Source organism: Camarhynchus parvulus, chromosome 1 (genome assembly GCF_901933205.1).
Source record: "Camarhynchus parvulus chromosome 1, STF_HiC, whole genome shotgun sequence".
NCBI classification, from domain to species: Eukaryota; Metazoa; Chordata; class Aves; order Passeriformes; family Thraupidae; genus Camarhynchus; species Camarhynchus parvulus.
In genome coordinates, this window is record NC_044571.1 from 8,604,504 (window position 1) to 8,676,217 (window position 71,714).

The following is a 71,714-nucleotide window of genomic DNA, read 5'->3' on the forward strand; positions in this document are numbered from 1 at the left end:
AATTGGATAGTTTAGCCTTAAAAGACCTTGGAACAAGAGATTGTTGCCATTTTTGTGGTGCTTTTCCAGTGCGCTGAGCCTGGTGTGGACAGCATGCAAAACTCTAGATAAGATACAATAAACAAGAACCTGAAGACCAAAAAAATCCAGTGCATCTCTCTTTCCTGACACAAGACCACTCCAGGAGGGTGTCCCCTGACAGGGGAGCCCCCTGGGAGGGCCCAGCCAGAGTCCCAGAAGTCGAGGAATTGGTGACAGGTACCCAACAGCAGACAGAGCATCTCTGACAATGGAGCCCTGCATGCCTGATCTGCTCAGGCACAAATGTCAGCAAACCTGTGAAATCTCTTGTGTTCCTCTGCAGAAGTGAGGAGCAGCCCCATCCACTGATGCATTGTGAGCTTGGGCATGACCCTTGCTGTGCACAGATTTTTGCTGGCCATTACCCTTCTCTGGGGACTTTGGGCAAGGCAGAGTCAGTCCATGCTCCAGCAGCATTCCTGGAAAAGATGGAACAGGCAAATAGCAGCCACCTGCAGCTGAGAGATGCAGAGAGAACAAGTGGCTAAGGCTTGCAAGGCACAAATACACAGCTGAGGATGGTGGCACAGGAAGGAGAATGGAGGGCTCCACTGATCTCCTCATTTCCAGCAGATGGAGAAAAAGGGAGGCTGCACTGTCTCAGGCTGTGCAGCTGTAACTGCAGGGAACAGCCAGAGGTGCTCTCCCACATGGATACTAAAATATATTACAAAATGGACACAGCCTGACACGTTTTTAATGGAGACAGAATTTGCTGTCCTGCTCCTCTTGCCACAAGCCTCAATAACGTAATGTAAAAAAGAGGGGAAAAAAAGGGTATGATCTCATGCTCGGTGATTTATCTAAAGTGAGTTGCTGAGCTCAGTCCAGCTCTTAGTGGGCAGATCCAGGCTCAGTGAGCATCTGCACACTCCTGACCTGCTGCTGGTTTCCTGAAGAAAGTCTGGCACTGAGGGCCCAGACCTTCCCCACAGTGGTTTTACTTTTCATTTCAGGGGCAGCAGAGCTGAGGGATAGAGACTGGAATACTCTGTATTTCTAGAGGTAGCTCTTCCCAGGTGTGGGATTAGATTTACCGGTGGGATAGTCTTGCTGTGTGGTTTTGTGCCAGTGAGGGTTAGAAAGGTCCATGCAATGTACATGACAATGTATTTCGCACATCCAAACTTCACTTAAAAACAGGCAAGAGAAATAAACATGATAGGAACTAACGAGCAGGAAAGCCAGCAATAACAGTTGAAATATGTTTAAACCCACCACAAAAAGGTGGACTTCTTGAGGGGTCTGCCTCAAGAAGTCTTGCACTGATGTGACTTGTGCTACTGCTTCGTCTTTTTTTGTCCATTTATCTATTTTCCATCCCCAAAGCCCTTTGAATGGGAGGAGAAGCAGCCCCTTTGATCAGTGTCAGGGGTGGGACTGAGAGTGGGCATAGTCCTGTCCCCTGCAGCCTGTCCTGTTGGCTGCCCCTGTAGGCTGGGGATGTCCCTGTGCCTGGAACAGCAGCCAGCCCCTCACCACCCCAGCCACATAACGTGGAAAATATTTCTGTCCCTCTGCCATCTTGGCTACATGCTGCATATTCATCATCTTTATATTTTCCCTACTTTAATCTCCCCCATTTGCATATACACAGGTCCAAATGATAACAATTACCGTAAAACAATCTCGTTGTCGCCCTCCCAATAAAAATGGCTCTGTTAATCAGGAGACTTTCAGAGGCACCATGCCTGAGAGACCTCATTTTAACCTGGCAGGCTGTACAGGCCAGCAGATAAATTAGCCTATATATGATTGCATGCTGAAATACATTGATTTAAGATTTTTCCCATTCAGCCTGACAACTTGTCTAAATAAGCTCATGCCTGAGGAAGACAGCTTGCAGACATGATGCGAGTGACAGGGCATTGCAAATGTAATGCAGCGCTCCGCAGAGCGAGGAGCAAAACCATCCCAGAAGGGATTAGGGGGACAAAAGACAGGGTTAAAAATCAACAAAAGCAGGTACTCCAAACAGCACAGCTCTCAAATTTCACCCTGATTTTCTTCTTCCATTTCTAATTGCTAAGTCACTACAGGGAAAAAGCAATTAGTGATCTGCTATCATTCACCGTGTCATCTTTAGGTCCTCATTAGCAATTCCATCGACAGTCTCAGCGTTTAGCTCCCATCCTGTGATTCTGAGTGTCCTAATCACACCGTGATGGTTCAGGGTGCCTGAGGAGCAGGGGGCAGAGACCATGCCTTCCCCTGTGTTTGGACAAACACAATACCTTAGACATGGATTGTCAGAAGTGAATAATTGAGATGAGTTCTGGTCACTGCCCGTGCTGTGGGCTCTGCCCCTGCCATTCCCACAAATGTTTTGAACAAGAGAAACACCTGAGAAGGGCCAAATCCTTTTTGAAAAAGCACCCCATGAAGCACACTGTAAATCAGCCCTATGCCACAAAGGTTTTAACCATGTAGGTTAAACCCCAGTATTCTTCCTCACCAGCAGCACACAATGCCAGGTGAATGAGCTGACACCACTTGCAGCATTAGAGTTTATATAAAATAATATGCACATTTTTATACATGGTGTAATACCATCCATATTATAAATATTAAGTAGATGCTGGATTCTCAGTGCAAGGCAAAGGCAGAGAGATGATTTATGGAGATCTTCACTGGAGACCTTACCACCCTGAAAGCTCAGGAGGGCTGAAATTGGGTGAGGTGGAGGTTGAGGCAAGCGGTGCCTGGGAGCCCCTTGGCCCTGCATGGGCACAGGAAGAGCTGGGCTATGTGAGGATGTGCTGCTGCAGTGAGCCATGGTGGCAAGATCCTCTTCTCCACCTGCAATGTACAGCTGGGTCCCAGCTCCGTCTCTGGGCAGAACTTCACTGGGAATCCTCAGAGAAGCCTTCTCCCCAACATACCAACACACAATTTTGCAATTTTTTCCCCCTTGAGAGAAACCTGAGGGACTTTTTGAGTTGCCTCCATTGCATCTCAGCCTGAGGCCCTCCCCCCTGATCCCTGCTGGGATAATCCCAGTGCTCTGTGGGGCACAATGGCAATGCTCAGAGCAGAAGGGGTTTCTCAGGACATGAGGACAAACCTGCAGTTATGGATGTACCCATAATGTCTGAAGTTAATTTTTGAGGTGTGTAATGTACAGACTTTGCCATTTGGAGCTGTAGAATATGCTACAGAGAAGTCTGTGGGTAAAGCCTTGTGTAAAAGAGGTTTGTGTTCCTAACAAATCTCTGAAACGTGATTCTTGTGAAGACTGTGGCCTTGGCAACAGAGGAACAGAGAGGAAAGCAGGGGTTTTCCTGTATGCTGAAGCACCAGTGGAAACCCTTCCCCTTGCATGCAGAATTCCCCATGCAGGAGCACATCCTGCCCAGGGCTGTGGGACCCTTGCCTGAAAACCCTCCTGTGCCCCTGCAGGCTGCATATCCAACTTCAGACCCCCCTCACCAACCATGACCTGGCTCCTTTCTGCATTGGCTCATGACACAACTGGGCCCCCACTGTCCAGAGACCATCAGCTTTTCATCTTCCACCAGCTAGGGATGGTAACCTGTTGCCCTGATTTTTTAAGATTTTCTAAGCCTTCTGATGTTTACATTCTTGTAACAAACTTTCTCACACACTTTCTGTAAATAACTTATTGTTTTGCATTCTTTTGTGGAGGAGGAGAAATTTGATGGACTGTTGGTTTGTCCACTGTCATTGGAGAGGTGGCACTGTCACCCTCCAATCCACTGTCACTTTTAGAAATCTATAAATGTTGGAGTCAGAAAATAAACTTCCCCTTTTTTACCTTGAGAACAGCGGTGTGTGTGTGTTGTGTTATTTCATGTCCTCTAGTGACAGTAACCCACGTGAGCAAAAACCAATTAAAAACCTTTGCTGTTGAGTGCCCTGGTGCTCTGACTCAGTCAGTGTCAGTCACCAGCAGGGCTGGGAGAGCTGTGGTGCTGAGGAGCCCTCTGTGTGTCCAGCAGGACAGGGAAGGTGCTGCAGGTTGTGGCTACCAGGAGCTTCACGTGGGCTTTCAACACCAGCTTCCTGCTCCTGCTTGGTTATTGCATTGCACCAACATCTGAGGAGGGTGGAGGATCTGGGAATGCCTCTCTGACACTGTAATTATCATTTATTTGATCACCCCTCGCCTTGGATCCTTATTAAAGCATTTCAGACATGATGCAGTTTTCTCTAGTGGACCAATAAATTAAGGAGACATACATTTTTAGAGGAAGCATTTTAGTAAACAAACAGTCTGGGGGAAAAAACCATAAAATCTCTGGGAAGCTGGTATTGATGAAAAAACAGCCTCTGCTCATGGTATTGATGAAAAAACAGTCTCTGTTCATGGGAAGCTGCTCATGTCTGACCAGTGAGAGCAATTCAGCTGCCTGCAAGACAGAGAGGGAAGGGCTGGTGTGAGGGGCAGAGGGTGCTGCCACAAACACACCCCAGGATTGCTGGGGGGAAAGGAAATGTTTGTCACTGTGAGGGATGGCAGTGGGCTGCTCAGAGGTTACCCTCTTCCATTTTGTTTGGAGGTTTAATTACAGCACAAGATGCTGCCCAGTCATCCTGGGAGACAAGCCTGTTCCTGAAGCAAGAGCTCCAGGTTTGATATGCAGAGGGGAAAGGGTTATAAGGGAAATAGGGGTTATAGCTCTAGGTTTGATATGCAGAGAGGAAAGGGTTACAGGGAAAATAGGGGTTATAGCTCCAGGTTTGATATGCAGAGGGAAAAGGATTATACCCTGTGCTTCACAAAATACCCAGAATCAAGGACTCTGCTTCACATTCTGAGTTTCTCTTGGTCAGCACTGTGTGCCAGGAGACCCCATAAAGCCCTGCTGCATGAGTTATCTCTTCTTTGGGTTTAGAGCACTCATATCCCCTGGAAGAGATCCCTCTGATCCCTCCTTCCCTGCTCTGGCCCAGCATAAAGGCATCCTGCTGATGGGAACAGAGGCACGACAGCATTGTCACTCAAAGAGCATTTTTGCCTGCAGTCACTGGAAATTGAAATTTTTCACCCACCACAGTTTGTCTGCACTGCTCTGGCATGTGTCCAGCTTGGGATCCACAGATATTCCTCTGTTTTACATGGCTGGTTCACTCCTGCCAGCCTGCCCTGGTTTTGTTTCTCTGCAGGATTTGTTTGGGGTAGGAGCATTTTTCCCTTTCTCTCTGCCCAGGCTATGCATAGCCCACAGGTTCTCACCAATTCTTCTCCACAGCAATGCAATGCATTAGATTTTTGCACCACCTTTACCAAACATAAACCAAACAGGGGTTGGTTTATGCTGGCTGTCACAGGCTGTGCCTCTTCACATGCCAATTTTTGTGAGTCTGACTTTGAACTTCACATGACCCCTCGTGTCAAGCCCTTACCTGCAGCATCTTGATTTTTTACTTTGTCCCTTCTGTCAAGGCACTGTCCTCCTCCCTCCATGATTTACCTCTCTTTCTGACAAGCTTTCAGTCTTTGTCATGCAGTAATTCTGTGCCTTCCTTTAATCTCTCCCAGAAGGTCTCAGTCCAAACCTTCGTTATAACACAGTCTTACAAAAGACATTGCTCCTAAAATCCTGAAGGCATTTCAGCAGCTGGAAAACCCCTGCCAACCGTTGTACCCTTGCCTGCACATGCAAAAAGAGGTAGGTATGTGTCCTATGTTTCCTGTTGACATAAGACCCCACGCCAGAGCTTCTGCCATGCATTTTCCCAGCTGAGTTAACAGCAAATCATCAGGAATATGATGTTTATTGCAAGGAGCAGAAGAGCTCTTTTCCTGGCCCCAAATGCTTGTGTGTAGCCCTTGGCCCTGGCTGACCCTTTTCCAGCCACTCTCCAAGTTTGTGGCATTTTACTTCCTGCTCGGAAGCTCTGGCTGCACAAATGGGTTCCTCCTCCATCATTTCCCAGTTTAAAGCTGTTTCTTGTCATTGCAGGTCCCAGATCAGGCTCTGCCTGGCAGTGAGTCCCCTTCCTGGGGGTCCAGACCAGGGATGTGTCCATACCTGGATGCTGTGCTGCAATGAAATCCCTTTGGGGACCACTCCTGCTGCTGCTCCTTGTCTGGGTCCTCTCCTCTGCATATTCATTAACAGCAGCAGAAAGAACAGATGGCACCTTCTCCCTTTACTGCACCAAAATGAAATTTGATATTATTCTCTGTTCTTTGTTATGAACAGCTTTAAATTGCATTAGAGGCCTCAGGAGCTGCAGAACACGTCACCCCTTATCGTGCAGGGCAGGGAAAGCAAACACTGCTGCGATCCCTACCCAGTGACTCATCCACAGCAGGAATTTTACACTGGGGCTTTTTGCACTTGGTCAATGCACATCCAAGTGAGCATTCCTTCAGCTGGAAGGGATGGCAGGGAATGCCAGGATAACAGAGTTTTGCTTTGGAAAGTTAAACTAAAATAGTTAGGGGACCAAAAAAGAAAAAAAAGGGGAACCAGATTTCAAGGATATAATTAGACACTAAGATATTTGCATTTTCATGTTCAGTCACATAGGTAGGGGATTAAATGCACATTAATCATTGAAAAGTCTCAGGATAAATATTTAGATACATGGAAATGATCTCCAGATTTCTATTCCAAGACAAAATACTTAAGAGGATATTGAGAACTGGCCAATATCCAGAACAGTTGCTGAGAAATGAGTAAAAGCTAAAGTTCAGTTTTACAGCAGGATGTGCTGTTAGCCGTGCAATGCCTGTGAATAACCCCTGGCTTCAGTGGATTTACAGCCTGACCTAAACAGTGCTCAGGTTTCTGCCTGCCTCCTGCACAGGAGCACACTTCAGCCTTCTTCATGCTCAACAGAAGTATGGAAATTTATTTCTATATTTTTGCTTTCACACAGAATTTTTTGTTTCACCACAAAAGCATTTATTTATACTGGGAATCTCTAGAAACACCCACAGCCCACCCTCTCAGAAACTTCATATCTGCACTCCCAGTGGTAGTAAAGTGGGGTTTGCTCATATTTGGATCTCCATATGGCCCTCATTAATTTTGTCATCATTCCTCAGTGCTCTGGGTGCCCAGTTTTCCCAGTCACTTTTATTATCTTAGAAAAAACCTGAGCACTTTTCAGGTAGATTACATATTTCAGCCACTTTGTCCAGCTGCTTTAAGCATCACAACACTCCATGGAGTTCAGCCCATTGATTGAAAAGTAAAGAAGGAAGTTTGCTGACATGGTCCAGGAGTAAGGAGCACATTAAACAGAGAAGGGAGAATAAAAGCCACTTGTTCTGAGTCCCAACCCTCTTATCCAGGGCACAGAACTTTCCCCTTCCTTACCTGCCAGGGCTACTGCAGGTGTGGGGCAATTGCTGTAGCACTACTGTGCTTCCCTGCATTGCTGACTTCAGCAGCAGGCTTTGTCCAAAATCTGAAACATTTGACACCTGAATCTCACCATTTGTAACAGCACTTAATTTTAGGTGAGAAGCAAAGCTTTGTTTTTTATCAATAAGCAATAAAGGGTGTTGTTTCCCTGTTTTTTTTTGTTGTGCTTTCCCCACTCCTTTCTCAGTGGATTTGAAATCACTGTTAATCCGGTTAAACTGAAGTCGATTAAAAATCCAGCTAATGAATAAAACTCAGCAGCAGCACACACATTTTCCAGTCTTTCTGGAAAATTCCTGCACAGTTCTCCCCACCCCAGCTCCAGCTTTCATGTATCAGTAGCAACCTGTTATCCACATTGGTATTTCCCCAAAAAGCTGCCACTGCAGGGGGCAGGAGTTTAAATGCTTCCATCCTGTAACCCCAGTGGGAAGGTGACAATCCTCTGCAGTTGCACAGCCACGTGCAGAGGGCTGGGGACACCTGAGCAGGGCTCAGCTCTCACAGAGGACTTACCCATGGGAAATGTTCCTGAGCCCACCCAGCTTCCCCAGGGAAGGGAGAGAAAAGGGCACCAGGTGGCTTTCCTTAAAAGGCATTTTTTAAACGGAATGGCTTCTCTCTTTCCAAGACCAAAGAGATTACCTTTGAAGAGATATCTCTTCAAAGAGATTTACCTCCTATTCCCAGTTTTGGGTCAGCTAGCTGGAGGCCCATCCAGGGTAACTCCTGCAGCCAGGAGGATGCCAGACTTCTCCAGAGGGCTCTGGGACATGATCCACCACCCTGGCATCTCTGCAAGGGCTTTTGTCTCTCTGTGTCCTGGGGAAGAGTGACTGGACCCACAGCACAGGGAAGTGATTTGTCTGACATGGATCCCTAACTAGAATCATTGAAGTTGGGAAAGACCTTTAAGGTCATTGAACCTAAGTGTAAATCCAGCACTGCCAAGTCCATCACTAAGCTGTCCTTAAGTGCCACATCTACATGCCTTTTAAATGCCTTCAGGAATGGTGGCTTAACGACCCTGGGAGGGCTCTTCCAAAGCTTGACAACCTTTTTGGTGAAGAAATTTCTATTAATATCCAATCTAAACCTCCCTTGTTGCAACTTGGGGACGTTTCCTCTTGTCCTATCACTTGTTACTTGGGGAAAAGGCTGACACCTACATGGCTACAACTTCCTTTCAGATATTTGTAGAGGGTGATAAGGGCCTTGCTGAGCCTCCTTTTCTCCAGACTGAACAATCCCAGCTCTCTCAGCTGCTCCTCACAAGACTTGTGCTCCAGACCCTTCACCAGCTCTCTTGCCCTTCTCTGGACATGCTCCAGCACCCCCATGCCTTTCTCTCTAGTGAGGGGCTCAGAACTGAACACAGGGCTCAAGGTGTGGCCTCACCACTGCCGAGTACAGGGAGACAATCGCTGCCTGGTCCTGTTGGCCAAGCTATGCCAGTGACCTTCTTGGCCACCCAGGCAGATGTTGGCTCAAGTTCAGCTGCTGTCAACCAGCTCCCCCAGGTCCTTTTCCTATGGGAATCTTTCTGGCCATGCTTCCCCAAACCTGTAGCACTGCATGGGATTGTTGTGATCCAAGGGCAGGACCTGGCAATTTGCCTTGTTGCCTTGTTAAACCTCATAAAGCTCACTTTGGACCCTCAATTCAGCCTGTCCAGAGCCGCAGAGCCTTCCTGCCCTCAAAGTGATCAACACTCCCACCCAACTCAGTGTCTTCTGCAAAGTGACTGAGGGTACACTCAATCCCCTCATCCAGATTCTTGATAAAGTTATTAAAAAGGACTGGGCCCACTACAGAGCCCTGAGGAACAGATTGTGCTGTGGGATGTGCATGCAGCAGGCTGATTATCCTGGTCCCAGCCCTCCATCTGCATGGCCAGGGTCACAGTTTCCCTCTTTTGATGGTTTCAATTAAAGGTAAAACTTTCCCTGGTTGAAAACACGTTTTTGCAGGTTTTCATTTGTTAGCAGTCACACAGGCAGATCTCAGGCTTTCATCAAAAGCTCTGTGGCACTTGGTATGCCAGCTAGAGCATCCACTCCAGGAGAGATGTGAGTTTATGGACATTTCAACCTTCTTTTGATCATTTCACTTTTTTTTTTTCCCTCATTGCTTTGAAGTAGGTTTGCTTTGACTCTTACCTTGGAGATTTTACAGAATTGTGAAATAACTTTTTGTTGAGAAAATACACATTAAATAAATAAGTGGAACTGAAAGAGATACAACTGCAAACCAGATCCATCAGAATGCCAAATAACACCAAAACAGGCGGTGCAAATATTGAGACAGCATTTTTATGTACTGGTTTATTACACATGATTTTGAATGCATTTTGTTCATCATAGTAAAGTTATGGCTCTAGGTGAGAATCCACCAGCACATCAAAAAACAATAAAATGAGTTTAAAAAAGAGAAAAGCAACTAAAACCAGTTGCAGGTGTTGGATACAGTTCTCAAGCTGTGACCCAAGCTGGAGGATGTTATTTTTAGCAAGGAGAAAAGTCTGAAAGTGTCTGAACTTCTTAGCTCACAAGTTTTTAGCTATACTAAGCTTTTTCCTTAAAATAAGTATCCTTCACAAACCCTTCCTACTTGATCATTTTCAAACATTTTAAAACTCTTTATAGACTTGATAATCTTGAAAATATAACAGAAGTGATTTCCAAAGTCCTATGGAACAACTCACAGTGCAGAGAAAAAGCCCTTCTCCTATTTTGCAGTTAAACTGTGATTATTAAACCAGGCTCAAGATTAGGGAGCTTGGGACTGGGAATTCATGGGATTGTTTCATGCCATATTATCAATTTTCCATGTAATGACTTCTCCTGTGATCCCTTCATCCATGTTTTTTGCCTTGTGGTACTGTGCTCAAACCCAAAGGTGTTTTCCACATCTTAAATCTTCTCATCTTGGCTGAAACAACAGTTTTTCCCCTTTGCTGTTAACTTGTATTTGTCCTAGAGCTGGAGATGTCTCCTTCAAAACTTGCCAGCAGGAGCTCAGACTCCCAGCAGCACAACTACCAGGAATCCAGCAGGTATCCACAGATCCAGCATCTCCCTCCTCCATTTTGCAGGACTTCTCCAAGAAGCTGAAGAAAAATGGGCATTTGCATGTTTCCAGCAGCTTTGCACATTGCCTGGAGCAGCTGCTGCCTTGTGGAGCTGAGGATGGACCCCAAGGTGTCAGAAAGTCTCTTTTTCCCAGCCCTGAGATCGAAGAAGGAGTCAGGATTCTTTGGCTCTGGTTCTCAAGGTTGTTTATTCTCTGTTATATATTAAATTCTTTTTCTGACCTGCTGAGATCTGTCCAGCAAGTTGGTTTGAGGCACACTGACCGCCCTCAGGGTGGTGTTAACTTTTTATACTAAAAACGATGTGTACTTTATTTACAATAATTTTCCAATACCTATCACCCACGTTAGACAGTCTGCCTCTACCCTAAACCAATCTGAAAGTGCCACCATCACAGCAGAAGATGGAAGCTAAGAAGAAGGAAGAAGAAAGGAGAAGGACAAGGCACCCCCAACTCTCTCCATCTTGGCTTCTGAACATCCATTCTAAAAACCCCAAACTAACCATTCCACTTAAACTCTCATGGCTTGTAAATCATCACACAAAGTTGGTGATTTTCTCCATGGGTTAAAATCAAAGGCACAGGTGTCTTTGCCTTCATGCCAAGGTCTCTGAGCCCCCTGGCAGGGGCTCGAGCCATCCAGGGCAGCCAGAGGGGTGTCCTGGGTTCCGCCAGTGCAGGACCCAGGTTTGCTCTCTCCTCAGTCAGATCTTGCAGGAGGAGGCTGGGGAGCCCCAGGCAGAGATCCTATCACAGAATCATTGAATCATAGAATAGTTTGGATTGAGCTGGACATTTGAAGGCCATCAAGTCCAACTCCCTGCAATGAGTAGGGGCCTCTTCACTTAGGTTAGGTTCCTCAGAGCCCCTCCAACTTGGCCCTGAGTGTTTCCAGGAATGGAGCATCCACCACCTCTCTGGGCAACCTGTTCCAGAGTTTACCACCATCACTGTAAAAGATTTTTTCCCCCTTATTCCTCATCTGGCCCTAAGGCAGGCACTGATGGCTGTTACACAGAATCCTCCCCTTTCTAAATGCATGAGCAGATTAAAAGTAACACCTCTAGTGAGACCTGAAACTCGCTCCATCTTGCCCCCAGCAGATCAGTGTTAGAGGATCTGCCCAGCCTCTCTGAGCCTTGGAGGGAGGACATGGTGCCTTCCCCATGAGTCCCTTGCCCAAGAGCTCTCACTCTGGAAAGCTGCTCCATTTCTGAGAGGCAGATCTGCTTCAAATACCCTACGTCTGATCACACAGGTCTACTACACATGGGCATGAGAGATGCTCAGCTCAGTTTCTTGGAGTTTTTCTTCCTTTTTTACTATTACTCAGGAGACTCAACTCATTTCCAGAAGGAATAAGTGCGTGCCAGGGGATGCATATAAAGTGTGTATGATTGACCATCAGTTAAGACATAAATAGAGATGTCTCCAGGTGGTTCCCAGCAGCATTGCACCCATCTCTGTCCCACCTGCCTGTCCTCAGCCAGGGGACAGTGCTGGCAGCCAGGCAGGGGGACCCTTCCTCACAAAAGGTTCTTTGGGACTGGGTGTGGGGCAGACCTGAAGCCAGCCTGGTTTATCTGGCTGAAGGAAGAAATTCATTCTGCAAAGGCAGAGAGGAGAACTCCCAGGTGGTGAGCCTGCTGCAGGCAAGGAGAAACTCCCCACAGTCATGCAAGGGACAGCAGGAATTAGGGAGATTGCCCTGAGGCATGGGAGCTTTGGATGTCTGCAGAGCAGGAGAGTCTGAGGGTGCTGCTGTTCACTGAGCCTTTACAGACCAACACACACTTCCAGGGCAACTCTCCTCCTCAGGCAGCTCTGGTCCCAGCCTGCTGTGCCTGTTCTCTGCCCAGGGCATTGGAGGGGGGTGACAGTGCCAGTCTGTGCCCAGCGGCTGGCAGTGCCCAGCCTGCACCCCGAACAACCCCATCACTCCCAGCACTCCTGATAATCCCACTTCAATCCACCTCCACGCTGCTGGATTGAGGCTCTTGGAGCTCTCTGGGGTTGCACCCCCTTGCAGAGCACTGGGGGCCTGCTCCTCATGGAATTCCATCACATCCTGTGTTATTCAGAGCACCCCTCAGTTCACCCCATGGTTGCACACACACACACAGACACACACAGACACACACACAGACACACAGAGACACGACCACACACTCTCTCTCTCTCTCTCTCTCTCTCATCCAGTTCCATTTTACCTCTTTTAAAACTCTGCAGTGTAAGGGCAGGCCAAATGGACATAATTTGTACCACAAGTTGTGCAGCGCATCAGTGAATGTTGTGTATCCTAGGATGGGTGGTATTTGCTCCACAAATGCAGCTCAGGCTGGGATATTAAAATATTTTGTAGATAATCATGACATATAACTAAAACCTGGAGGTGCCACAAACAGGCAAGCTGAGGGAAAGTGTTAATAGAGCCCTAGAAATGGCAATTTCCCTTCCTGCCCCAGTTTCCTGCTGGATTGGGATATTGGGAAAGGCACACTGCCCCTCTCTGTTTTCCAAATGTGCCTTGGCAAAAGCACAGAAAAGACTTTGCCAGTCAGCAGAAGGAGGTACAGCAGCAATCATGGCAGGGACCTTTGGACATTCTGGAGAACTTTCTGCAGAGGACTCAGGCAGGGACGAGGAGTGACCTCTTATCTTTGCCCCATTTTTCTGGCTTTTCTCCTCCCTTCTCCTTGCCCTGTTCCCTCCCCAGCCCTTTCACTGTGAGGAGGTTGAGACAGAGACTTGCTTTATTCATGCAAAAGGTTTGAGAGAGGAGAAAGGACTGAATCACATTAAATGCACTTCACACTCCCCAGACATCAGGCATCTTTCCAGCACACCCACCTACTGTGTCCTGGAACCAGCAGCAATGCTGTTTTTGGCACTGGGAACACAGGGACCAAAAGGATCTCTCTGCTTGTCTGGGCCAGTCACACACTGTCAAGGAAAGCTTCAAAAAGTTCAAAAAAGTTCAACAGTCTGCCAAGCTGCTTCCCTAAACTAGTTAGGATTTTTCTAAATTTTCCTTTTTTTGCCCCCAGAGTATAATTTGTTTGTATTTATTTGTCCTGGATAATGTTATGACAAACTTGGAAGGCAGCAGCTGAATTTCCAGAGGAGGAAGGAAAGAAGATACAGGGTGAAATGTGCCATGGATATGTAGTGATCTCAGTGCTACCATCCTCCTGGATTGCTTGTGCTGCAAACCCACTGGCATGCCCAAAATATGTAACTATGTAGAGGTTCATCAGCATTTTTTTTGAGGGAAAAAGATAACTATCACCAGCAGATTTGTTATTTCCATCCACAGAACCATGAGAGAAAACTGGGGTGGATGTGAGGGAGCCCACCAAGGATTACTAATTTTATGTCCAGAGCACCCAAAGGTGTGGGGCTTGGAGGGAAGTGCCTCAATCTGCCTCTTCTCCATTTACTCCATGCTGCAAACTTCATTTCCAGCACAGTAGAGCTCTGGGCAGCCTGAAAGAAATAATGGAGATCTGCAGGGCTCAGTGCCAGCAGAGCTCCCCAAATTGTGTTCTGTTCTCCATGGATGCACTGGGTACAGCTGCCCTGGGTCATGGGTCTGAAGAGCCCAGATTTGGAAACTTTTTTTGCCTCAGTGGTAATGTTTTTGTTTTTGTTTTTGTTTTTGCAGGGAGTTAGTGTAAGCAAGCTGCACTTCAGCTTCCCCTCAACTTCAGTGCTGAGAGAGCTGCAGTCTCGTAAAAATCCCAGCAGTGTTCTTTCCATGAGGTTTGTTTCCGGGGGAGGCCAGCCAGCAGGCAGGAATGGGCAGATTTCTCCCACAGGGCAGCTGAAGGGCAGCCAGCCCGGGGGCTGATGCAATTTTATCAGTGAGGAGGTGATAAAGGGATGCCCTCACCTCCTCACCCAGCCCTGACCAGGCAGGGTCACTTCACAGCAGGTGCAAGATCAACATCCAGGTTATTTCTGTGGCTTTCTTCTGTGTTTCCTAATGCAATGTTTGTGGTGTTTTGTGAAACAAGTGTTTGTGGAAGAATTAGGCCAGATACAAAGTATCTTGGTACAGATACAAAGAGCAAACCCTGACCCATGACAGATATTTCTTTTATCTGCTCCCTCGCGTGCCCTGATTGTTCCCATGCCCAGCTCCTCAAGGACACAAATCTGTCACAATCTCCATCAAGCAGTCCCAGTTCTGTAGCCCAAAAGGACTGAGAAAAATTAACTCCTTTTTGGGATCCCCCAGACCAGCCTTTCAGGGTACCAGGCTCTTAGGGCCTCCCAAGATGTGCAGATGGAGCTGGAGTTTTGTTCCCCTTCCCCAGGGAAAATCAGAGGCAGGAAATTATATGGCTGCTACACACACTCCCACACCCTGCAGAATCCATCCTTCCATGAAAATGCCACAGAGATTTAAACAGCTTGCATAATTTCAAGAGGAAGCAGCGAGAGTAGAAATAAATATACATTGTAATTGTATAATATCACTGGGTTCAGAAAAAAAAAAAAAAAAAAGAGAAGGAAAATATAATAAAACAAAGCTATGTGCTTACAAAGGAAACCAGATCTGCTGGCAGCTCTTGGCACCAGATGGGACTGGATCTACAGGAAAACATGGCAGGATAAGTTCCCATGATCCAAAGGGAGTGGATCTACAGGAAAGCATGGCAGGGACAGTGCCCATGATCCAAGGGAGTGGATCTACAGGAAAGCATGGCAGGGATAGTGCCCATGATCCAAGTGGATCTACAGGAAAGCATGGCTAGGATAGTGCCCATGATCCAAGTGGATCTACAGGAAAGCATGGCAGGGACAGTGCCCATGATCCAAGTGGATCTACAGGAAAGCATGGCTAGGATAGTGCCCATGGTCCAAAGGGAGTGGTGCCACGCTGCTCCCAGTCCAGCCCTACTGGTACTGGCTGCTTCTCCAGTGACAGCCACCAGTGCCACCCATTGCTCCAGGCAGCTGCTGGCACTCCAGCTGTTTAGTAGAAATTACAATAAATGCATGGACAGATAACCTCAAAAAAAATGCCCACTTTGAGAATTTTTTTCTGAAATTATTTTATGTTCTCACCTTGTGTTTTAAATTATCAAATGCTGATCCACATGCATTAGCCAGGGTGTGGAAATTTTACTTAATAACTAATATAACTAATGGAATAAAAACCTCTTCCAAATTCCAAGGTGAAAAAAAGAGCTTAATCTCCAGTTGCCAGTGGACACAGAGACGCACAGTGCCCTCGATCTCTCAGAGATTCTTTCCCCATGGATTTGCCCATTTAAGATAGCAGCACTTCAGGAGAGAGTTCCCACCTGTTCTGTATGCCTAAAATAAATTACTGGGCATTTTGTGGGCTGAAGTACAAGATCTTTAGGGCTGCAAGAGGGAAAGGCTGCAGAGAAGTCAGGTGGCTGCTGGCCCTGTGGCAGAACATGGCATTCTTGGCAGAGGCAAGCCCCATTCCCCCTGCAAACAAAAGGAGCATCAAATCCAGGGGTTTGCATGCTGTGATGACATTCATCCCAGCAGGGCTCTGCTCCCGAGGAGAGCAGGCACCAGGAAATTACGTGCAATGCATTTAGCTGATTTACAGCTCAGGGCTTGTGCAAGCCCACTGCCAGCTCCAGTTACTTTACAGCCAGCAGCAGCTTCAAGCCTTTTAAAGGTTTCTTTTCCAGCTCACAATCTGCATACAAGGTGCAAAGGAAGTCTACAAAAATCATGAGTTAAAGGGAAAGCATAATTTCAAGAAGGACAATGCACATTACCCCATAAGAAGGGAGAGTCTAATATGTCCCTTGGAAGGAAATTCCCCATCCCAACCCAGGTACCAAGGAACTGAAAGAGGGGCTGGTGGGGGCACTGGGCAGTGGTGGCTCCTTTGAGCACAAGGAGATTTCAGTTAGGATGGAAAGGGTGGAATGGATGCCATCAGCACATGGCATTTTCATCCAGGATAGCAAGAATAGATATGGATATTAATGGATAGATTAATAGTATTAATATGAATTAATAGCATTAATATGAATTTATCTGGAGGCAAACAGCAATTCTCAGAAAAGCACTGGCAAGCTTGGGTGAGGCAGACATAGATCCAGTCAAGACACAAGTCTCAGATTCATACATTTTGAGAAAAATGTGAAATCATTAAATAATAATTCTGTTTCTCATTACTCTGCATCATAAGGAAATATAAGACATCTCTTAATGCGCAAAACTTAAAGTTAATTTTTAACTTTCCTTCTTTATCTACCTCTAATCTAAGCTCACATTATCACAGTGGGCACCTCTCCAATTTCTGTTTATAATTTTGAGTCACCCTTCCCATGGCTCTTGCTCTCATGCAAAGACCAACTCTGAACTTTGTGCATTACCAAGTTTTCTTCACTGTGACTTTCTTCTCCTTAAAAAATCACCCAAGCTGAGGCCATTTTTCTTTCAATGCATTTACATTTTAGCTTCTTTAAGCCTGGTGAGAACCTCACTGAGCTGCAATTCGGACAACCTTCAAAGCTGAGGGGAGCAAATGTGACTTCTGCTGTCCATATCTACCACCTTTAGTTAAAATCCTTGCTGTGCATGTGGCTGAAGCACTAGGAAGTGTCAGAGTTTACTGCAATTCCTAGATAAGCTGGAGCAGAGGACTTCTTTCCCATCTCTTACGTACATTAGAGGGTGTATCTGTATCTCCTTGTTGCTGAAATTTCACCATAGCTGGACTTCCCTTTCTGCACCCTCTCCATCTTCATCAGACTCAGTAGGGAGAAAAAACTCCAAAGAATGTATTTTTTTTTCAGTTTAATTTCTGATTTTCTCAAATGTAAGTTGGTTGTTTTGGTTGGTTTTTTTTTTCCCCTAGAGTGGAACACGGAATTTATTCACTACCAGGGCATCCAGGGGCTCCACTTGGAGCCAGACCACTCTAAATTATATTCAAACATGTAGGGAGAAACAATTGCTGCCTCATAGCAATTACAGCTGGGATATCTTCTCTGAACCATTGACACAGAAATAATTGTTTGCAAGATCCCACTCTTTTGTTTGTAAATTTGTTGGAGCTCTGAAAATGTGGTCTGACTGTAGAGGGGTTAAAGCACCAGCATAGACCATGTGGTACCCAGAGAGAAAAGCCCTCTGGGGAGTGTTTTTCCTTGCATCCCTATCAGTGCATAGGGGAGACCTCTCCATCCCCAGGTCAGAGATCTACACGGGCTCCACACCCCCTCCACAGCAGGCACAAACCCCTTCTGCCCTCTTGTCACTGACAACAACACCACGGGGCACAAATTTGGTTCCATCCCATCCCTCCACTTCCATGCACTTCTCCTGAGCCCTTTCTTCCTGGCTGGGAACTGGCAGTTCAGGAAGCACTGAGTGCTACAGCAAAAGCCAGATGTTTTGCCTTGACAAATCCAGCATGAAATGATTTTACATCAGCATAATAAAGATAACACTTAATGAGAGACCTACACACGATTTTTACCTAATGCAACTTTTTTTTGTTTGAGTACAGCTCAATGCAAGTACCACCTAAACCATTAAAATTGAATTACTAGCACAGAAATGCACCCTTTGCCATGCACATAAGTAATTTGTCTTGTATTTTGAATATGGAATTAATAAATAAAACTTAGCACCTATGTTGTGACCGTGTCTCAAAGTGCTTTTAAAATTAATTAACTCTCACCAGCTTGTGTGAGGCAGAAAAACATTATTAGCCTGGTTTTGACACACTGAGGCAGAGAGCTTTCTGCAGCCTGCCAGCTCCTTGGGCAACATCACCACCGAGCTCTTTAAACAGCACTTTTAACTCCTGGAGCTCAGGTTACTTTGCAAAGGAAATTGGCTTCCTTTCCTTGAGATGAAAGGAGCCAGGAGGAGAAGAGAGCTGTCAATTCAGAGGTCTAGACGTGCTTTATTTAAATCCCTGGGGCTCCAGATGCTTGCCAGGTCCCCTGGCCTGTCCCCTTGGCTGCTGACAGGCACAGGGTGTGAGGAGGGTCTCTCTCAGCAATGGCAGCCTGGCACAAGCTGGGCACAGGGCCCTGGGCTGTGTCTCCTGGGTCCCCGTGGCTGCTGACAGGCACAGGGTGTGAGGAGGGTCTCTCTCAGGAGCTGCTCCCTGGAACAAGCTGGGCACAGGGAAAAGCTCCAGGCCCTGGGCTGTGTCTCCTGGGGTCTCCTCCTCATCCAAAGCAGGATCCTGAGCTCTCAGCCTTCCGCAGGGGACTGCATTTCAGAAGAAATTGCTGTGCCAGCTTTCCTGTGGTTATTGCCTGGTTCCTGTTGGCCAAGAGCCAGAAACCTCTGGTCTCAGCCAAGGTGCAGCTCTCAGGACCTGGAGGCTCAGACCTGAGCTGTGACTTGGGACTGGCAGGCCCTGAGGAGCCTTCCTGGGGCCAAGTGCTCCAGGACAGGAGATGGGGCAGCTCTGTGGGCTCCTGTAACCTGCTAGAGAGTGGCAGGACGGGATGGGAGCCCCAGGCACCCTCCCTGGTCATTACCCCAGCCCCCAGACAGGCTGCTCTGCCTGAACACACCACGCAGCTGGTGATGACATGAACAGCAGATTTGTCTGGGGCCAAGATGTGAGATTAAACCACCCACAGGCTCCTCCAGGGCTCGGTGAGGAGGAGCACGGGAGTACACGTGCAGGCACAGACACAAGGTGCCTTCATGGACACTTGCCAGAGTGGAGCCAAAGCCCGAGCCAAAGCCGGGGCAAAAGGCAGGGTTGTTTTGGTTCACTTCTGTTTGCTGAAAGCAATTCAATGGAAGAACTAAACAAAAAGGGCTTGTAGGATTGCTGCTGCCAGGTGACAAAGGCCATTTTAAGGAAGGCCATGGCTTGACCTGGCCTTACCTCACCTTGCTGGCTGGTCTTGTCCTCACGTCTCCCACTCTCACACCGGCCTTCTCTCCCATTTTCTGGCATGTTATCTCCTGCAACCTCAGCCCCATGCTGGTGTGTGCTGTGCTCAACATAACACTATCTACAGCTGATAAACACCACACAGTGAGGTAACAATAGGCTGAGCGGTCTGGAGCTGGTTACTGGCAAAAATAATTTGTCCTCTGCAGCAGCATCTCAGACTGAGTGAATGGTCCTTGTAAAGCACAGGGGACTCTACATGGACACAGGTCTGATGGTCCTTGTGAAGCACAGGGGACTCTACATGGACACAGGTCTGATGGTGCTTGTGAAGCACAGGGGACTCTACATGGACACAGGTCTGATGGTCATTGTGAAGCACAGGGGACTCTACACAGCCACTTGTTTGATTTAAATTCTGAGTCGATGTTGCAGGGGAGGGAAAAGCTGTGAAAGTTATAAATATCCTGCAGATTTCTGCAGCAGGTGATTGTGTCATGGGGACATGACCCCTGTTGTCACCAGCCTGGTCTCTGCAGGAGTTCAGGCAGCAGTGAGATGTTTGGTGCTTGAAAATCTGTCAGCCAAGCACGGGCAGCGTGAGCCAGAAAAGGCCAGCAGGCTCCTCAGTGTCAGGAGCTGACAAGGGGTGGGAGGAACCCCAGAGCAGAGGTCACCTCTCATCACCCCCTGCACACTCCTCTGCAGCTACAGGTGATTTCTCTGCAGCAGGCACATGGGGAGGCACTCACCTGCTTCCATCTCAGCTGGGACCAACAGGGCAGAGGGCAGCTCAGGTGCATTTTTCAAAAACAAAAAGAAAAACCAACCAAAGAAATAAAACAGGAGAACCCCTGCACATTTAAAGAAAAGAGCAAAGTAAAGCCCCAGGAGACTTTTGGTGACATTCCCAGCACCTGCAGTGGCTCTTGGCCTGGTGAACAGGTTCTACCATATTCTGTAGTCTCCTCTCCTCAGCAGAGACTGCACTGGCAAGACCTCGTGGTGCTTGCATGTCACATCTCAATTAACTGGGACTTCATTTGTAGGGAAAAACCCCAAACCCCACCATCACCACCAAAAACACCCAAACAAAAACTCACAAACAAGCAACAAAAAAATAGAAACCAGAAAAAAAACCCCCAACAACAGCAATGCTCCCAAAGAAATAATAATAATAATAAAAGATGTTTTTAAAAACCCACAGGGCTCCTCTGAGAGCAAGTCCCAGCAGAGCTCACAGGTCTGTCAAGCAGTTCAAGCATTATGTGAGACCAAAGCCAGAGGCTATTGAGGGGCAGGACCTAGAGGGCCCTTCTCTTCTGGGTTTTTCTCCACTTGGCAGATTTGCTGAGGTTTAGCAGCGGCAGCAGATGTAATGCAGCAGTGGCTGCTCCCTCCTCCAAATGATCATTTAGCCCAGGCTTACCAAGCCATTCATTTCATGCTTATTAACCTTTGGAGTATTGTTTTGTCCAGACTGCCAGACAAATTAACTTTTAAGAGGGGTCTATATGGTTGTCTGCAAACTCCCTTAGACACAAAGCAACTCTTAAGGAATATTTAATGAAATATGAAACAGTCAGTTTATCTATCTATAAACTAACACACCGTTCTGGACAACAACTCATTGCAAGTGCTGTGGGTAATTCTCAGGGCAAAAAAAAAGGTATCTAAAGAGGCAAATAGGGAAGGAAAGCAAGGCAGGTACATCAACAGAAATGCTCTAAAATCCCCATGCCAGATCCCTGCACAGCACACCAAACCCAAGCATTGGACTGCAGCAAAATGCCAGAAGGAGGTGGCAGCTCCAGGGGGCTTGGATGACATTCATTTGTCACTGTGGAGAAGCCTGTGAAAAGCAGATTCCCTAAAAATTGGCCCAGAGATTTTCTCTCACCACATACTTGCATGCAGGCCAATTCTCCCTCTTAACATACTTTGCCTTTTGTCTTGTTTTTCTGACTTGCAACAACAACCCAAATAAACCTCTGGAAACAATGAAAGCATTAAAGGGAAATGTCATGGCTATCAATAAATGCCTTTGTGGCTATGGGAGCAGAGAAGGCATGATGTCACTGGGGGGAATAGCTTAGAAAGTTCCATTGAGAAAAGGGATTTGCCTTTAACAAATGCAAAACATCCCAAAATATGCTCTGTGCCACCCAGATATCCAGGAGAGCACTGAGCTGTGATGCAGCACAGGCCAGAAAACTGATTTAATTCAGAAGTCACAGAAGAAATTCGTACTTATTTGGCACGGGGCACAGAGAGGTGATGAGTGCAGGGTTTAATTCTGTGAGCAAAGATATTGAGGGGAGCATTCTCCATACACTGAGACATAATAGCAACCCCTCAAGGTGTATGAGAAATGCTGAGGCTGGATGCAGCTCTGCAGCTGAGCTGGGGAGTTCCACTGTAGGAAATCCAATAACAAGTTTGCTCCTCTCACCTTGGCTGCCTGATGGACCTCTGTTGGTTTCAGGTGCATGACAAAGGGATGAGCCTCTTCTTCTGGTGACAGAGATGTTTTCATTTTCTTGCTGACTTTGTCCTGAAGTGGACTGGGAACAGCAGCCTGGTCTCTCAGGGCTGGGCAGTGGTTCAAAAAGCCACCTCTGGTCACCTGCCAGCTTCCACCCTTTAGTGGCTCAACTATTTTAAGTGCATCACTTAACAGCTTTCTGGCTGGCGGCTCTCAATACTGACAAGTACACTGGATTGAGATCAGATAACAGACTTTGAACGTGAGAAGAGCCAACACCGTGATGATTACTTTTGGATCCAGATGTCACCCTCCTGAAATTCCTGGGAGGGTGGGCTCTGAAATTCTGGTTTCTGCAGCTACAGAGGTCCAGAGGTGAGTCAGGGCTTCAGTTCTGGGCTGGGTAAGTGCTGCTGTAAAACATTTAACCACCTCTTCAGCTCACTAAAAACCTGAGACTTCCCCAGCTGGGAATAAGAGTGGAAAAGCAGAGTCCCAGACAGCAAGGTCACAGAATCACAGAATTTCTAGGTTGGAAGAGACCTTTAAGATCATTGAGTCCAACCCATCTTCTAACACCTCAACTAGATCATGGCACCAAGTGCCAGATCCAGTCTGTTTTTAAACACATCGAAGGATGGTGACTCCACCACCTCCCTGGGTAGATGATTCCAGTATTTGATCACTCTTTCTGTGAAAAACTTCCTCCTTAATTCTAGCCTGTATCTCCCTTGGCGCAGTTTGAGACTGTGTCCTCTAAGGTCCTGCAAAGCTTTCTGGTTTTCCTCTTTACAGTCACCCTCTTCTAAGGAACAACTCTGGGGGAAAATTATTTCAACTTACAGTGTTACAACAAACTTCATAGTGAGAAAGTACTGGCTCCTGGCAGCCTGTGCTGGGATATATAGAAATTAGGGACTTTTGCCCAAACCCCCGATCTGCTGGGCTGTTGCTGTTGCTGTTGATGAAAAGCATGAGCAGGTATGAAACAAGGTGAGCAGAGAGCCTTCCTGCCTGTGCTTGAGGTCATCCTCCCTCTCTCATTTGCAGCATGGCAATTGCCAGCTGCCAGAGGCATGCACAGGTCACAAACAGGGGAAGACAGCTCCAACTGGAGCACTGGGAAGTGCTAAGGTACCATTTTGTTCTGGGAGAAGTGGTGGTTTGAAAATGTCAGTGCAAGGCTCGGAGTGTGTCTGCACTGCCAGGGACAGCTGAGCTGGCCCTCAAAGAGCTGCTGGCACAGGAAGGACACAGCCAGCTCTGGAGCACCTCAAACACAGGGCAGGTCCAGCTGACAGTGACCTTGAGCTGCCTGGAGTGCAGACAGAGCTCCATCCTGTCCCCATGTACCCAAACTGGGGTCAGCTCTGCTCTCCCCTTGCCCCAGTCTCAGTCCTGGGAGCAGACTGGCACATCCCAAGGCTCCCTGCTTGCCTGCTGGTTTCCTTTAATGCAACCAAGGCCCCTGCAGGGACTGCTGTGGACCTGCTCCTTCTCACAGCAGGCAGAGATGTGCTCCCTTCCTGCTGTTTAGGTGCTGGAAATCATCCTGGCCCTTTCATCAGGATGGATGATTTCTGGCTCTCCTCCCCCAAAAGTCGAGTTGTTACAGCTAGAATCCACTGAAAGCTCCTGTTTATAAAGCAAAGGCCAGCACAGCTCACATTTCCAAAGCATAGCTGGATCTGGTTTAGAGAAAGAGCAGTGAAGTCATAACAACTTATTCTATCATTAAATTCAGCTGTCCCAGTTTGGGCAGACTTGGGAAGCAAAATAGTTGTAGGCTGAAGTTAAGCAGACCTTTTTCAGGGTAGATTTGTGCTCTAAAATGCTACAGTTTGTGGTTGTTAGGGTCCCTTCACAAGGCTCCTGTGCAATGCTAGCACATGAAGGGTCACTCCAAATGTCTACCATATGCTGCACAGGCAGAGTTTCCTCTTGAGGTTTTCATTATTACATTTTTTTTCCCCTTAATTCCCTAGGCTGGGGAGTAGATGCAGTTGTATTGATGGGAGGAATTTCACCTGTTCAAATCAGGTTTTGAGGGATCTGGATGTGGTTTATTTTTGTGTTTCCCGATAAGCATTCAGACCCTTGGCGTGGTAGTCATGCTTCTCATTTCCTTGCACATACCCCAGGTACCTGTGGCTGTGTTGCACAGGGCTAAGGCAACACAAGAGCCCTCTGCTTACTTAACAGAAGAATGTAAATGAATGTCTGTCTCACCTCAAATGTCACACAAGAGTCAACACAGGAAGATTATATTCCACCAAAAGCCTTGGCCTGCAGGTCACTGTCCCCCTGCCATCCTACTGAAGCTATTCCAGGAAAGTCAACAGACCTCGACCGGTCACCTCTTCACGGTGGGTCAACAAATGATACCCCTGAGTTCATTTAGACTTTTTAAAAGCATAGCTTTTCTAACTGGGAAAATATATACTGAGCAAATTTCATTCTAGCTCAGACACGCTTAGACAAATTAGAGTACAAAGTTCCTCTGCTTGTTTGGTTTCTCCACAAAAACATTTGCAAAAAAAAGGCTAATCCACATCATTAACTGTACTAAGTTGGTGAATCAGCCAATTCTATATTTAAGTTTCTACTTCTGGGTTTCTACACATGATGAAGAAAGATTAGCTGTCACAATTTGTGGACTGCAGTCACAACCTGTGGCTTTTAAACACTTTATTATAGGGCTCCTGAGTTTTGGCCCGAGTTGCAATTTCAAGAGATCTATTCTCAGTGAAGTTGTGGATCAGATGTAACAGCCAAATTAATGCAAACAAAAGGTAGCAGGTCAGGTAACTCACAGAATAAATGCTTGGGAAGCCACTTACATTACTCTTTACACAGACAGCTTTATTTGGAAGTACCTGTTCTGAGCAATTCAAAACCACATTTTCTATTGTGAAGGAGGCAGAGTTGGGCTCAGAGAGGTTCAGGATGAGAAGAAATAAAAGACTACTTTTTACAGCAATGCATTCTGTTTCCCAGCTAAATTAGTCTTACTAAGGACATGTAGGAAGTGTTATAGCTCCCATTTGATGTGCAGCACAGAGGTCTGGTCCTACCTTTGGTTAACAGCACTCTGCTCACAGCTATGCTAACTTTGCCTGGCTGTTCTAAGGTATTTCTGCAGCCACTGGAAAAATGTGAATTTTAATATTCCACCTGGATATAATAGGGATGTGAATACCAGAAGCTCTCGAAGCAGAACTCATCCTTCAGCTCATGAGTGGAAGTGATGGCTTTCTTGACTTTGTAGCATTGTTGAAGATTCAACAAATTTCCCCTTTGACCTCCATATACTCTAGAGAAGGATTCCAAAAATGATGATACTTGAATTTCCCTAAAGCTTCACATTTTATGGAACATGTAGTAGAAAGACTGAGAACCATGGCTGCAACTGAGCATGTGAGTGTTCCCATCCAGAGAGGGCTGCACTGGAAGGAGGATGAGGAAGAAATCAGGGAGATTGTGTGGGAGGTATAGAGGCACTCCTCAGTCCATCATTATGCACTTACTGGTTTTAGGACCACTGATCACGTTCAAACAGTAAATACTGGATTAGATTGCTTCAGGACTTCCCTCAGCCCTTAAGAAATTGTCAGGTATTTTTAAATCACGACTAATTACAAGATGTGAGCCGATGCACAACAACTCTGTCTTTTTCTGCAGCCATCTTACTCTTACCCAGTCTTGCTTATTTAATGGCATGTTAATCCAAGCTAATCACGTCCCTAGCTGCAAATTATGTTCTAAATGACAATGAATCATGTTAGCAGGAGGATAATCAGCGGAGAGCAATCCAATCACTCCTATTTTTTCCAGCATACCTTAATCAAAAACGGCAGAGAAGAAGAAAGAAGAAGAAGAAGAAAGAAGAAGAAGAAGAAGAAGAAGAAGAAGAAGAAGAAGAAGAAGAAGAAGAAGAAGAAGAAGAAGAAGAAGAAGAAGAAAGAAGAAGAAGAAGAAGGAGAAGAAGGAGGAGGAGAAGAAGAAGAAGAAGAAGAAGAAGAAGAAAGAAGAAGAAGACAATGACACATTGCAGAGCAGCACATGAGAGGAGTGAGGTATTGCTGAACACTCCTGGACCTGCATTAAGCAAGTGTGAAGAGAGTGTAGGACCCTCCCATCACAGCTGTGCCTTCAGCTTTGTACTGACTGCAGGGCAAGTAAGACAGGGAAATGGGGGGAATGGGGGCAGGCGTGAGGAGGGGGTAGAAGGAGGCTGGTGAACAGTGTTACCTGGACTTGAAAGCAGATTTAGTCATGAATAAATGATAATTTATTAGTCCTGCACTAGGAGCCTGCACTAGCCTTCAGAAAAGCCCTGGGTGGGTCAGTTCAGGCTGAGTGTGGCCGGGGCTGAGCAGCCTGACCAGCTCCCTTGGCTGATGTAAGAGTGGGAAGGGGAGGAGCAGGGTTGGAGTATCCAGACTTGCAGCATCTCAGTGGATGCTGAGCACGGACACAGTGCACTGCAGAGCTGCACAGCCCCTTCTCTCCCCCAGGCTGATTGTTTTCCAGGGAAGCACTGTAGTAAGGATAGTGGGTATTTATCAGCCTTTCCAATGCCCTGACAGACAGGCCACATGTCAAACATGCTATTTATCAGGAAGCACTTTTATTGATTTTTTTTGATAAGAGACTAAAATATTGGCAAACGCTTCTCTTACTCCTTATCATGAACATCAACACAGAGCAAATTTCATGCATTAGTGCCTTACTTTTTTGACAATAGTGTAGAAAGCTTAAATAAACTCACTCATTTTGCAGCAATGTTGCTTCTGGAATTGCTGCTTTGTAGCAGTTATTCAGTTGCTGGAAGTGTCAGATCAGCAGCCAAACAGCACAGCCAGTCCTGGCACTCAGAGGGGATTATCTGGGGCTAGAGAACTGCCCCATGCAAAAACAGATGCTAGCAACAATTTGCTAAAGTGATATGTCCTGTCCCACAGTTGAAAAGTACCCTGGGACCCTTTCTCCATCTGCCTGCACACAGCTGTCATTTGTTTCAGCCTGATTCAAAAGTACATTTTGTCTTCAACAGTTTCATATCAGCCACAAACACCATGAGAAAACAGGACAAAGCCTTCTCTGCAGTGGGAAAAGAACCTTAATGGACAGCTCTTTTTCAGCAAGCCTTAGGAAAAAACCATGCCTCTAAAAAGGCAGTAAATAAATTGAGATTCAGCCTAAGCGAATGCAGGCTGGTATGTTTTGTGGGGAGGGAGGAAGGGGAGGAGTACAAAGAAAAGGCACTTAGAGTCTTGAAAAACTGAGAATCAATAAACAGACTGAAGAACAGCGAACAAAATGCATCAGGATTGAAAATGAAAAAAAAACAACAACAACAAACCAACCCTCCAGCCTTGGGGAATTAGTGCTGCATATACAGCTGAAATGCCCGGGAAAAGAAAAATTAAGGGATCTTAAATTGTTGATGGCTGTGGCCAAAACCCCACACATCTTTAGCTGCCTACTTTAAAAAGGACCTGATATTTCCTATATCCTACTTTATGGCTCTTTAGGACTGGGATCAAACCCAGAAGAGTTGGGATAACAGTTTTCTGCCACTCTCAGGGGTTATTCCTGTCTGATGGGGTAGGAAGGAATACCACAACAAGAGGAGGCTTAGGAGTTTGCCTTGGGAAGTTTGTAACCATGAATTGTATACACTGAACGTTCTCAGCACCACAGCAAGCTTATAACAAACACGTGTAATGGAATATGTATTTATTCTGCTTCTATTTCTTTCCTCAAAATGCTTTGCCATAAACCTGCTAGGCTTCTTAAAGCTTGGGATCCTGTTTGTTTAAGCTGCTCTTTTCCTGCTGGAGATGGGCTTTTTCAGGCTGAGCACAGGGAGCTCAGGCAGTGAAGCTCTAAACACCTCTCCCATCGATTCCTGCTATCATGCTGAGGAGAAAAATAAGATAATCTCACCAGACCCTGCTCCTGTCATGAAAATGCATAGGCAAGAAGACAGAGCACGAGGAAAAGCACCCTGTCTCAGCACAAATGTCCCCCTCAGTTAGGGCAGGTTTCCTCCCACAGGGACACTGCTGGTCCATGGGGTGAGCTGATGTTTCTGGCACTGACAGCCCAGCTGCGGGTGTGTGAGCAGGTCTGGCCCATCCCAGCAGGAGTTTTCCCTGTGTCTGACTGCAGGGATGGGAGCCAGAGCCTTCACTCTCAGGGGCAGTGATCTGGTTCTGAGGGAGTGAAGAATCACAGAAACACAGACTATTCTGAGTTGGAAGGGATCCACAAGAGCCCAACTCTTCAGCACCAGAGCAAACCCCAGAGGGCTGCCCCAGGCACAGGTCTTGCTCACACTTGGGAGGAAGTTTTCCCTCATCCAAACACACTGCAGGGATCTCACCAACCTTGCAGCAGGCAGGTCTCTCAATGCCTGCCCCAGAGGCATTTGGGCAGTCAAGCCTGGTGTACAATGAACCTTTCTGAGGTTTGGGACCTGCTTTCTCTCAGGCCTGGCACCAGCCCATATGGCCCATGCAGCTTGCTCTCCCTTGACAGGCAGCCCATGGCTGGTTTTTCCTTCTGGAAAGGATGCCTGATCAAGAGTCTTGCTTTAAGCCTGGTTTTCAGGAAAAATGAGAAAAAAAAAACCAACAAAAAGCTCACATGATTTTACTCTGCATGTACAAATGCCTGGATCTCCCTTAGCAAGCTTTGGATCCATCAGCCCAGCTCACCCAGCTTTGACAAAGGAGTTGGTATTTCCAGCTGTTATTTCCAGCTGTTATTTCTCTTTTCTTTGCTAGGCTAAGAGACTTTGGAGGTGGCACATGGACCTGGTGGAGTGTGTTACATTCCCCACAGGGACATTTCCCTCTTCTGGGAACCAGATCCTGTGGCTGGAGGGACTGGGGCACTGACACTGGACTCTGTTTTACCCTCCTACAGGGTAAGGGTAAATCTGTGGAACCCAGGAATGCAGAGGCTTGGGGGTTTCACTGGCCAGAGACACCTGGCTTCTGCAGGTTTTGTGGGAACAGCTGGGTATTCAGCTCTGCCCAGGGACAAGACTGAAGCACGGGGTCATGTTTTGTTGGCAGGGAGCCCCCATGCCAGAGAAACCAAGGAGACAGACCTCACAGTGCCCCAGCTTCAGGAAGAGCTGCAGCTGAAACTTTCATTTCCTTGGATATCAGAGCCAACCACCACCAAGACACAGATCTGTACCAAACCACCTGGTCATTGGCTCTTTCACTTCCCCACTTCCCTACCCAGCCCCCAGCCTGCTCTCTGAGCCCACTCCACTCCTGGGGTTTACAGGAGGAAAGTATCTGCAGAAAGCAATGCATTTTATAGTTTGCAGTTGTATTCTGCCCTGCACATCTTCACATCTGTTACAGGTTTTCCTCAAGGTCTCAGCTCTACAGGAAGGACTCTCATACTCCCTAGGATGTAAATCTGAAATCACAAAATGATCTCATGCTTTTTTTTTTTTTTGGCTGTGGTTTCAATCTCCCTTCCCTTTTCCAGCACAGTTCCAATATACAGAGTATATTTCCCTGTGTTAATTTTCAACTATTTTCTATTTCCATTTTTGCATATTCCTTCTCCTTGCTCTCTCTTTTTGCCTGTCTTTTGTCTACTAGTCCTCCTTTCCTCCTTCTGTCCTATTTCAAAATCTTCCTATGAGCCAAGCCTACTATCTGTAAAGAGCAATGCTGTCAGCTTTAATAGGAGCTGAATTAACTCTCATGGCTTTCATCTTCCCATCTTTTTTTTTCCTCTGCATCCTGTCTGTTCCCAGACAAAAATAAATCCTGGTTCCTGCTTCCATTTTCAACTTCTTGGGAATTTACTTGAACTTTTCTTTCCATTACTTACTCACAGCCCTCTGCAGCCCCTCCTTGAGTCTTTCCAGCTCTTTTCCCTCTGTCCATCTCCCAGTAAACACTCTCCCTAATCTGCCATCTCCCCAGCTACTGAGCATTTCAGTCCACACCCGCCACTGTTGGATGGGAGCACCTCATACATATTTCAGATTAGGATCTCTCTCCTGTTCTCTTCCCTTTCCTTCACAAACTCTGCCAAAAAGGCTGCTGTGGGGTTTTGTTCAGTAGTTCTGCCCCTTCCTTCCCTGCTCCCCCCTAGCTGATGTCAGAGATGTGAGTTTCACAAAATTACAATTAGCCTGTTAAATACAGGAGAGATTTACTGTCTTGCTTTCTCTCCCAGAGCACGACATGAAGCTTGATGTAATATCACCCAAATCCATGCAAGGACTGAAATGAAACTCCACACGAGGATGAACAGACCCTGGGGAGAAGAGACTGGCAGAGGATGGGTGGAAAAAAGGAATTGGATGGGAGAGAGGACTGTAGAAGAATAAAATAAAATTTTGGAATAAAATTATGGGAATAAAAAGGAATATTAGAGGAAGCCCACACTACCTGACACGTGGTCTTCTCCCTCATAATCAGGATCTCCCTTGAAATCTGTGTTTCACTAAAACAAGTTATCATTCCCAGGGAAAGTTATCTTAGGAAGCTGATCTAGACAGTAGGGTAAAGGAGGATCCACCCATCATGATCTCAGCTATTTCTTTCCCATTGTTCATAGGAAAGTCATTTTCTCACAGCTACTGCTTGCCTCAAACTTCTGTGCTGTTCTGGGAATGAAAAGGACGTGGGCAACTTTGTGCATCACCCAAACTTGATCACAGAAACACGAGCAGGTCTAACAAAAAGGATTGGATCCTGCTCCTTTCTGTCCCCAAAACCAGGAGGAGAGGACAGTGAGAGATGTTTATTGGAGAACCTCCTCTTCCTGTGGGGCCAGGAGGGAAAGGAAACAGAAATCAACAGGAAGGGTTGAGAGATATGAGCATCTCCTACCCTCTTCCAAGGTGTGAGAGAGAACAGGAGATGGGGAGCAAAGATGAGAGCCTCTTCTAGATTTTCCTGGGCTGTGAAACATCTGCCTGGGAAAAGCAGCAATATTTAGGATAGGTGCTGGGAGCACTATGGGGAGCAGAGGACTGAACCTGGCCCTGAGATTTCGTCAGAGATTTCTTCAGTTCCACAGTGGAAAAGGGTCAAAAGTGAAATAAACTTACATCCATGTTTTAGAAAATGTGCTTCCAGCCCTGGAAGTCTGTCTAGGCTGCTGCAGGCAGGCACTTCTCCAAAACACAGGGGCTAAATGCAAAAATGCAGACAGGAAAACCACTTCAAATTGCCAAACAGTTTTTCTGAGAAGGGAAAGGAAAAACAGAGGGAAAAAGAGAATATGCAGAAGAAGAAAGAAGGAAAAAAACCCCAAGATCATTAAAAAATTAATTAAAAATATCTTAATTCACAAAAATTCAAATCAGCTACGTTATGTTAAGTGAATCATGCTAGTAAGTTAGAACTGCCTTGACTTGCCTTATCTAGACACCAAGTTCTTTAAGTGCATCAGCAGTAAATTATGTGCATTTGCCATGATGTTCTTGCAACCAGAATTAGGTTTCTGCAGGTTTTAGTTCTCCTCCTTTCCTATGGCAGGAGCTGAGATGGAAATGATGAACAACTCTGTTCATGTGCTTCTCACCATTTCCCATTCCTGCATTACTCAAACTTTCTACTCCAGGCACAGTGCAATTAGCAGCTCCTCCTGCCACACTGAGGCTTTGCAGCAGGTACGTGACACCAGCTCATGTCCCAGTCTCAGTGCACAATGCTGAATTAATGTGGTTTTCCACAGACTTGCATAACTGCTGGGAAATATCTGCAGGAAGGAAAATGCAATAATCCCACGTCCATTCAGATGAATTACAACCCCAAAAGAATAACTGGAAACTTGCTTGCAAAAGTCTGTAGACTTGAGAAACAGAGTTTGTGAAGAGAGGTAATGATGTTGATTGTCACTAGAAGGAAAAGGATTGCAGTATAAAAAATGCAAGAGGGAAGGAAGAAGGGACAGACAAAAATAATGTATTATTGGTCATAATCAATAAAAAACATCTTACAGTTTTTATGAGAACCAATTCTCCTTGAATAGGTTCAAGGAGCATACCTCAGTAGCCTAAAAATTAGAATGTTAAAGAGAAGTAAAGCAGACCATGTTTTTACCACCTGTCAAGTAAAACATGACATGCTCCTGAGTAAATAAGAGAGTATGTCTGCTGGCAAAGTGTGCAGAGGATAATGCTGTCATCTGTGTATTGGGGAACTCAAATCTGCCAGCCCAGAGAAACTGGACCTTCCTAGAAATCAGTAATTTCATCTGATTCATAATGAAAAACTCTTCTCTCTTTCCTTAAGGAACATCTCCTCTCTTTGGGTCAATTTCTTGGGGAATCCCCCCACATCAAATTTGGACCTGAAGAACTTGTGCCTGATGGTTCTGGTGACTGACTGTGTCAGAGAGCACAGTTTAGGAGGCATCCTCAGAAAAGCCTTTACCTGATAAATACCTCAAGTGGCAGAGATTATATTTTTGCTAGTGCCCCAAAACTGCCTTTCTCTGCTCCACTGCATCAGTGACAGATCATGCCCTTTGCTGTCTGTGCACCTCAGGGTGCTTTCCTTTCCCTCTGTAAAAACACCTTGATTTTCTAGTGGAAAGTGAAAGATACTTACATGTCTTCATACATCCATGAAACTCACAAATAATGGAAGAGATCTTTAAAATGCATTTGTGTTTCCTCTGCAGAGAAAACTGAGAGGACTGAGGTCAAAGACAACTCACCGTCTCTCCCACATTAGTCAGTGTGATGCATCTATACTTAGCTTTGCTTCACATCCTTTGGTATTCTCCTTCCTAAACACTTGTGTTTGCTACCTTGTAGCTGGAGCAAAGGCGACCCAGTCTCCTGCCTTTAAAGGAAATTTAGAAAAGGGAAGACATCACCATGCAACAGAAAGGATGACTTGGCAGTGGATGCTCTGCCAGCATGACTCATGCTGCTTTCCTAGGAAGGGGATTTTACCATGCCCTGGACACGGACCAGATGACTTTTTTTTTTTTAATTCAAAACACTGTCCTGTAAACCATGCACTGACCCAGTGACATTCAGGATAACTGAGTGGAAGGAAGGTAGTGCACAGCTTAGCCAACAGAGACTGAATGTTCAAGCACCCAAGGTAGTCACACTGTGTTCCCCTCAATATGCTCTGACAGTCCACAGACAGCTGCTTGGTCATATGGTGCCAGTCTCTTTTCCCTGCTTCTAGCTGCTACATGATATTAAAAGGAAGGAAGGAAGGAAGGAAGGGAAATCCCTTCTTAAAACCATGTATACAAACAATAGCTGCATCAATGCAGATGGAAGGGGATTCTGTCCAAAACACACAGTCAAAAGCAGCAAGTGCTTCAGAGTCTGACAGCCAGTCTCTCCTGGGCCTGACTTTCATGGAGAAAGCCCCTGCACCTGGAGCTGTCCCCTGAGCACCGAGTCAGGGGAGGAGGAGGAGGGACTTGGTGTGGTAGCCCCTAAAGCCCAGCCCTGATGCAGAGGGCAGCTCCCACTGCCACCAGCGTCATCAACACCCTCCCCACGTGTGACTGCGTGATTCAGGCCATGGGGCAGGGCCCTCAGCCATGTTTCTGATGGAAACTCTTCTCCAGAACTGCCTGGGTAAATCATTACACACATGCAGACCAAAAGGGCACCGTGGGCACCAAGGCATCTTCCTCATCCTGCGTGGTGACTCCAGGTCAGATGGGACATGGTGAACAACATCCTCCCCTACCTTCCCCTTTCTGTGTGAAGGAAGCTGGGCAGGAAGCTTGGAGGAACACTGTGGGTTAGCACTCTTGCTCACATTGCAGTGGGTTCATTTCTGCTTCTCCTTCTCAAGAAGACAGCATCTTTGGGTAAAGTCAACAGGCATTCCCACTTTCTTTCCTGGTGGTACAGGCTCCTGCCTGCAACCTCCTGTGTTTCCCAGGTGGCTGCTCTAAGAGTAGGGAGGGAACAGAAGCTGAGAGCCAGCACAGGGCATGGCAAGGCTCCAGTGCCACAGGGAGGGTGGGAGAGGGAGGCTGGCTGGGAAGGCCGTTGCCATGCAGAGCTACCTACCCAACGGAGAGGATTAGGCAAAATTCTTGCTGCCTTCCTTTGCTCTTCATCCACGATGGTTGCAGCAACAGCAGTGGAAAATTTTACCTTGCACAGTGATGTGGAGGCAAGAGAAGAAGTCTGGTTGTTCCTGTACTGCAGTCAGATCCTACCTCCTGCAGAAGGCAAGGTGAGCCAGAGGAGAGAACTGTGCCAAAATCTGCACTCCACTAAACCACAGCTCCCATGAGAAATGGTTTTAGGCTTGGTAGTGGTCTCACAGTACATCTGCTGAGAAGGACTCCCCACAAAATATTCTGCCTTTTCACCCGCTGGCACCTTTGAGGGGTAGCAGAGACCTTATTTTCAATCCTCCAAGTAGCTTCAAGTTCACCTCTTGAGGTTTCTTTAAGAGTGGTTCATCACTTCAGGAGCAACCTGCTCTCCTGGCTCTCAGTCTTCTGGCCACAGCCTTATTTTGCCTGGCATCCTTTAATTAGAGAGCAAGAGAGACCTTGTGCCCAGGGCACTCCCAGGGAGGGCAAGTCCTGGGCTCCCACCCCTGCACCAAGGCTGGCATGTGTCAGTGCCTGTGTACAAGATCCACCAGGGCTCCTGCTGTCCCTTCCTCTTTCCCTCACACACACTCCAAAAGTATTAAACCCTTTCACATCAAGCAAAATTGCTGCCATGGTGTACTCAGTGTTGCTGTCCTGTGGAATCTTGTAGGTGTTCTCTGGGAAGCTGGGACACAGTGGAGGCAGGATGGCAGCAGCACTGTTGGCTGTGCTCTGAAGGAGCTCAGGGCCTCCTCCTTAACTCTGTGTGGCACCATCTCTTCTTGGCCATGGCTCTTAAACTCTGTGTGGGGCCATCTCTTCTCTGTCATGGCTCTTAAACTCTATGTGGGACCATCTCTTCTTGGCCATGGCTCTTAAACTCTATGTGGGACCATCTCTTCTTGGCCATGGCTCTTAAACTCTATGTGGGACCATCTCTTCTTGGCCATGGCTCTTAAACTCCGTGTGGGACCATCTCTCCTCTGCCATAGCTCTTAAACTCCGTGTGGGAGCATCTCTCCTCTAACATGGCTCTTAAACTCTATGGGACCATCTCTCGTGGCCATGGCTGTCAAATTCTTTGTGGAAGCATCTCTTCTTGGCCATGGCCACCACGAGGGGACAGAGGCAGCCAAGAGCAGAGGGATGAGGTGTGACCTCGGCCTCCTCAGTGCCTGTCCCCAGGGGTTGGTGCCGCCCTGCTGAGTGTCCCGGCCGGCTCTGCCTCCTTAGGGACCGCAGGCTCTGGAGCAAGGGGCCAGCCCCTGGCAGGGGTGGCACATCAGTGCTCGTCCTGCCCGGATCTCAGCCCCGAGCAGCCGCCAGTTTCAGTGATACTGAAACTCATCAGCATTCAAACCTCTCTGGAAGATGGCACTCAGATGACACTTTCACAACACGCTTAATCCAATCTACTTGGAAGTGGTTGCCAAGAGGGGAGGTCCGACTCTGCCTTCTGGCAGCGTGTTCCCAAGCCTCCCTCCACAGCAGCCCGCAGCTAATGCAGCTACACCTTCTGCTGAATGAGGGAATTAGTACCGCTGAAAGCTTTTCTCCTCCACTCATTTTGATCTGGATCAGCTCCCTGAGTTGGGTAACTCCATTGCTGCATGAGTGCTGGTGCCAGCACAGCAGAACTGGAGGGTCCACGGGGCTGGGATGGAGTCAGGGGATGGAACAGGACCAGCCCTCTTGGCACTGCCTGAGCTTAGACCAGTCAAGAAATAGTCACTGCTGGGTCTTAAAATAAAAAGACCTTCAAAAATAGTGATTGTGTTTGGTTGTTGAAATGAAGGCTTTCATGACTGTATTCACCTGGATGAGGAATTATTTTAGTCTTTGCAAAATACCATATACCAATACCAACGAAAACTGAAAGAAACCTACTGCCTGTTTCATTATAACCACACTTCTCAACTTCTTTAAATGAGGCTTTTTTTTTTTTTTGCATTACTCTGAGCTTGAACACAAAAGCCAGTATCAGAAATGCCAAGGCCATGATCTGCCAGCTCCCCTGCTTTTCCTTGTCTCTGTTCAGGCTCGCTACAGAGTGTGTTTTTCTCTCAGTGTGTGATGCTACAGTTAACAGGAATGGCAATTATTAGGGCACGTCAAAAGATGAGCACTGCACACATCAGCAACAGAAACCAGCTTTCTGCATTGTTGGCTCTGCTTTCAAAAGAGCTATTTAGACATTGATATTTCTCAAAGTATGGATTGGTGATCAGCCATCACTACTGAAACATTTTAAAAAGAAAAGTGCCTCCACGTGAAAAACAGCATGTTAATAAAAGAAGACAGGTTTAATTATACAATTCAGACGATAAAATATCATGAAATCACTTAATACTCCTGTTATTAGTAATTGCAGTTCAGTTCAAAACTGGTTTGTCACTGTCTGGGTGACAAAACAATCTTGGTTTCCTAGGAATTTCAGAGAGGAAAATTCTCAGAGAGAGGGGAACAGGGATTGGGAAGGACACATATTAGTTACAGGGTGACAAAACTCCCCATTGCCATTCTCCCTTCCAAACACTGTACAACCTGTAGTAAATCCCTGAAGGAATGGTTCACCTTGCATCTGCCTCCCTGCTCCAGCACATAAACCAGCGACCAAAAAGCAATCCCAAAGCAAGGGGGCTGCCATGCTCCTGTGCTCTACTCTGAGCCATGGCTTTAGGCATTCTGCCCATCTTCTCAGTTCAAATGCAGATGGGGAAGTGAGATGCACTTTAAAAGGCTCAGCTAAAGTGTCTAAAGTGTCTGGGCCTGTGGGCTATTGACCCTGTTGTTTGTACCCCAAAATTGCTAAGATAAAACAGGCCAGAACAGAAAGACAGAATCATTTTAGAATCAGATATATGTAGATACACATGATAAAAAGATACAACGGATACTATGACAGACCTTACAAATATGGGGCAAGCTCATTCACTGTTTTGTAATTTAACACAGAGGCACCTGCTTTCTCCAAGTTCTTCTACTGTGCCATTCCTTCGGGACAAAATTCAAAAGCACAAGAACTGGAAGGTGTTTTCCTCATTCATCACTCTAGGTCAAATAAGGATATTTGAACAGGGAAGGAATGTTACTTCTTACAAAGAGTGCTCATTCTGGCAGTGGCTACCAACAAAAAGATATACAATTACTGCACTCCTATTTACAGATTTCCTTTTGGAAGGGCATTTATAGCTTAATTCCTTAGAACCAATTTTGACCTAAACTTGTCATGCAAGTCTGCGGTCTGGAAAAAAATAATTGCAACATTAGTACTAACACATTCAGGTATTTCTGCTTGTTTAGGGGTGACAATGACAAATGACAGAAAAATGCATGCAAAGCTGGAGATGCTTTTGCAATGCTCACCTTGATTGCACTTCCCTCAGATTTTGTGGCAGGTTATAACCCATTGTGCCCTTCTATTTCTCCTGTGTGTACTACCACTTAAGATCTTTGGAAGCAACTGATGTTGTGTGCAGGAAATTGTGCAAAGCATTTGACACTGTCCCACACAACATCCTTGTCTCTAAACTGGAGAGACATGGATTTGGTGGGTGGGCAATTCCATGGATGAGGAATTGGCTGGTTGGTTGCACTCATAGAGTTGTGGTCAAGGGCAGAGAAGTGGCCAAAGGCGCTCCTCGGGTGTCAGTGTTGGGAGCAGCGCTGTTTAACACCTCGTTGGTGACATGGACAGTGGCACTGAGGCACTCTCAGGCTGTGTGGGGTGGCCCACATGCTGGAGGGAAGGGATGCCATGCACAGGGACTTCGATGGGTTGGGAGGTGTGAACCCTGTGAATTTCAACAAGGTCAAGCACAAGGTGCTGCATGTGGGTCAGGGCAATCCCAAGCACAGACAGACAGCCAGACACAGGCTGCATGGAGCATGGGTTGAGAGCAGCCCTGAGGAAAACAGCTTGAGGATGTTGTTTGATGAAAAGCTTGACATGACCCAGCAATTTGTGCTCACAGCCCAGAAAGCCAAATGTGTCCTGGCTGCACCCCAAGATGCAGGTCATGGGAGATGGTTCTGCCCCTCTGCTCTGCTCTCACAAGACCTCACCTGCAGTGCTGCATCCAGCTCTGGGGTCCCAGCACAAGAAGGATGTGGAACTGCTGGAGTGAGCGCAGAGGAGACCACAAAGATGATCAGAGGGGCTGGAGCATCTCTCCTAAAAAGACAGGCTGAGAGGATTGGGATTGTTCAGCCTGCAGAAGGGAAGGCTCCAGGGAGACCTTAGAGCAGCCTTCTGGAACCTAAAGAGGGCTACAAGAAAGCTGGAGAGGGACTTTCAACATGGGTATGTACAGATAGGACAGGGGGAAATGGGTTCAAACTGAAAGAAAACAGGTTTGGATTAGATATTAGGAAGAAATGTTGTTACTGTGAGCATGGCAAGGCACTGGCACAGGTTGCCCAGAGAAGCTGTGGATGTCCCATCTCTGGAAGTGCTCAGGGCCAGAGTGGATGGGCATTGAGCAACCTGAGCTAGCAAAGGTGTCTCTGCCCATGGCAAGGGAGTTGGAACTACACCTCTTTCTATCCAATTCTGTTCTTATGGTCTTTGAACTCTTTGGAATATGGTACCTAACACACTGTTACCTAGATATAAATAACAAAAACATTAAAGGTATGAATAATAAAAAGCAATACCTCCACTCAATTCCCTCCCATACTCAAGACTTCAGGGAAAGAAATCAGTGAGGGAAAATTGCTGCAGACTTTTCTGCAGAGAGATTAGCTCTGTACCAAATCCAAAGGCACAGAAAGGAGATCTTTTCTTTTCTTTTCTTTTCTTTTCTTTTCTTTTCTTTTCTTTTCTTTTCTTTTCTTTTCTTTTCTTTTCTTTTCTTTTCTTTTCTTTTCTTTTCTTTTCTTTTCTTTTCTTTTCTTTTCTTTTCTTTTCTTTTCTTTTTTTCCTTTCCTTTCCTTTCCTTTCCTTTCCTTTCCTTTCCTTTCCTTTCCTTTCCTTTCCTTTCCTTTCCTTTCCTTTCCTTTCCTTTCCTTTCCTTTCCTTTCCTTTCCTTTCCTTTCCTTTCCTTTCCTTTCCTTTCCTTTCCTTTCCTTTCCTTTCCTTTCCTTTCCTTTCCTTTCCTTTGTTGTTTTGTTTTGTTTCCTGGTAGAACAGGGTGCAGAGCTTAAGTACATGATAAGAAGATCCTAACACAACCTTCCCTCTGACCACTAACATCAGTGCATCTTTCAGCAAAGCCAATCTGCTGATGACTCATGTTGTCTTGGTGCAAGAGCCTGTGCAGGGGGGGAGGAAACAAACCACAAAACACGAATATCTTGATCTAGTTAGAGCCCTCTGCAAGGAAGAGCTTCCAGAGGGAAAGTAGGAAGGTGACAGCCTAGCCTGACTCAGCTTAATCTGCTTCCATCAAGCACTGACCAGCCCACGATTCTTGTTCTTCCCATGGAACTCACACCCATCCCTTTATCTTTATGGAGAGAGAGAGAAAAGCATGGCTTTCCCCTCATTTGTGCTTCTTTTGTATACGCAAAAACAAGAGATTACTCACGAGCTATAATGACAGATATTGCACTTTTATATATAAACCGATGCATGCCATGAGCAATGTCCTTGAGGCTCCTTGGCTGTGAGATAGCTTCTGCTGTAATCAATTTGTTAGTGCAAACAGCTCTGAATCTCATTATTTACTGCTCTTCTAATGTCTGCCTTACTCTCTATGGAGTCTGTTTCACTTAAGTGAGCTAAAAACGACAACTGCTTCTCACAATGCATATCCCCTGTTTTGAGCACTGCTGGGGTAGTTTGGCAAGTTGTCTTTTTGCCTGTGTGTGGCTAAGAAATTAAGTCACTTCCCAAAGTATTTGAGATCATAAAGATACTTTTTACATTAGACTGATGTAATTTGTCATTACACAAGTACCAGAATAACTTTATCAGAGCAGCCTAAAGGTTTGCTGAACTCTAAACAATTGGGAGACTCAAAGTGATCCGGTCCTTCAAAAGGAAACATAACTCCTTAATAATAAACCTAATTGTTTTTTATAGTGCTGCTGATGGAAATTTTTCCCAATTCAGCATCTAACGTACAAAATCTGCATTAAGACTCTGCAATCTCATCTTTGCTTACTGCAATGACAGGAGTCAGCATTTACATAATTGCCTGACCACCCCACCTTTTAGGCCAAGTTGTTTTACACAGCAGCCAGCAGCAAAGTCATCCCCGGTTTTATCTGTTGCTGTCGTCCCCCTGCATTAAGATATCACTTTCTTGATCCCAAGAGCCTCAATCCTCTCCCCTGACCTTGAGAAGGGGAAATTCTAAAGCAGCTCCCAGGTGGCAGGATGGTGGCAGGGTGGTGTGGCTCTCAGCAGGTTTGCAGGCTGAGTTGGGATTACCAGGGCTGCTGCCAGCCCAGGCCTGGCCCCCGCACGGGAGCCACGTGCACTTCAGCAACTGCAGCTTAGTCACAGACAGAGGCAAGGCAAACCCTTGAGTCACAGAATCCTCCTCCTCTTACCCAAAGTTTTACCTGTGAGGAAATGCCACTTTTGCTGCCCCATAGCACAAGATTTCAGCTGCTCTTCGAAACTTTTCTCTTGTGCTTTTAAGAATGCACAGGGAATGGATGCCATACTCATGGCTGTGCTGCACTAATGTAACACTGTTTTACTGACATTACTCATAGTCTAAATCAGCATCACATTGTCTCTTGTGCAACATTTAAACAGTATTGTCTAAACCCATACCAGGAGAAGTTACTGGGAGATCAAAAGGCACACGGGTGAAACTGCATGAGCTGCTTTTGTCTGGGGTTTTGAGGTGCTCCCCAGCAGAAGCTGTAATGTGGTTTCCAGCTGATGCAGAAGGGAGCCACACAGCAGAACAGGTTCTCCCTCTCACCCTTGTCTTCAGAACACAACTTCAGCATCCAGCACAGGGCTCTGCACCTTTCACACTGCATTAGTTCGACTGCAGAAAGACTGGCAAGCTGACATGTTAGGAAACCAGGGTAATCCCTTGCCTTGTTCCTGACTTTTTTCCTGGCACCTTCCCAAGGGGAGTTGAAAACATTACAAAAAGAACAAGCATCGCCAAACTAAAAATTATCCAGCCTTACAAAGCTGTTCTTTACCCCAGAAGGGAAAAACCTTCCAAAATAGATATTTTTAAACATAGATTTAGGCCAAGTGTTTTAACTTAGACAAACATCTGCCAACTAGTACCATGTCTGGAGTGCTCATGCTTTACTACAGCATCCTAACAGTTGGGGCTGAAATATAAAGTGCTAAGGAATATCTGAATTTAAACAAAAATATCCTTGAAGTTCAGAGAAAAATTCTTCTATTTTTAGAAGAAGAAAAACCCCAAACCAACACTACCAAACAAGCCCTAAATTTGATGACAGTAATACAAAGTGAAATCTCAGTATGTCTACAAACTTGGCATTTCAGTGCCTGAGAAGAAAATTTAAATGATGTAAGGACTTACATATTTATTAAACATTTATTCTCTGTTATATATTGCATCACAATCAGCAAGTGCATTTTAATATCAGAACTTAACGTTCTAACACAATATAGGCACCCAATTCTGAGGTACTTTGCTTGACAAAATGAAAAAAAAAGTAAAGAAAAAAAAATCAATACAATCTGGATAACATAAAACCGATTAACTCCTGGTATCCAAGGAGGATTAGAGGAAAGAAATGCAGAGAGACTGGAGAGGCAAGTCTGCCAGACCTATTCTGAGGGAGAGAAAAGAGCTCCCTACAGTACATTAAGATACTTCCCGAAAAAAGCAAGAGTCATTCCTAGGCTTTGCTCCAACTGCCATGAATCGCTGCCTGCAGAGTAACCATGACTCGATCTTCTCAGATTTTGTTAAAGAGGCACTGACCTTCAATCCAACACTCACACAGAGCAACTGCACTGTGCAGCTGGGAACAGCTTACTAAAATTCAGGCCATGTATGGTTAAGTTTCATATGGTGATTCAAGCATTTTAGATACGCCAAGTTACCATCACTGCCTAATTGCTTTGATGGAAAATAACAAAGCCACAAAACCCCCTCTCTTGCATACAGATTTCTGTATCTAGTAAGGCAGCTCTGAATGTGACATAGAAAAAAAACAGAAGAATTCCAGATGTTAAAAATATCATTTAATTAAAGAAAGATAAATCATACCAAAAGTTTAGGTCACTCTTCGTTAATACATTTGCATTTATTTTAGAATATACTCTACATCTGAGTAAAAAAGTTTTAAATAAACTCCAGTACATGTACAACCACAGGACCCGCCATCTCTCCCACAACAGAGGGATGTTCCTTAGCTCTCTGGGTTCCCTCCGAGGTGACAGAAGCAATTTTGTGCCAGTTTCGTTACGTTCATCGGCTTGAGTGGAGCCTCCTTATCGGCCAGCAATGCCACCACCTCGTACGCACACGGGTTCAGCCTCCCTGCCGGGGCGCGCACAGCGGCTGCTCGCCCCGGACCGTACAACGAAAAAAACACGGAGGGGGTCAAAATAATTAATAAACTAGTACTGATTAATTTACATTTCTTTCTCTCTCTTGTGCGTTGGTAGAAAACCTGCTGCAGTCTTGGGAGCGCGCAGGGAAGCCCGGGCCCGGGGCGCTGCCCTCGGCCACCGCAGCAGCGGCGGCGCCGGGCGGGGACGCGCCGCTCCCGCCGGCTCGGAGCCCCTTCCCCCGCTCCCCCGGCGCTCACTGCCCCCAGCTGCTGACGCCGATCTCCTGCTTGTATCTGTTGGTGAGGACGTTGGCCTTGCGGGTGAGCTTGGAGAGGACCGAGTGGAGTCCGCTGAGGTGGTAATGGAACTGCTGCTCCAGGTCCTCCTCCCCCTCGCCCTCCTCGGCGGGCCCGCCGCCCAGCTTGTCCTTCTTGCGGGCGGCCTCCTCGCCCGCCGGCGGCTGCACCACGCCCCACTCGATGTCGTTGCGGATGGACTTGAGCAGCATGTAGTGGCTGTACATGTCCCTGCGGGAGAAGTAGGCGCCGGGGTCGCCGGGCGGCAGGGCAGCATCCTGGGGCGGGCACACGGCGCCCGCCGCGTCCAGCTCCTCCAGCAGCAGCGGCACGTCGCGCAGCAGGCTGGGCACCATCACCGTCTGGTCCATGTTGTTGACGGCGCCGATGAAGCGGTTCATGGCGTTGAAGAGGGAGTACTTCTGGCTGTACGAGTCGCAGATCTGCATCATGCTGGCGGCCGGGCAGACGTGCTCAGCGACGCGGCTCGGACCGGACCGCGGGGCTCCTCCGGCGGCGACCTCCTCCTCCTCCTCCGCGCTAGCGGCACCGGCCGCCCTCCGTGGCGGGCTGGGCTCGGCGGCTGCTGGCGATCAGAGCCCTGCTGGGAGGCGGTGGCAGAGGCGCCGGGGTTAGAGGCTGCTCTCCCTCTCTCTCCTCCCTCCCCCAGCCCGCCTTCCCGTCCTCCCGTCCCCTCCCGCCAGCGCCTTCTCCTCCCCCGCCGCCTTTATCCCCGGCCCCGCGTCCTTCCTCCAGCCTTCCCCTCCCCGTCCCTTCTCTCACCCTCCGCTCCTCCGCCTGCCCTGCCGCAGCCGCCGGGGCTCACTGCCGCCGCTGCCCGCCGTACAAAACTAGCCAAAACGCAGAACTTGCCCCGCGACTCCTCCCAGGAACCGGGTGCGGGGGGTGGCCGAGGGGATGGCAGCCCCGCCGGTAATTACAATTCAAGCGGTCCCCGGCCGCCGTGCCGCGGGGAAGGCACCCACCGTAGCTCGAAGCTGTTCCCCGCCGCCCGTGGCCGCACTCCCATCCCCGGCGCCGTATTTATAGCGCGTATCTTACAACAAGGTGTTCCCCAGTGCCACCCCCCGCGCCGCCACACCAGATAAAGGCGGCGGGCGGCGGCCACGCCGGCTCCGCCTCTCTCCCCCCACCGGGGGAGGGCGCCGGGAGCAGAGCCCGCACCGCGGGCATCCCGAGGGGGCCGGGCCGCGCGGGCTTGGAGCTGGCGGCAGAAACTGCGGAGCTGAGGCCGCAGGGAGCCGTTCCAGAGCGGCGGCGACTCCCTCGCACCCTAACCCTGGGACAAGGCAGCGGCAGCGGCCGCGGTCCCGGCTCGCAGCGAGGGGCGCCGTGCCCGAGCGGCGCTGAGGGCCCGCGCTCCCCCGCCGGGCGGGGCCGCGCCGGAGCGGGGGCGGGGCGAGCGGCTGGCGGGTGATTGACAGCCCGTGCCGCGGGACACGCGGGCCCCGCGTGCTGCCCGCGTTCTCCCGGCCCGCCCATTGGCTGCCGGGCGCGCGGCGAGCGTGACAGCGGCTCCGCCCCTCCGCGCGCCGCGTGCCCCAGCGCCAGTCGGAGCGGGCGGCCGGGCGGGGAGGGCGCGGGGTTTGCGGGCGCCCGGCCAGGCTCGCGTTGCCACCTCCCAGCAGTGCGCCGAGAGCCGGGGCTCCCCCGCGGCCATCCCGCGCCGCGCCAGCCCGGGGGCGGCGGGGAAGCCCGGGCAGCCTCCGGACAGCCTTTGTCTGTGTCCCGGCGCTGCGCGGGGCGGCCGGCATCACCCCACAGCCTCACGTCCGGGCCCAGCCAATCGGCGCGCCGCTGTCCGCCCTCCGCCAATCAGCGAGCCCCGCCAGCAGCCAATCGGAAACAAGAGCGCCCCCTCCCTACGCCCCCGCCCTGGTAACAGGCGGGTTGACCGCGAGCGCCGCCGCGGGTCACGTGGGGTGGGGGGCGGTTGCCGTGGTAACGGCGGGAGCATCACCGGGCAGGCCGGGGCCGCTCCTCCCGCATCACCGGGGATGCCGGGGATGGGCAGCCCGGCCTGAGAGGGGCCCGGCACGCCCGCCCTGCTCACCACAGCCCCGATGGTCCCCGTCCCGAAAGCAGGAGGCCGCTTCCCTGGGTGACAAACCCGGAGTTGGACCGCGGATAGCTCGCTCGCTGCAGATACTTACAGTTAAGCAGTGGCCAGAGATATGGGCTGGTATGAAATTATGAGTTGTTCGCAGATAATTCACTACGGGGAAAAGAAGAAATTATCTCACCGGGCCAGAAAATTGGCCGTGACTTATATTTGCATCTTTATGTAGATGCAGTGTGTCGTTAATAGACCATTAACAGTTTTGCTGCCTTTAATTGAAATGCAGCCTGCACTGAACGTTCAATACATTGGAAAAAGCAATAAATCTTTGGAAACGAGGGGAATTGCTTTATTGTCCAACTTTCCAAATTAATACAATTAAACATTTGAAGAAATTAAAACGGAAGTCTTTACCTGAGGTTATGACATACTGGCTGGGGAGCAGGAAGAATTGGCAGAAACAACCCAGCTTGGAGCTGCAAAGGGGGGCAAGTATGTGAGTCTTCAGTATGATGGTATTGTATGAATTAGGGCCTGAGCAGGATATTTGTTTCCCAAGAGGTATAGCCACACATTCTGCTTTTAGCTGTAAATGTTTCCTTATTTTAGTAAGGCATGTGCCTCACCCGTTAGGCTGAGACAGATCATATTCAAGTCAAACTTAACAGCATAAGGGAATTGGCTTTTTGGTTTTTTTTATTTACCTTTCTTATATTCTTATGATATGTGACATAAATGTCCCTGGTACATATAATGTGCATCATGAACAAAAGCCTGGCTAGGTTTGATTACTCTTTGGTTCAAACAAAAATAAAGGAGCACTTATTCCTTACTCCAGTGGTATGTAATTGACATGGCTGTGCACATGAGAGGAAAAGAAATGGCACTTTTTTCACTCCTCTTGAGGAAAAAATGATCCTATTTAAGGCAAAAAAAATTATACGCAAGTGGCATTTGTTTGAAATGTGTCCTCTTCAGAATGTTCTGGTTATCGTGGCCGTGCAGCCCTGGAAGGGGAATCAGATGGAAAGCCCCTATCGTGCCCTGAGCAATGAGGAAGTTTGCATGTTTGCTATCTGGCAGTTCAAGAAAGTGTAAATGTGCACCTTTGCCCAGCACGGTCCCGGATAAGGCAGCATGCAACAGGAGTCTTTATCCAGCACCTCAGCTGGGTGGAGCACCCCTGATGTACAAGCCCAGCAGTGTGAGGTGAAAACACCTTTCTGCTCCACTAAACTTGGTTCTGCTATTCAGGAAAGCAGGAGTCACATAAAAGTTTCTATATTAGCTAAAAACCTTTAATTTTCCCTGAAATTAATGAGGACGAGTGGTGTTCAGCCCTTTCTGGACCAGAGACTTCTTTCTTTCTTCTTCCTGAAGAAGACGAGGGATGAGCTATGGCTGTTACTATTTAGCTGTTCCTGTTACTGAGCTATTAATGGCATTAACTGTTTGACTTAGCTGTAAACCAGCCCCAGGAACACGAGGTTAGTGCTACAAAGGTTGGCTATAGGAGCAGAACTGCTACTGGCCTGTCTCCTCTGGCAGCATTAGCAGCTGTGCAGTGTTTTTCAAGCAAAGACAGATGATTCTGTCAGCTTGAGTGGGTTTTCATACCATTTGCAAGGCCTATCTAATTTCTCTGTTCAGTGGCAACAGGATAACAAACCCTCTTTGTTCACAGTTCTCCCAAGACATGTGCTGGCACACGAGAGGTGCCGCTGGCACGCTGCAGACCAGAAATGGCTACACTTTGGTGGCTATGAAGTTGTTCTGCTGCACAGTGTTTGCAAAGTAAGATGAGATCTTGTGTGGGCAAGAAGTGATAAATGTGTGCAAATATTTAGTGTTGCATTCTTCGGGCTGGGAGCGCCACTTGGGCCGGCCTTGTAAGGGCAACATCTCTTGGGAATTTCACTTCCTCTCATAATCTGTTGTCAGTGTGACATGGTAGATTAGAGTTCAGCCTTGGAAACTGCAAGTTGTTTCCTTGCATTCCAATTTGACATAAATTTTTGCTCAAACTTGTGAACTGCTCCCATCATTTCGGGGAGCAGTACAGATGCACACATTTAATACTTCTTTCTCTTTCTGGAAGTGAGTCCAGTTGTGGCAAATACTGAACTGGGGAAACCCATCATTTCTCACCCAGAAGGAATGTATGTAAATTTATCATCTTAATTGATGCCTCTCCATGAGGTTCATATAATCAGCCCTTGTAGCTTAACATGCTAATGAACAGGGTAAGTAGAAATCTAATATATTAAAGGAATGCAGACCAATTTGTCTGAGCCCTGCTGAGACCTGCAGTGTAAGTTTTGCAAAGATTTGCTCATCTCTCTCCTATCTTTCACTTACCTGCCTTTTACTCCTCTCTCTGTTGATCTTCTGCAAGTGGAGTGATTCTCCAAAGTGCACAGAAGCCTCTGTGAGGATGTGCAGAGGGGTCAGGAGGATGTTTGGAGAATGCAGTGATGGTAAATCCCCTTTTCCTCTGGCACATTGTACGAGACCACACACTGGAGCTCTATGCCCTCACATTCTGGCACAGAGCAGCAGTGAGCAGTGGAAAGTGTGGGATCCAGCAGGAGCTCTGCTGGCAGTGGGATCAGGGAGCAGTGCTGGGCAGGTAGGCAGCTGTCTCAGGCAGCTGAGCTCCTGCAAAGCCCCTCTGAGTTTCCTGGCTGCAGTTTGCACCCGGGTCTCTCCAGGTCTGTCAAATCCTTGCTTCCTCAGCTTTCCTGGAAATCATTACACGAACTGCTTCAATCTGTTTGCCAGTTACTCTGTATGTTCAGGGCCTGCGATCATCTAGCTAGCACTGTGAGGTCGAAACAGGCTGAATCCTCTTCCTCCTTAAAGGAGCTGGTGGGATAAATGCTGCCCCAGACTGTTTGCCTGGTGTGTGCATAGCATCCCTCTCCCCTGTCTCCTGCCAGCCCCATCCATCTTCCCTGGAAGCTGGTCTGAGCAGGCACTGCAGTGTGCAGTGCCCAGGACAGCAGCAGCCCTTTTCAAATGGCTCCTTAGTGCTGCCATAATAAGCCTGATAAATAAAACATGGCTTGCAGACATGGATTTACTGGAGAGGGCTAAGGGGGCTGTAGCTCCCTCATTAGTATCTCCCGGTGCAGCATGTGTGCTCCTCATTATGTGGCACAGTGGCGGTTGTCTAGTCATCCATGATGAGGCTGCAGCCACTCCAAGGATGCACCAGGGATCCCAGGGATTCTTTTTTTCTTTTTTTTTTTTTTTTCTCCTGTGTTAATAATAGGAATTTAGAAGGAAAAAAAAAGAGCTTGAGTATGAAGAAGATGAAGGGGAGAAGATTGCAACTGGGTTTGATTTTTTCTCCCTTGCATCTCTGTAAGTCAGCAGCAAACACAGAGAAATCCGTATAGCTGTGCTAATATGGAACTGGCATGAGCAGGATCGAGACCTCTGCACTGCACAAACTCCTATTTTGAGGAGCTTTGCTTCTGTTCGTTCTAAAATGATGCTCATAAACTTGTGGCCCAAGTATAAACTTTATCATCTCCCTCATAGTTTTTGTCTTCTGTTCAAGGGAAAGGATCCAATTTGGCTGATTTCAAGTCCCTCAAAGCTGGGGACTCAGGAATCTGGGTTAATCTGAGCATGGTTTGTGGAGGTTTGATCCAGCTTTTCTTTCTGGCCGTTGCTTAAATCCCTCCTACCTCCAGCGTACAAGTTGCAACTGCATCATCTTAGTAACCCTGTGACCAAGAGGCATGAGAGTCTCCTGTGAGACTGTAATCTCACTCTAAACAGCTCTCTGGTGGGTGCTCATGAGTGCTGATACATCATGCAATTTTCTCCTTTAGAGGTTTGCGGTGTCATCTCCACCGTGATCCCTGCCCTGTCTGCCCAGTGCCGGCCAGCCAGAGCCCAGGGCCTGCCTGGGGGATGTTCCTGGCACAGCTCTGCGTGGCTGGGGCATGCCTGGCATCATGAACAGTGACAGCAACATCTGCCCCTTCCTCTTTGCCTCTTGGCCACGCTCTGGCAGGAAAGAAACCTGTTTAGGATGGCAGCAGACTTTAGTGGTGTAGCAAAGTAATCCTCAATAAGCTCAGGACTTTTCTGTAATGGTATTTAATATGCAGATAGTCAAACGCATGCCACTGTGATATATTTTTATGGACAAATATTATATATTAAGCCCTGATTTATACGTTTGAGAGTAATACCTGGGGCTCTGAGGAGAGCCTTTAATCTCTGTCAGCGAGGCAGCACGCATGCTAAAGCGCCGAGTAAATCTGCACGGGAGTGCTGAACTGAGCGCAGCATATATCAGAGTTCTTCTGCCTGATAAAATTAAATACACCAGACCACCCTTGTGTGACACAGGGGCTGACAGCAGGAAACGCCCATCTGTGCTTCCCACTCCGACCCAAACCTGCACCATTCCTGCTGCATCCCAAGGGTGCCACCTCAAGGTCCCAGAAGATGTTCCTGGGTGGGGAAAGGTCTCTGTTGGCGATGTTCCCTCTCTTTCCATCACATCCCTCCCGTGTGACTGCCTGGGCACAGCTGAGGGGATGCCAGTGCCCTGTTTCCCCTTCATCAGTAAGGTGAGTATCGTCTCAGCGCGGCGCTCTGCATTTAATAATCTCACCAGCTCAACTGTTTTTATCTGAATCTCCCTCCTGAACTGATAAATCTAAATTGCACATTTTCCAACGCGCTTTAGCTGAGGGGGAAGTCTCGCAGGTATCCTCAGGTGACGCTCGGGCTCTGCCGCGCCTCTCCGGCTCCATCTACTGCGCTTTGCCGAGACTGCCGCCCCTTCCCGTCCGCTCCCGCAGGAGCTGCCCCTTCATCCCGCCGGGCTGGAGCAAAAACCGCAGCTCTGGTTTCGTTTGAAAGGCCCAGAGATGTCCAGGTGGTGAAATAAATACCATACGCGTTCATGCAGTCCTATAAATGGGAATTCCTCGTTGTAAAACAGCCACTGATTTCCAGCGCCTGGCTTGGTGCACGAGAAGGAGCAGAACAAAGGTGGCCACTGTCACTGGAGCTTTCTGGTGGAGCCAGAATTGGGGATGTGGCAGGATGAGGGGCTGGAGGAGAGGTCTGTGTGGAGAGGAGGGGCCCTGCCTAGGAGCAAATCTGCTTGTGCCCAAAAGTGCCAGGGGGAAGATATCAGCTTGGATTTCCAGTGGGGACTTAGAGGGTGGGATGAGAAGCCGCAGAATTTTCCTGTGAAAGCCCTATCTCTTCATCTTACATTCAGTATTGAGAGAGAAGCTGCTCTGAAAGAATATCCTACTTTTCCTGGCTCAGTAGTTCCGAGCTGACATGGAGGCGTTGTGTGTCCTTATTATAAGCACTCCTATTATAGTGTGGTTTTGGCTGGAGGGTGCTGTGTGGTTAAAGAGGACTATTACAACCAAAAATAGTACCAGAGCTTCCCGAATGCTATGACTATTATAAATTTGTAAGATTAATATTTAGTTGCTCTGCAAAAAGCACCAAAAGCTGGAAGTCAAAATCAGAACAAAGTTGTGCTGGGACTGCATATAACTTTTTTTTTTAAATATATCTATTCACAGTCCATGTTTCTGTAGGTGATAGATTAACATAAAAATACTGCCAGTTTTTCAGGGTTGTAAAACACAAGGTACATCATATATTATTTTTTAATTGAAACTCAGAATATCTGTTTGAAATGAATTTGTTTCATTGGCAAGTAACATGTTTTTCCACAATTCTTTGAAAACTGGAAATAAGGTAGATTTGGCAGCTTAGCCCATGAAGTTCTGGGGCAAATCTCTGAACTGAAAGACCACAGGGTTTTGTCCTGGCCTTGATGAAGTTCTGAAAAGAACTAAATTAAATCCATGCTGTAGCCATATGTGTAATTTTGTTCTACTGGAATAGCTTATAGCTGTCAGTGAATTTCTCCATACTCCCAGCATTGTGTAAGGGATGACACAAGAGACTGAAGGTTACTCTCTCCAGTAGTAACAGGCATTTGCAGCCTTAAAATTATTACAACAGCATTTTTTTCATTTACATGGCTGGAGAGAATCTGTTTTTGCAGTAAATTTGTATTTCAAAGCAGATTTTTGTGTCCATCATTATTGGTAGTTTACAAGATTTCTCTTCCTTCCCTCCCCCCCTATTTGGGGATGTGGGAACAAATGAAATAAACCCTTCATAAAAAATAATTTTGTCCAGGTGGAACATAAATCAGCCAAAAAAATATTATTCTACATGGCAAATAAAAAGCATATGCTGTATTATTTAAAGCACAGCCTCCATATTCACATACAAAATTAATGCTACAGTGGGAGGTAAAACTGATGGAGGCAGACAATGAAAATATTAGGAGTAAAACATCGTGCCAGGAACAATTCAAGCAGAGCCACTTGCAGGGTCATGGTCGTATTCCATTTCAAATGGGCATGGAAATACACTGTGGGTTATTCTTCTCCAGAGATGCACACATAATAAGCACCTGCTCCCCATGTCTACTCTTCCCTTTTAACTGTTGATTTATTGGATGTTTCTGAAAGCTGTGGTCAGGCCAGTGAGGGATATATAACGTGGTGCCTGCAGGAAGGAATGGCAGTGGGCAGAGGAGCTGCCACGCTCCCCATCCCTGCTGTGAGTTCCCAACAAAAGCTGGCTGCTCCTCAGCTTCCAAGGGAAAGGGCACCTCTGGAAAGTGAATCAAGGCCCTTGTGCCTGGCTCGCACCTAGGAAAGTCAAAAATATTATAAACTGTGTTCCTTGCCTCAAACTGGAGGAAATGGTGGGTTGAGAGGGGAAACATGCAGTGTTCAGCAGTCCAAGGCACCAAAAGGGATCTTTGCCATCACATCACAGCATCAAGGAAACTATATATGAGTATAAAACATAATATTGCATGTGTTTTAAATGATTTTCAGAAGGTTGTGAATCCACCCTTGTTACATGTGTGGGAAGGTGCATACCATATACTGCTGCTCCCTACTACAGATAGTATCACCAGCAAATATTTTATTCTCATCCTGGGCCTCCCCGGGTTGGGGGGGGGTTTCACTCCATTCCTCCTCTGAAATGGAGCCTCACTAAGTAAGAAATGAACCTAATCTTCAGATAATGCTGAAGAGAGGTCACTACAAAGTGACTTTGAATTAATATGATGTTTATGCCTTTAATTTAACAACAACAACAACAACAACAACAACAACAACAACAAAGCACGCAGAGACTGTTCTTGCTCTCTGCCCTTCTATTTCACTATTCTCTGATATTTTCTTTTCTGCATCAAGAGTGGAGCCTTGCAGCCATGAGGTCTTGAGATATTCTTGTCTTGGTGGCCTTTGAGACAAGGGCCAGAGCCACAATGGACAGAGCATGCCCGTTTCAAAACAAAAGAAAGAAAATTACATTTAATTAAAAATGTGAATCAGAAAATGTAGGCCTACTGAGAATCATCCTGAGCTGGACATTCTATGTACATGGCTAACAAAAAATGCACTGTAGCAACTGGAGTAATTCATGGTTCAGTTCCCCTATGATGGTAAGCAGTTTATTGACCTAGAACTACAAAATAATTCAAAATGACATTTGGCACTGCTGAACTTCTGACACAAATCCCCTGATGTAAGGAAATGGGGAGGGCAGCCACATTACCTTCCACTGAGCCCTGCTGTGCCTTTAAATAGCAGCAGGAGAGGTGGGCCTCATTCAGAAAGGTAGAAGAGCAATACAGGAGCAAGAAAGTCCTGCATTTTAGCCCTGGCTCTTTCAAGGGCCCTGAATCAGTCACTTAGGGCCAGACATGCAGGGGTTAATCACAGGTGTTTACACAGAGCTTCCTGTGCTCATTTCTGAGCCCCTGGCTTATACACCCAAAGAGCATTCAGGTGTTTAAAGATCAAGTCCAGGTGGTGCCTGCTGGGCAGGATGAAGAAGGATCCCTAAGGCCTGATTGTACAGGGTCCTGATGGAGCTGTGAGTCCACCCCAATTTCAGCTGTGCTTGTGACTCCTCTCAAGCAAGGCCTGGCTCCTTGTGTGTTGTCACCTGCAAAGAGACACAGCCTTGGCCACTGCATTTGCTTCAAGGACCTGTTGGGGCTTTCTTGCAGCACGAGTGCATGGGCAGGAAGGAAAATCAGCAGACCTTGTCACTCGCCTGGCACGTTGGTTCCTGGCCAGCAGAGGATTTTTGACTCAGTGTGAATCTTTTTCTTTGACTCTTTGTGAATCTTTCTTTCTTTTTGTGTTGCAAGGAAAACGTGTTTCCCAGCCTGACCTACACACATGGATCATGTCTGCTCCACCATGTAACTGGAAGGGGGCTTTGGGCGCAGGGTTGCCAGAAAGCACAGCCAAACATAGAAAGCAAGCACACCTCCCAGAATGAGAGGATATGAGTTTACTCCCTGATGTCTTTCAGCTCTAGTAACCTCATGTGGTCCAGTAATCTCAATTGCTATAAATAACACCACAAATATTCTTCCACAGAAGCTTTATCTTTTGGCTGATGCCATCCCTTTCCATGTTAAGACACTGTTGTGCCCAGTTTTTGCTGTAGCCAAATGGGACTAGAAGGAAATCGATAGCCCCATTTTGCCTGTCACTTACTTAAGCTTGATTTGAACCCATGTTTGTAAAGCTGAAAGCTTTTGTAATCCATTGTTGTTGTGCCTCCCCCAGCCAGCCCAACTCTGAGAATTTCATATTCCTACATTTTAAGAAGAAATATACTGGACAATGAAAATACACGTTTGTTTAGTTTTAATATGTTTAAATGAACAGTTTTTCTGTTATTAAGTCTGTGCCAGAAAGAGACTGCTTTGAAAGGAGATACATCTGCTCAGAGCAAAGACTTCCATAACTCATTCAGAGTTATTGGTCATACCCACAATATTAGTGATAAAAATTGATTATCCATTCCCACTTGCTTCATGATCCATAGCTTTTTTTCCATTCATATTGTAAGTTGGTTTATACAGAGTGAGGCAGTGTTATTTAAATAGCCAAGGATGAGCATGATACACCTGACTAAAAGCCCCCACCAGCAGAAAGCAGGATTTTTTTCATGTTAGTCTTGTCCTGTCCTTAAGGTAGATTTGGCAAGTATCTTGACTCTTTCAGCCCTGAAGAGCAGATGCCCTTCTGTCAGTGTGTGTGCACTGCCCACAGGCTCACTGCTGCCCTTTTATCCCCAAGTGCAAAGCTGGGACTTGGTGGAGCACTGTCATTTAAAGAAGAGTGTTCTGAAATCCCTAGCTCATTTTGAGTCTGTCACCAGCAGCTCAAAGAAGGCAAGGGAGAGGAGGAAGGACTGAATATTGCAAGGACGGAGAGAAAAATTAAAGGGAGGAGCGAAGCTCAAAGCTTTTGCAAAGCTTTCTGAGTGAAAGCTCTGTTTTGAACATCATGTTTCAGCAGCAGGGGCTCAGCTGCTCCCAGGAAGGGTACCATGCATAAGACACCTCCAACAGGGTGGCATCATGACCATTAGCATCCAGAGCCTTATGCACTCTCCTGCAGCTGTCAGGAGAGGAGGAACATTCCTGCCATCAATCCTGTGTTCACAAGCATGGAAAGGACAGAGAAGTTTGGATATCCTCTTCTGATGAAACTGTAAATGTTGCAATCTCCAACTTAAGTTGATCCTTGGAGTCTAACAGGTAGATATGGTGGGAGAATAGAGGTAACCCTTAAATGGTATAATTTGTGGTGTTGCAGTTGTGAGGATGAGTTTATTGACATGACCTTAACTCCCTGTTGAGAGATTAAACCATGACACTCCCTTACAAAAATAGAGAGGGATTTACTGGCCTGCCCAGAGATTTTTTTTTATTTATATCTAAATGGTTTTTGTTATTTGATCCAAAACTGAGGATCCTGAGGATTCCACCTTTCCCTCTGTAACTCCTTTTAGCATAAACAGGTATTATCTCCACACAGGGGAAAAGGGAGAACAGACTCCTAATAAAATTACTTCACACCTTAAGTGCATAGGTGGTAGCTTCCCACACAGAGTTAAACACCCAAAGCACAGACTGACATGAGATTGAAAGGTGTTCCCACTTGGGACTATTAAATGTAAATCTCTTTTTGTTCAATAAGGGGATGGGACAAGTTTTACCACTCAGTTGCCGTGTGATCCCTTTTGGAGCGAGGACTGCTTGTCCTGCACGGGATCTCGAGCAAGCCACTACTGCCAGCAGGAGCAATAAGAAAAACCAGCCACGTCTGCATCCTTAGAGTCCCCTCACCTCCGGTGTTTGTGAGCTGCATCCGATCTTAGGGGTGCGATCTCTGCGGTTTGGAGGAGGGAGGCAGGGCAGGCGGAAGGGCAAGGGGGGATGCGCATCCCCTCCTCCGCCAGGTGCCCCCGGACCCGCGGCTGCCAAACCTGGCGCTGCTTTGCCATCTAGTGCCGCTCGTCCGGATTGCAGGAGCCCGGCATCGCACGGAAACCCAGCTGGAATTACAGGAATTCAGCTTGGACTGTTTTGGGTGTTTTTTCAGCATTAAATGGCATCAATATTTCATGTGCCGCAATGGCTGCAGAGCCATGCCTGGAAGAAGCGGTGGGTGTTTCGTGAGGTCGATGGCAGTGGGAAGGGAATGAATCACTGGTGGCCACATGAGCTGCCTGTGAGTGGGGAAAACCCTTCCCTCACTGATTTGCAGTCGGCTAAAAGTGGATATTTGGTGTCATTGGGATCTCCTGATTTAGGGTTGGAGCTGTGATGGAGCTGTGATGGTTCACGTGTGACGGAACCGAAGCCCTGCAGCACTTTTGCCACCGCTCAACTTTTTTTGGCAATGAGGCTGCTCTGAGCTGTGGGGGACAAGGTTCACAAGGGAAGGCTTGGGAGCAGAGCCAGGTGAATCCATTGCAGTGACACTGAGTAATGGATCTAATCAGCCTTGTGGACCCTCCCTCTCACCTGGAAATTGTCCACGAGTAGGTCGCTATTTTCTCACATTAACTCATTCTTCTAAATTACTGGGTTAAAAATTTCAGTGAACATAGCACACCCCTAAAGGATGTGCAGGCAGTTTCTTGGGGAGCCCTGGAGTCACAGGAATTATAGCTGGCTGACTGGAAGCACAGGAACACCGTACTAAGCCTTTTGGTCCAGACACACAGGGCTTACTCATGTGTACAAATTTCTGATTTACTCTCAGAAATAATTCTCCCCTGTTCATTTAGAGAGTGCTGTGTCTACAAACTTCGGGGCTCTGACATTTTTAAGACTATAACTAGATATGAAAAAATGCCTGAGATGCAAATCCAACCTAATTTCCCATAAAGTACAAATTAATATTTACTGAACCTTTTCGTTTTAGGTTTAATTTCAACAAATTCTAGTCACCTCTGAAATAGAGAGGGCATAGATAAGTGAGTTTGGCTGCCTCACAATCAGTTCCCAGCATGTAGAACTGAAAGGTCTCATGCTTCATGAACTGAACTTAAAAGGGACAGGTTTGGACTTTGAGTACCATTTCCTTAAAGAAGAAAAAAACATTCTTTTTGTTGGCAACCAGTTTCCAGAGGTGTTTTGGAAATTATTTCAGGTTTTATTATGTAAAGCTTCCTTCAGCAGTTGGATGCACACAAACATCTTTAGAGACCTGAGAAATTGTCATAGGGGGGAGTTGGCATTGCTTGGGTAAAGGACAAGCACATAAGTGTGCCAAACACCTTAAAAAGCAGATAATGATGAGGCAAAGCAAAAGGAGACTGAGTGAAGCTGGAGACTGAGACAGTCAGAAAGAGTGAAGACAATAACAATAATAAACTAATGAGCTGTTTTCAAAATGCCTCTCCCGCTGCACAGGAAAACAGGGCAACAGCTGTGCTGCCACAAAGAAAACTTGGCAGGTTTCAGGTAAAGCCATGCCACACCCTGTAGGCTTGGTGAGCTATGAATAATACCAAAGTTTCATTTTACATGCTAGCACAGGCTGTATTGTCATCTACAATTCAAATCTTTACCTAGGAGGTTATTGGGTTTGCTATCAAGAGAGAATAACAAAGAGGTGTTTGAAGACAGGATCCAGAGAGACCTGGTTTTCTGCAGATCCATGGCTGAAGGCTGAGCACCTAAGAGGAATTTGCACTGTGTAATAGCAGTCATGCCCACACTGTACCCTTTCCCTCAGCTGGGAATATTAATAAAGTGTTTTCTATCCACCTTCCTGCTTTCATCCAACCCACAGGAAATGTCTGTCGTAGACATCTTTGGCCCTCTGTCACATTTGGTTAAATTGGGTGGCAAGTTTGAAAACTGTTGAGGTTACCTGGACTCAAAACCAACAAATGGCTTGAATTAGCCTGTTTCCCTTAGCAAACTCAAGTTATTCAGCACAGAGTTGGAGGGATAAAGACTTCAGCCTTTAAAAAGGGATTCTATTGCAGCAGAAAGGATGACCTTTTCTAAGCCTGGCAAGCATTTCCATCATTATCAACAATCATGACTAATAAAGTTATAAAAATAACAGCCGAGCTTTTATGTAATAGCTTACATCTTGAAGTGCTTTTCAGCTTATTTTCCACTTTCAGAGTAATTCTCTCAAAATTCATTACATTTTTTGCAGTGTTGCTATAGCCCAGTCCCTTCTTGGATAGGACAAAGACAATCATGGATTGCAGCACACTGCACATCAGTGGAGGGAGAGGAAATTTTAGGCAGAGACATTCAGATAGATTCCTGCTTGTTCATAAAATGTCAGGGTTTCTTTCATATTAAAGCAAGGAACACAGGACTTAGATAGGAGATGTCTTATTCAGTGGTTTTTCTTGATACACTGGGCAAACTGTGAGCATCATTGCAGGTGAGACACCCCAAAACCAATCTCCTGCCAACACAAGGAGCTGGGTTTGCATCAGGGTTGTACTGTGAGTACAGGAGCACAGCAATGTTGATTTTGTGAGATGTGCAGTGGTGTGCGATCTCACAGATCCTAAAACATCCAGAGCACACACCAGATAATGCCTCAGATCCAAACTGAGTAAATGCCTCTCTTCTGAGGACTTGAATGCCAAGGATGTGTTCAAAGGCAGAGAACAGGCCATTGAAAAGCTTTTGAAAGGATTGCTGCTGAGCTGTGGTTCAGTTTAACTTTTGGGGCAGGATATTTGCTTGTATTCTTACAAAAATGCGAGCTGTGGAGTCTCTGCATGTATTAGGATATGCATACAAAGAGACAGAGAGGAAAAATTACTGAATACTTTACAGATTCTAAAATAGATGGTAGTTACACATTGAGGGGAGGCTGAACTTTGCCTGCTATCAGCACAGAGACTGTGATTGTGCCATTTAGACATGCAGAAAGGGTAATACAACCCATTAATTAATCTTTACAGTATTTAATTAAGATATTATTATTGTTATTATTATTATTATTGCTCTTTTTCTCCCAGTGAGTGTGCAGAGAGAATGACTAAATAATTTGGACAGACAAAACATGATTGGGAAAGAAAGAGGTTTCTAAGCACTTCATTTCCCTCCATCTTGTTCCCTCCAGAAAAGAGAATAAAATCTCATGGTTTTTGCACAGAACTTTGGGCAGGAGACAGGCAGCAAATAATTAAGCATTCTTTTCTGACAACTAAGCTTAGGTATTCCCTGTGTGCCAGTGAGGGTAGGAGGGGGCTGCACACAGCCAGTGTTTGGCCATTGACCCAAATTGGGCTGGGGGTCAATGCCAGGCATGGCTAAAATCCAACAGATGGGCATGAGCAGCAAAGGGTTCTGGGTTTGTAGAAAACCTTGAAACCCATCAAACCTCTATGACCTTTAGAGGGAGAAAGGAGGGGCACACCTCTCACCCTGTTCTTCTAAGTTCTCCTAAGCCTTCTGATGTTTACATTTTTGTAATGGAGTTTCTCATGCACTTTTATGTAAATAATGATTGTTTTTGCATTCTTTCCTAAAAGAGGAGAAAATTGATAAACTCTTAATTTAACCAGTGTCATTGGAGAGGTGGCAATTTCATCCTCCAATCCAAAGTCACTTTTCAAATTCTATATATATCGAAGTCAATAATAAACTTCCCTTCTTTTTTACCTTAGAAATTCCAGCGTGCGTGTCATTTTATTTCATGTCCTATTACAGCACACACCTTTGCCTTTCCTTGGGTTCACATGAATGCAAGTTAGTGGCATAAATCAAGTCCATCTCCTCTGAGTGGGACACAAGAACAGCCAGGAGATGCTGGAGCAGCCCCAGGTACCTGCACCAGGTGCTGGTGCTACACCAGCTCTGATGGAGCTGATGGATCAACGGGATGGGATCCTGAGTAACCAGCCCTCCATCCAAATGCTCCCCTCTGATAAGGGATCTTGGACGGCTCCTGTAAAGCTCCTTAGAGCTATAGAAGCTCAGTTGTTTTTTTTTTTTTTATGAAATAATGGTTGTGGCTGGAGGTGGAATTGAGATAACAGAAGGATAAACTACACTGAGGCATCCTTCTATACCTTGTTGATGCAATCAGCAGAGATAGCTAAACTGGGGCCCAACACTTCAGAGAGACAAAGACAGATAAGGAAAGGACTGAAGCACTTTTCAGAAGGGCTGAACCACTTTTCCATGTCAGTAATACTGTGTCAGGAATGCTCTTTGATTATTTTTCCCTCCAAAATAACAATATGTGAAGTTGTATGAAGAATGTTTGGTAGGAAACACCAATTGTGTGTAAAGCTACTTCTGGAAATTCTATAAATGAGCTTTTCAAGCAACTTACAGAGGTGTGAGGTCAATTTCCATCGAATTTTAATGGGATTTGTGCATCTGTTATTTCAGTCTTGAACAAAATTCTAAAACTGTTGGTTTTCACAGGAGCATTGCTTAACTGCCTTCTTTGTACTGTAATAAAAAACATCAAAGTCCTTTAAATACAAATCAATATAATGGACAAAATTACCATTTGAAAATTGTAGGCTACTATAGTAATTTAAAGAAAACATTCTTAATCTTGCTAATCCCTATTCAAATAAATCCAACAACTACTTTAAGAGGCATATAATGATCTAATGTACTCAGCCAGCTCTGTGTCTCCTTGAATAACTCAAGGGGACAAAACAAAACAAAATTCCAGCCAATAGCCAGATGGGGATATGGCACAACTTAGTAAATTAAAGTAAGATGGGAGACAGATGGAGGCCTTTTCAGAAGTCAGATTTTGGTAGTTGGAAAGGACAGTGATACTCTGGCTGTGATAAAATCCCAGCAGATTGGACTTTAAAAAGCTGTGGGGTAACGTGTGGTCACAGCCTGACATTAAAAGTCTGTAAACTGTTTGTGTAACTCCACAGATCTCCCATGCCTCAGATAGGAATGATTTCTTGGGAGCATTGCTGGGGTTTTTGGGCTGAGCAGTGCTGGGACACTCGGGATCCATGAGGAGCAGCATCAGGAGGGGTTCCACAGCCTGATCTGAGCCCCTCGAGGTGAGGAGCCCCCACCTGACTGCCTTTCAGGGCAGACACTCAGGTGCTTCTCCCTGCCCACCCCAGAACTTCCAGGCTATTTTCTCTCCATTTCAATGTCAGAGAGCAGAGTCACTGCAAAGTGCTTTCCCACACTCCCCCTTCCACTCCTTCCTTTTCAGCATCGTGGGAAATACTGTGCCCACACTTTTCATGAGTATTCCCTAAATGACTGAATGTTCGTGTGGGGGGATCAGTTACACCATCCTGCACTTTGAGGGTTTGTTTCTGTTACAGTATTTCCTCTTTGGCTGTATTTCTTTCCCTGCTCTCCCCTTGTTGCTGGAGGTACAGCACATCATGTTCACATGGGAGGCTTCTGTTTCTCCAAATCATTTGTATCTCATCAAGCTGAACTTGCTGGCAATTACCAGGTGGAATGCTGGCTGCTCTTTTGATTTGACATAATTTTTCATCCAGACTTTCAACCTGCTAACAAAGGCACTCGTGGTTACCTGCCAAGGGGCTACTCCCTGTCTTTTCCTTTTTTGTACTGTAGTGATTTGGGTGCAATTTATATTAGGATGCCACAGAGTGAGGGGATGGCCATCAAAAGAACAGACAGTGACCTACATGGCCTGGCACATCTCAAACTGGTTCCCAGCCTTGCTGTGCCTCATGTGAAGTCCACTACAGGCCACAGGTACTTGAGCCTGTATTTTTGGGTGACACACCACCTCTCCTCCCTTTAGTTCTCCCTGTGGACATCTAGTTCTTTTTCATTTCTTTTTCAGATTAGCAGCTTTCCAAAGGCAGAGGCACTTGATCATCCTCTCAGCTTCACCAAGCATGTTAAGTCTGTGCTGCACATCAACAGATGTCACACTGTTTGATGGATTATAGTTTAAGAGCGAAAATATGGCCATGCTAATGAAAGAGACACTTGTGAAGGTGGGAACCACAGACCATGGAACATTTTGTAGTCATTGACACAGCTTGGCAAAGTCCTATTATTTATTTACAGCTGCATTTTGCCCTGTAGCATGAGCCTGATTGTGGTGGTAGGAGGGTGCAGGAGGAGGAATACTGATGATGCTTGTAAATGCTCCAGGTCCCTGCTGTCTCAGAATCACACAATGGCTGAGGTTGGAAGGGACCATGCCCACTGCTCTAGCTGTGGTAATTGCTCTCTATCTGAGCCATGCACTTTCTTTAGCAAGTGGTTTGAGTTGTATGGCTGGGTGTGACCTACTTCAACCTCCTTTGCAATTTCTGAATTTCCCTGTTTACCCCTTTCATTGTCAGCTTGTTCACTGTTGCTTATAATCAGCAGGCTTTACTGCCTCTGTGGTTGGTTTCTCCAGACACAATTAAATCGTCTGCGATTGACATCTGGCTCTGCTGAGGTTTGGGTTGCATCTTCTTGGCTGCCTCAATGTCCTCCTTGATTTGGGATTCTGATCACTGCTGCCCAGGCACGGCACATCATCAATGGGTGCTTTCATTCCTGAGGACTCCCTTGTGCCTACAATAAGGCAGTGAAGTGTTCCTGGCTCTCACAGCTCTCCGGAAGGTTATTTCAAGGCAGCCTCAGCTGTTGTGCCTGTTGTGCACGCTCGAGCCTCCAGCAGGACTGCACTGAGCTATAGGAGTCTCTAAGGGTCCCCATTCCTTTGCAGGAGGAGTGTGAGCTCTCCGGGGCTGATGTCTTCACCTTCACACCCAGCCAGAGATCTCATTTGGAGTGTCCCTTGGTCCTTCAGTGGCTGATAAAATTCTGACCAAAAAAACCTGATTCATGGAAGAATTTGGTTTCTTCCTGCTGTCCATGATTTTGCTGAAGAGTTAAAGCAAGACCTGGTACCTCTCCTGTGCCCCTTCTCTCCTCTGCTGTTCCTTATGGCTTAACCCAAACTGACAACTGAGCCCCAGGCAGGCTCTCACTCACTCCCCCACCAGTGGGATGGGGGAGAGAATCAGAGGAGTAAAAGTTAGAAGAGTCATGAATCGAGATACAAACAGTTTAATAGCAAAAGCCTTCTGTGCCAGCAAAACAAACCAAGGAATTCATGCACCACTTCCCGTGGGTGGGCAGGTGCTCAGCCATCCCCAGGACAGCAGGGCTCCATCACATGTGACAGTGACTTGAGGAGACAAACAGCATCACTTCAAACATCTCCCCCTTCTTCCTCCTCAGCTCTGTAGGCTGATCATGACCCCATATGGTCTGGGATGTCCCTGTGGTCACTTGAGGTCAGCTGTCCCTGCTGTGTCTCCTCCCAGTGTCACATGTACCTGCAGCCCCCACAGCCTGTGTGTCAGTACAGAAGCAGAAAAGGCCTTGATACTGTGCAAGGGTTGCTCAGCAATGACAAAAACACCTCTGTATTATAAACACTGCTCTCAGCAAATCCAAAACACTGCCCTACACCAGCCACTGTGAAGAAATGTAGCCCTATCCCAGCCCAAAGCAGCACACTGTTACAGGGCTTTCTCTCATTTCATGTGTTACAAGCTGTGCCATCCACACTGATCATCTGCAATGCTTCTTTTAATCCCTTAATTTCAGGTTTATGAAACATTGCAGGTGGTGACAAGAACAGGGCTCATCTTTTCCATGACATGCCCTTGTGTTTCTGGTGAACAGCCCCGTGCCTTTCCTATGGATGCAGTTGGCACCTTGCTCCTAGGAAGAATTTTTGCTTTTTATTGTTGTAGCTTTTGGTGATGTGCACCCTCTTGGTCTAGGGCCTGACAGCTCAGGTATATGCAATCTCACAGCCTACAGCTTTTCTTTGTCAAGTTCATTGTCTCTAGTGGATTAAATGACAGGCACCCAACCTGGAATGTCACTCGTTGGAAAGTTTGGCATGGCCAGTTTTAATCTCCATACTGAATTTCCTTAATTTTGTGATCCTGTGCTTGCTTGCTTGGCCATGGTCAGCTATGACTGTCATTAGATGTTTTCACAAGTGAGAGCCTTAAAATGATCTTCTCAGTGTGCTTGAAGTTGCTCCTTTCTTTCCTGTAAAGACCCACCACATTCAGCCTTCACCTCCCAGTCTTTCCCATTTTGAGCTTTTGTGATTCTTTCTGGTTGGAAGCTCTTCAAAGTATTCATCCAATCTGTCATGTTATCACTCCTCATAGGAAAGGATTCCTCCTTCCCCCTGAGTTTTTTATGCACTTTCCCTCTTTACTCTGGTGTTTCCAGCCACGTGCTTTTTGATGCTTTCTGGACACCACATTACAGATGTGTTCATTCATTTCTGCTTTGCCCAGTGTGATCTCTGCACCCATGCAGAGGCTGCCATGTATCTTTATTTTCTATAGCCCAACAGGAGACATTCTGCACGCCTATAGGATGTTAAACAAAATGTGTCAAGAGCTGATCAGTTTGAAGTTGTGGGGTTTCTTTACTATGCCAGACTAACAAGGCTAATTATTTCTTTTAAGTCTGTTTTAAATATGTAGGATTTTTTAAAAATTTATTTCTGACTTCTTATGCAGAACACTGATCTTTGGTAGATCATTTCTGTAAAATATATAATTTCTGAAGTAATGTTCTTCCTTTTTTACCCTCACTCTCAGCTCTCAACTCCCACCACTAAAACAACAAAAAGTGGCACTGACTGTGCTCTTTCCCATTTCCCTACCAAGAAGCAAGCCTTTATCTGATTTATTTTTCATGGCATGCTTCCATGTTTCCTATATTTAATTTTTTACATCCAGTGGCTGATCTGTACTAAGATTTCTAAAGTAAACAAAGTAAATTCATACAGCACACAGCCCTCCCACAGCACTGTGCTCCAGGCTGGCTGTATTTTGGAGCTGCTTCCCAGCTCCATGTTCAAAGCACTACCAAAGTCAGCTGGAAACTGGTGCCCCACAGTGACCTATGAGGAGATACAGTGGCCCAGAATTGCTGCTGGGCTTAACTTCCCAGGATATAACCCAGGGATCTTCTGCTTTGGGCAGAGACTGAGCCTTGCCCTACAGGGGCTCTTCCAACTTGCACTAAATGAGAAATCTGTTATCTGTGCCAAGGTGGGGAACTGTGTTATTAAGTTCTATATTTGCTCTGGTCCCATGCACAAAGGCAATCTATTAATTGCACCCTTCCTTGATTAGACAGTCTTCTCCCAAGCACCTGAGCTGCATGAAAGTTCAGGCCCTGCCACAAGAACCCTGAACAAACCCTGGCTACATGGTGTGAGGGGCAGAGCCCTGCCTGGGAGGGGCTGCAGCTGCTCTGGGCTTCAGGTGCTGGTGTTAAACTCAACAGAAGAATATCTACATCCTCAGTTTTGCACCCATGATCCTGACTATATAAAGAGGAATATTTTTTAACCTTGTGGGTTTGGTGATGAAATCTTCGTATCAAGTTCTCCTGATGATCAGTGTGTCTAATTGTGCGTTTCAGCAGTACCTCATTTACACCTGGACTCATTGGTAAGAGCTGATTTACAGGAATAGCCACTGCTGGAGGGACAGGAATCCTCTCTTCCTTCACTTATCTCCCTGGACCCTGACTAAAAGTACTCCTGAGGTGAAGGGAGTGGGCTCACAAATAATTGATATCCAGCATTACTTGTTTTCCCTGGTGGAACTCCCAGATCAATCAGCAGAAACCAAACTGGGACCAGTTTCAGGGTATCACCGGCTGGGGTCCATGTACAAATCACAAACGGGACGGGACTGCTGTGGAACGTGCCTTGAGCTGATTTATTTTCCAGCATCAGTCTCATTACATGGTTATGACAATGGAAGATGCCAGCAGCTCACATCCCAGGCAGCAGACCAAGAACTTTATGTTACAACTTACTTTATAAGTTTTTTGACCAATCACACAAAGCAAAAGCACATGGACAGTAGTTCTATCCAACCACTATAAGCACACGTACCTTTGGTTAAAACAATGCCTGCTTATTTCGAATACAATACCTGCTTGTAAGCCTTAAAACACAATGCATAGAGCTCCATTATTAAGCTTCAAACTTCCTAATATCTTGCTAGATAAACTTTTCTGTAGCTTAGGGAGTCATTCTAGACAAGCGTTAATACACAGACCATTGTTCTACTTGTCCTTGCTTTTCTACTTTTTAAATAATTTTTCTGCTGACCTATCTCATGGCTACTGCTTAGCTCTAATCACAGTTCTGCTGTCTCTGATGCCTGCCTTTTGCAGCCTTCCCAAAACCCTCTGGTTTTGTGGATTCCCACACAGGGGACTGCCGTTTGTTTGCCATCCATGTCCGAGCTGCCCCTGCGAAGGGCTGCAGCGTCTGCCGGGGATGCCAGCGCTCCCTAAACCCGGACGGGCTCCGGCATTGCCGGGGATGCCAGCGCTCCCTAAACCCGGACGGGCTCCGGCACTGCCGGGGATGGCAGTGCTCCTTTCCCCCGGACGGGCTCCGGCATTGCCCGGGATGCCAGCGCTCCCTGCCCCCTGACGGGCTCCGGCACTGCCCGGGATGCCAGCGCTCCCTGCCCCCGGACAGGCTGCCGGGGATGCCAGCGCTCCCTGCCCCCGGACGGGCTCCGGCTCTGCCGGGGATGCCAGCGCTCCCTAAACCCGGACAGGCTGCCGGGGATGCCAGCGCTCCCTGCCCCCGGACGGGCTCCGGCACTGCCGGGGATGCCAGCGCTCCCTGCCCCCGGACAGGCTGCCGGGGATGCCAGCGCTCCCTAAACCCGGACAGGCTCCGGCATTGCCCGGGATGCCAGCGCTCCCTGCCCCCGGACGGGCTCCGGCTCTGCCGGGGATGCCTGCGCTCCCTAAACCCGGACAGGCTGCCGGGGATGCCAGCGCTCCCTGCCCCCGGACGGGCTCCGGCACTGCCGGGATGCCAGCGCTCCCTGCCCCCGGATGGAGCCGCCGTGTCTCACAAAGAGGCGAGAACAACTCGGATTCACGCACAAGGTGAAGTGGCAAGTACAACTGTGAAGCTCGAAAGGGAAGTGGCAGGAAGTAGAGCACAAGCTCCGGTTTGTCATTTAGCACAGACGAACGCGAGCGCCACCAGAACCACAGAGTTATCCGATTAGCGAGCGCCCGCAACGCGACAGGAGCGGGTCTGCAGAGGCAGGGAATCTGTCAGCTGTCATTGCAACACCGCCGCCAGTGCCACAGTGCATTAAGTGGGAACGAGGAGAGGTGGTGTAACAGGTGTCATTGCAATAGGGCTGAAAGGGACACTGTCGCAGCTTGCAGACCTGAAATGTGACCTCTCCATCTCCTGCGTGGGTGTGCGGGAGGTGCAATGTTAGATTGCACTGAGGGCTCCTCTGCCTCGTGGCTCCGTGGTGACATCCAAGGGTGCAACAATCCTGAGCTTGTGAAACTCAACACTGACTTTGTTTACAGTCCAGAATAAGCAGAGGACGGTTTTGAGTGGGAATATCTCAAACAAAATGTTTGGTATGGCCATGCTTGGGACCGACCAAATCTCTGCTGCCCCAGAGAGCTGTGTCTGAGATCAGCTTTTAAAGCACCCAGACAGTTCCAACATGTCCTTCCCTTGCCACATTCTCTTCCTTCCCATAAGGCAAAAAATGTATTCCATTTCAATCAGAGTATAAGTTACACAGGTATATTATACAATGATGATGATGATAATGATGATGATGATAAATGGCATAATAGCTGTCTTTTTTACACATACACAGATGTGAGTGCCACCACATGCTTACATTATAGAAAATAGCATATGAACTATCACCTAAGCACGGTTTATCTGATCATATTTTTACTCTGAAGGGTAATTGGTAAAAATAATGAACATTGATAAATTGAAAAGTGTTTATAGGGTATTCCATGGGATCTGCTCAATACGAAGAAGGTATGGTCACATGAAGGGCTGGTGTATCATGCCCATTTTCCACTTTCAAGATGGTACTGGCCATTCCATTAGGCTGCCACTAATACATTCATTTTATTATTTAACTCAATTAGCCATGGGTTATTGAGCTGTCTTGAGACTGTGCCTTAGATGCAGAGATGTGCACCCTCACTAGCACCTTCCCCAGGTGGCACAGACACATGCCTTTCTCAAGAAATCAAAACATTGAAAACATTCATTGGTGGAGAAATTACAAAAAGCTTGGTCCTGGAATGCAGTGCTGAAACACTGTGAGTACCAACCTGGACTGGACTTCTAGAACTGGGAAATGCAGCTCCTGTAGACACTGGCAGCTTGGCCTCTGGGCTGGGTCCTCCCCAGTCAGGTTTAGGCAGGTGAATTGGGCTGACTGCAGCATGGCAGAAAAGCCAGGCCAGCCCCTATCTGCACTCCTGGCATTTCAGTGGATGTGCTGCAGAAGGGATGAATTTCCAATGTCTTTTGTGTGCTGGCACCCCATAACACCACCAGGTGAAACTGTGCTCTCCACCAGCCAGGGAAGGGATAAAAACCCCTGTGAGAGGGGGAGATGTGAGCCCTTCCTGACCATTTATCAGCTGTTTCCTGGCCTGCTGATGCAGGGGGAGCATCACAGGCAGGAGCAAATTGTGGGTATTGCACCTGCCCTTGCACAGTCACCCTTTGGAGGGATGCAGCCCCATCATGAGATAAATGAGGCTCTAAGGATGGAAAGACCTCCTCCTTCACCTCCTAAATACGCCCTTCTTCAGGCAGCAGCAGTAATGGAATTACAGAACTGTAGTCACAGAATTTTGTGTTGGAAGGGACCATAAGGATCGCTTGTTCAGCCCCCCTGCAATGAGCAGGGACATCTCCAAACTAAAGGAGCTTGCTCAGAGCCCCACTCCATGTAGTGCCTTGTTGCAATCCATGTCTTAAAAGCAGCTTATTTTTTTTCCCAGAGAAATGACAGAGTTTGCTGTGGTTTTTTTTTTGGGCACCTGTGCACACAGCATGGCTTGTTTGACCACAAGCAGAGGACTAGCATGGCCTTGAAAAGTGTACCCTACTTATTAAAAAAGAGAGTCCAATTATTCTCAAATTCAACATACTGGTTGGGAAGAGAGAATTAAGAAGGCTGAGGAGCCATAGATCTCCCACAGTCATAGCCATAGATTTTCCAGTTTGGAAAAAAGTCAGTGACAAACACAACAGCTCATTTGTCCTCCAGGCAGAATTTGCCCCCTGACTGTTGTTACTGTGCAGGGTGTCCAGCATTTGAAACCCTCCTGGGACAGTGTAATGGCTTTACCCAGCTGGCAACTGAGTCCCAAACAACCACTCACTCACTCCCCACCAACCCCAGGGGGATGGAGTGAAGAATCAGGAAAGAAAAGCAAAACTTAACTGTGGGTGAAGGTGAATTAATAATTAAAACAAAGTAAAATATAAAAAAACAATTAAAGTGATACTACTATTAATAATAATTGTAATTAAAAGGAAAGGCAGAGAGACAAAACCCAGGAAAGACAAGGCATATACAATACAAAATCCTTGACTTAGTATAAGCACTTCTTAGCAAAAACTTAAAACATCAGTGTGTTATCCATATTATTTTCATTCTAAATCCAGAACACAGACTTGTGCCAGTGACTGTAGAGAAAATTATTTCAGCTGAAGCCAGGACAGACAGGCAGCTATATGCAACCTCCAACGCAGGATAAAATGCCAATAAAAGACCAAATCTGTCCATATCCTTCTTCTTTGCTCATGTCCATGTCAGCCTTTGCTCTTGAAGTGCTGCTGTGCACAGCTGTGCTCCCAAAGCCCAGCAAAGCCACCCAGACAGGGAACCAGGGGGAAAGGAGGGGCTGGATGTGTGAACCCAGGACTGCGGCAGCATCCTGGGCAGGACAGAGATTCCTCTGAGGGGCTCAGAGTCCTGACCCAGGGGCTGCTCAGTGCAGCCTGTGGGTCACAAGCACCCAGAATTTGCATTTGCTGTGGGATAGGCTCCTTAGGTGCTGTATGAATGGGAGTTTGTGGGGCAGGCAGTCTCTAGGGAGGGTTGCTGAGCATCTCCCACTCCAGTAAGTACCCCTGTGTACCAGGTCACAGCTCCCACTGACACCAAACACGCCCACCCTGTAACTCCCCTGGTTCTGAGCTTGTAGCAGCCTTTAAGTCTCAGAATCTGACCTGTCCTGGCTGCAGATACAAGCAGTTGGTATTTCTTGGCACTGTTGCTGTGATGGCATTAAAGGATAATTCCCCTTTTCAAGCTTCAACTATTCCTGCAAAAAATTTCCCTTCCTGGTATTGCAGGAAAATGGGTGAGGGAAAATATGGACCCCAGTGCTGTATGAATCCATAGGAGACCTGGTCCTGGGCTCCCTTGGTTCTCTAGAAAGATCAAGTCTTCATCTCTTCAGTTTGCTTAAAAAAATGAAAACAAAAACCAACCCAGAAAAGGGACAAATCTCTAAAAAGCAAAAACTGCAAATACAGTCACTTTAATTTAAATATCGTTGTATTACAAAAAAATGTAATCCTTGACCACAGATACTTTAAATGTAGCAGTTAAGTGGTTCCTAGTTCATGTTTCAATGCTAATTGCAGTTTGTTGAAGTTCTGAAAACTTCTACATTGGAAAAAAATCAGTTTTTCCCCCTTGTAAAGCTTTCCCTAGAAGTCTGCCAACCTTTCCAGCAATAACAGAGAATAAAACTCTAGGGAGTATTAAACTGAGGGACCTTTTTTCTCTTTATACTAAAATCATGACACAGCATGGAAACCAGCCTCCCCAGGGAGCCCCATGCTCTGTGGGAGCATTCCCTCAAATCCCCACAACTCTGCAGCCCAGGCAGCTTTTCCTTTGGGCCAGGAGCTGAGCAGTCCCATGTCCCACCCCATAAAGAGCTGCTGAGACAGGCACTGAAGGGCTGACGCAGGGTTTGCAGCCTTGCTAAGGGTGCCTCAGAGGATGGTTATGGTTCCACATGGAAAAAAAAAAAATCCCCCATGTACTTTGTTTTTGAAGTGATTACATCAAAACAAATGTGTGCTCAAAGAAGCTTACAGCTGTGAAATTAGGCACCCATCATCTATGAAAAAAATCAAGATTGGCTAAAGCAAGCCTAATGCAGCTCTGTGCTCATTGCACTGATCCCAGCAGCCTCCATACTGCCTAGTAATCTTCTATTTATTTTTTTCTGCTTCCCATGGAATATTCCAAGGTGGAAGGGACCCACAAAGATTGTTGAGTTCCTGCCCTCACCCCTACAGCCTTAGCTCCTCAGCATGACTGAATTCCCCTGACATATCCAGGGTTATGGGCTCTGATCCCTCCCCATGGCTGCAGGCAGCTCCAAGATGAGCAATCCTCACAATTCCTGCTCACCGAGGGGCTCCTCTCCCTGCACAGGGTGGGAGCAGCAGCCAAGATGTGCCCACCACAGAGGAGTGGGGCAAAGTCACCAGGGACAGCCTGGGCTGGCTCCAGAGCTGGCTGCCACCCCTGACAACAGCGTCACTGCTGATTCCTGTGTCACTGCTGACTCCAGTGTCACCCCTGACAACAGTGTCACCCCTGACTACAGTGTCACCCCTGACTACAGTGTCACTGCTGACTCCTGTGTCACTGCTGACTCCAGTGTCACCCCTGACAACAGTGTCACCCCTGACAACAGTGTCACCCCTGACTCCAGTGCCACCCCTGACAACAGTGTCACTGCTGACTCCTGTGTCACTGCTGATTCCTGTGTCACCCCTCTCACTCCAGTGTCACCCCTGACTCCAGTGTCACTCCTGGCTCCAGTGTCACTGCTGACTCCAGTGTCACCCTTGGCTCCAGTGTCACCCTTGGCTCCAGTGCCACCCTGCTCACTCCAGTGTCACCCCCGGCTCCAGTGTCACTGCTGACTCCAGTGTCACCCCTGGCTCCAGTGTCACCCTTGGCTCCAGTGTCACCCCTGACTCCAGTGTGACCCCTCTGACTCCAGTGTCACCCCTGGCTCCAGTGTGACCCCCTGACTCCAGTGTCACCCTTGGCTCCAGTGTCACCCCTGGCTCCAGTGTCACTCCTGACTCCAGTGTCACCCCTGGCTCCAGTGTCCCATGCTGTCCCAGGGGCTGTGGCACCATCTCCAAGCACTGCTCATCCCCACCATGGGGTGGGCTGTCATTGCTTCCCATGAGAGCACAGGGATAGCTGGAAATGAGGAGAGGCTGGAGGCATCTCTGCTCTGGAGTGAGAATGGGCTCGCCAGACAATAAGTGTGCAATAGCAGAGGGAGTGTGGGCAAGGAAGGTTTTTCCAGCAGCACACAAATGTGCTGTTGGCCTCCTGAATTAGACCTCCCATTACCCACTGTCTTTCCACAGGGAAAAGCCCTGGGGCTGAGCTCCCCAGCATCATCCTGGACCACTTCTTCCCAATCTAACAGCCGGGCTTGGAGGGGAGGATTCAGCTGTTCAAATGTAACAGGGATGCTTTTACAGCCTGGCTGTGCCAGCAGCCCCTGGTCAGCAGTGGCTGCCGGGGTTCCCACCAGACCCAAGGGCTGCACAGGGCTCAGAGGGAAGCAGCAAAGGTGCTCCCAGAGCAGGGGTTGGTTCATCTCTTGCCTCTGTGAGGGCTTTCTTCTGGCAG

At 47.1% G+C, this 71,714-nt stretch overlaps 1 protein-coding gene across 4 annotated transcripts; it reads right to left on the bottom strand.

The window, feature by feature from the left end:
* Positions 1-42,083: 42,083 nt before the first annotated feature.
* Positions 42,084-44,094, bottom strand: MID1IP1 (MID1 interacting protein 1). 4 transcript variants are annotated; one of them, XM_030959095.1, is made up of 2 exons: positions 43,696-44,094; positions 42,084-43,310 (listed from the first exon to the last, which is right to left on the bottom strand). In XM_030959095.1, the coding sequence occupies exon 2, from the start codon at positions 43,159-43,161 to the stop codon at positions 42,667-42,669; it is 495 nt and encodes a 164-aa protein (XP_030814955.1). In that variant the 5' UTR covers positions 43,162-43,310; positions 43,696-44,094; the 3' UTR covers positions 42,084-42,666. The 4 variants fall into 4 exon arrangements, with proteins under 4 accessions (XP_030814955.1, XP_030814963.1, XP_030814938.1 ...); XM_030959103.1 differs by having other exon boundaries at positions 42,084-43,313; XM_030959078.1 differs by having other exon boundaries at positions 43,493-44,094.
* Positions 44,095-71,714: the final 27,620 nt, after the last annotated feature.

Coding starts and splice junctions, on each gene's coding strand:
- MID1IP1 (XM_030959095.1), bottom strand. CDS start 43,161: ATGATGCAGATCTGCGACTCGTACAGCCAGAAGTACTCCCTCTTCAAC.